Genomic DNA, 72,089 nt, shown 5'->3' with positions numbered 1-72,089 from the left:
TCAATTTATGAGTTTGTTGAAAGTTAATTAGCCCTTTCTTATTTTTTGTATTTTTATATTCAAATTCTCCACATGCCTCCTAACTTCTACCCACCTAACCTAACCACCCCCTAACCTAACCCATTCCACCTAATCCTGGGTTTAACTAACCCTATTCTCTTGCACATCCTAACCTCTTATGGGTTGAATATTCTCCCCTTGAGACACATGGCACTTTTGCCACATGTCTCCTCCCTTGAACACTTGCCCTCTTATGAGCAAGGTTCCTTGACACTTGTCACCACAAAGATGACAAGTGTCCCTCCCTCCAACCTCCTCCAATTTGACCCTTGATATCTTCAGACTCAATCTTGACCGTTGATTCCTGCCACCACACCCCTGGCCTTGGAAATCCTATAAATATCCCCCATTTTGGAGCACAATAGATCCCATCTCAAGCATTGTTATTATAGGCATATCATTTCTAGCATTCTAGTTTAGCATTGTTATCATTTATTGCATCTTAGATCTAGCTTAATTTGATCATCTTCTAGCATAATTGCTTAATCATATAGTATAATCAATCTTTCATCTAGCTTAATTGCATCTATCATTTAGCATAATCATGCATATCATTAGCATAATTAGCTTCTTGGATCAATCTAACTTAATCATGCATTCATCTAGCTTACACATCATATCATTTTAAATCCTCTGTCTTGGTGTAGTCAAGTCACTGGGGTTGCTCATCTAGATCTGAGAGCAAATCCACACTTGCATCTCTTAGGAGGCAATAGGTCTCTTTGTCATTGTTTATCTTTCATTTGATTTCACTTTGCTAACCATGCTTGTAATGATCTATTGAGTGTTTGTGTTGCAGTTGCACGTACCTTACTTCACACTCACGACAAATTTAAATGTTGATCTCTTTATATTTAAGATATCATATTTAACTTATTTGAAAAATTATTTTTTTTAGTGAAGAGTTTTTGTTTTTGTTTTTATTTACTTGATAATTTTATTTTATCTTTACTCTAGAATAATTTGAAGAGATGATTCTTTCATTTTGTTAACATTAATTTATTTATTTATTACTTGAATTTTTTTTAACTTTGAATTAATTTTAAAAAGATGATTATTTAAAAAAAATCAACAATTATTTTGATTTTTGCAATGGTGATTGACACTTGAACTTGATTATTTTAATATTTGTATTTAAAATGTTTATACTATATTGTCATTTTGATAATAAAAATTATTAAACACATATATAACATTAATGATAATTTCTCTTACATACTCACTAAGTCACCGAGGTTTATCTAATGTTTTATTATTGCACTTATCCTACTTTCTTTCTCCTCAATAATCTCTTTTCTTCACTTTTGTCCACTACTTCACCAAGATTCAATATTTCAATAGGACCATTAAAACAAAGTCTAATTCAAAGTTTACCAAGAGAATGTAAAATTGTAGACATGTTCATAAATTATGTGAGATCTAACTGTAGTAAGGTCTCTTTCCTTCGTTTGATTGACTGTGACGTAAAGCAAGAGCATAAACAGTTTGAGCAAGCAACTGGGTTATATATCGTGTGGAACAAAGACCGAACCAACGATTGCTTGAGGTTTGACAACAATTGGGAAAGCAACAGGCAGGGATTGGTAGTGTCGCCTATGGGGTCAATTATTTGCATTGACTCCATAGTGTATTTATAAGTGTTGAATTATAATTACATTATGGGGTTGGTGCAAATAATTGGCCTCATAGTCAAAACCGAGATTGGTTGACTATGCATCTTTATAATTCCCAAAGCAATTAACAATTTTTAGAAAATAAGTCAGTTGAAAATGTGACTATGATATTAAGGTATCGTTGATGTTTAATGTGGGATCACTCATAGAGTACTCTCTTAATCCAACTTTATTTCATGTTTTCCATCACTTACGTGTCTTAAATATTCTTTGTCGAAGATGGTATTGTATTTATGCTTTTAAAGGGTGGATGGGGGACCAATAAAGCTACATCTTTGAAATTTTGAACATATTGCATATAATAGGATGAGATGGGCATAAAAAAATTGATAATGGAAGACTCTACCACATCTCATGCCTGCACATTGAATAAACTTAGGAATTGTCCACACCTTTTCTTTAGCAATAATCTTTCTATTTTTTTCTTGTGAAAAAATCATAACTACCACTACCACTACCAATTATAGAGGGCATATACATAGCTAATTGTGCATATTGTGTTAAAATTGACAACCTTCTACAAATGTGTTCTATGAACCTCTACCTTATCATTCTCTTTTATAACCTTACAAACTTTGACCCCTTATCATATATAGCCCAATAGATGAAAAAAGACCACCCTTATGTAGCTCTCTTCAAAATTTGTTTTGAAAATATAACACAACCACACTCTAGTACCCCAAAAAAAAAAAATTATCTTTGTCTAGGACTATTACGAATTGAATAATACATTTTTGGGGATTCAAGGGGTCTTTTGCATAAATTTTTAAAATAAAGGGCAATCAAATGGATTTTGTGGTTGTCCCTCTCCATCCATAGCACTCTTACACCCTGATGAAGCCCGAAATGAGCTTGTAGCTCTCATGTATTTATTTTCATTTATTTTCTTCCATCTCATCATGCCCACTGTTCTTATGGTTATTCCTCATGTTGCTTTATGAAATAATATGCAAGTAGAGTTCAAAAACTTAAAAAGGAAAAGGAAAAAATATAAATTTATTCATTTAAACTTTGAAAAAATGATTCACTTACTTCTTTCACTTCTCTTACTACCCCACTTCTCGCTACTAACCAATGTTGGTTTTTCCAACTACACCTTCAAATCTTATTAGCTTGCTTTTTCAACTTGACTAAAAAAAATTATATGTAGAAATGATCAAAAATGAGATATGGGGGACTCCTTTTGTTATTTTAGAGTAAGAGGGGTGTAGGGGGCCATAAACAACAATAATATATCATTTTTTTAATTTGGGATCTTTTTTTAAATTGGCACCATAGTCATAGGGGATAGCCCACCATCCCAAGGAAATCCATTCATCCCTTATCTACTCCCTTCTCATCTTTGCATCCTCAAAGACAATTCAACAAAAATAATTTCAAATGGGGATGATTAAGAAATATCCACAAGTCATCCATGCATCGCTAAGATGTCTCTATTATGGATACACCTTGAAAACCCCAAGTGACACATCCCTAGGGAACATTATGTTTTTCTTATCACCATATGTTGTACCTTGATTTCCTTGCATGTGGAACATAGCCCTTAATATGGGTCCCATTGAGTGATAAGAACTATGTTTTCTCCTCAACATAGGAAGTCCCTAGTAATGTTGTACATTGTTCTCAGAAGCTAACTAAAAGATCAATTCAATTGAAATTAAAGTATAAATATTGATTTTTAAATATATTGTTGCTATGTGGAATCACTTACTATTGACCTTTAAGGTTGTGTTTAGTATAAGTGGAAAGTGATAATATCATCTAGTAAGTGGACTAGACTATTGTAAGAACATCGTGTTGCACCATAATGTAACTAAAATCAAAAGGTTAAGAATATGTTAATATTACTATTGAGCATATATCTTCATATGGTGACCTAATGGATATAAAATAGTCAATTGTCTAGATTATGACACAGTTTTTATTCACACTCAAAGTATGATTAGTGTTGTAAGCCTTTCAAAGTTTCAAGTAATTTTTATGTGTCCTTGTTAAGCATCTTGTGTTTCACTTAAAAATGATGTCATAATAGAATATGATTATGATACTTGATAACATTGAATCATATTATAGTAGGACATCATGTGGGGCTATATTGAGTTTGTATAATTGTTAAATTGTGAATATATTTTGAGTATTTTTTCCATGTGTTCTGATAAGACTACATTTATTTTATATTGATTATATTATTGTGAATAGTTTTTATGTATGGATTTACTTATAGGAGTGATATTAATGGTCAATACAAATACTTGGGTACAAGAATCTATATGAATATTCCTTGAGTGATTAAGGTGATGACAACTACATGTGACATTGATTCTAATTGGAAGTATGTAGATAGTCATTGGGTGAAGGATGCCCTTATGACCCAATTCAATAGGGGAGGCATTTCAGAAATAAATTCAAGGCTTGAAATTGTTCTTAAAATTGATCAACCCTCCCTCTTCATTATGCTGTAATTTGTGGTTGAAATTTGTATTAGATGGTTGTTAATTCACCTTTCAATTAATGTGTGCACACTATGTAATATAGGTCTAAGTTACTAAAAGGCAATCCATCATCATCAAGCTTATCTACTTTGAGGTTTGTAGTAGTCTTTCTAATATCTCATCTAATCTTAGATGAACTTTTAAAAGTATTATCATCATGGATTATCTCTAATGTGAATGTATGAGAATGCTTCTCAACTTACGTGAACTAAAATTGTCCAAGTATTGTGTATTGAACGCTTAGACATTGTGTCTTGGCTTAGTGAAAGTATTGTAAGGTATAGATTAGCCTCTAGACACTAGTGAGTTCTATTCTTCAAAAATAAGGATGTGATAAACTTGGCCCTGACATGGTTATGAATGAGTTAAGGAAACCTACTAACTTTGTAAATGATGATAATACTCATTTAGGTTATTGTGTTTTGATGGTATGAATAATTCTTGAACTTCATGGATAGTATGTCTATCTAATTATCTATCCATATCTATGTTGAGTTAATGATGTTGAGTTCTTCTGATTGTGTTTGCTAATCATGACAAATTAGCAATAAGTAACCAAATATATTATAGTGTTTTTTTCTTTATATGTTAGGTGGATAAATGTATGCTAAGCTTTATTATTGAAATATTCAAAAATGTTATATCCTTACAAGTGGAATATCATATAATATTACTACTTGATTTTTGTGTATTAAATATTGTGTTTCTAAATCATAGGGGAATAAAGTGCATGGCCTTTGAAGATAAGATTTGTACATGTTCATGTATGTGTTTGAATAGAAGCCAACTTGTATGTGTTCATTTGTTACTTGTGGGTTGATAATTTTGACTCCAATTCTTATAAACCCATGTGTATAAAACTAATGGATCCCTATTAAGTTGTATTGTATCAAAATCAACCAATCTAAGGTATGTAAATCCCTAGGACATCTTGATTATATTTACTTCATTCTAAGATGATTCTAAATCACAATCAAATATGAGATATAGTTATAGTTTAGCTGGCTATCACTAGTACTATGTAGATGACAATTGCCAAGAACTAATTGTCATATGCTAGCATTTGTAATATGTTAGGGACTACTGACTTTTGCAATAACACAAAGGTAATAAATGCTAGGAGTCAAACTGTGATATGATTCAAATACAATTTAGTCAATTGTCATCAATTGTGTGGTGAAATATGTTAGGAGATAACTATTGTATCTTAAGTTTTAGTTGATTGTTGTCAATTGTAGATAAGCAACAAATATCAAGAGCTACCTACAATATGATAATGCTTAACCATATTTCACCAATACTATGTAGATGATCGATGCCAGGGACTACCCCATACTAGGTTAAACCAACTTTTCACCAATGTCATGGAAGCAATAGATGTCAATATCCACTAACTTAAAAGTTTCAACAAGCTATAAAAACCTTTTTAATGCTCTAATGTATTGTATGTTGTTACACTTACACCTTCGTTGATGGCAAGTTGTGTGGAATGTTTGTCTCATCATCACAATTGACAATGAACCATGAAAAGAATGGAATACATGATGGAGTACAAGATGCACTAAATTTGTCTATCTAGATGTAATGAGAAAACATATGCAATGCAATTGCAACTACTTCCTATTGTGAGTTAGTCATCATGTATATGTGACATGTGAATTAGTAACTATTGACTCTAAATTTTGCTTTGGGGACAAATAGCCTTATGGGAAATTTAGTGTTGGGGGACCAACTTGCACAAAGAAACACTGAATGACTTTCGGGATTGAGAAGTTGGCTCTTCCTTGGGTTCTAAGGAAAGGGAGAGGAAACAAATACTTTTTAAGAAAATTAGATGCTAAACACTTAGGCGATACGCCATATCATTAAGAAGAAATGAACCAATAGAAATCAAGGAATATTTGTGACTTTTGTAAGTATTTGAGCCAAGGACATAATCGAAACCACAACCAAATTTGCTTGAAAACATAAAAGACACATTCATCACGCATTCACTAGATAACAAGTATAGAAAAACATAGTTTAATCAGTGAAGTCTTAAATAAAATATTCCCAAAGTTTGTCAGAATTTTCAACAACAATAACATAGAAAACACTATAAACAGTAAGCCAAGAGAGACATCATAAAGGCCACAAGCACAATCTGAATAATCTTCTTATAGCAAAACCCAAATAGTTTTTTAAGGCTGGAAACGAAAGAAAACTCCTACTTAGCAAATTAGACTGTTCTTCTGCTTCTTTTTTTCTTCTTTGGCGACAGAAAAATCTGCCCTTAAATAGGCCACTGCTCCTAAAAACAACTCTCCTAAAAATCCAAAACTAGCACAACCTCCTTGGAACAGAAAAACACAGCGTGTCACAATAGAGGTCGCACCCAGCAAAACAAACCTTGCAACTCAACCTTTTCCTCTAACGGCCTGGAGGTTACCCAGAACTGAAAAGATTTTGTCAGAAGAGAAAGGACTGCAGAAAAGGGTACCGCTGCGAAGAACCGCTTGCAAACTGCGCAAACGAGTGGGCCCGCCCAAAAGAATAGTCAGTAAGCATTGTCATTTGTCACTCTCGCGTTGCTTCAAAAACTGGACACCAAAGACAAACCGAGGGAGCAACGTCGGGCCACCAAGTGTCACGCACACTTAGCCCTGTTGGCTAAAAAAACAACAATCACAACCAGGCCCGCCAAGAAACTTACATCGAGAAAAATAAAGGTGAACATTTCCTGGTGACTATCAGGGTCGATTCTGCCTATGGAATAGAAGAACCCAAAATTACTGGTTCGAAGACCAAACCTCAACCCACAACAGGGTGAAAAAGATCAAAAATCTGCTTCAAGGGCAGCCACTCATCCTTTGAGAGCGTAACTTGCGCTTCCAACTCTTGGAAATATTGCTTCAGGCAAATTACTTCATCCAAGGGCAGAGGTACAAGTTCATCTTGGACCTGGTTCAAAAGAGCGGAGCGCTGGGCTAGAGGATGCAAAAGACCTTCCACTTCATTCACTGAAATAGGGCTTCCCAGCCATTGCAGAAAAACTCTATCCAGCTACAAAATCTTGATTTGCTGCAATACTTGTTCAATCTGTAGCACAGAACCATCCGCAGGGAAAGAAGAAGGTAAGCCTAGAGTAACAAATTTCTCGACACGCCGCTTAATGTCTGGTACTGAAAATTGCAAAGGTGCCAGAGTAGCTGACACTTGCATAATTATCATGTGGCAATTTATGAAGACATTAGTCCTTTTGATTAATTGTCAGCGATCTGCAATCCCTTTCTCCCTAAGCTCCTCCTCTAGAGAAGAATAAAGCAATTGAATAAGATTCTGGGCTATTGGGAATTTCGGACTGATGATAAGCATAGAATTATTTATAAGGTGCCCAGCCTCAGCACAAAGGGATTGCGCGTCACTGAGAAATCTTAACACCGGCTGCAAAGATGGGCAGAACTGCTTTACCTTTTCCCAATGAGAAACATACAGCTCCGTCAGCATGGTGGAGAAATCTAGAGAAATCAGTTGAGGGGGTGGAATTCTCATCAATCGAGATATCCCATTATCTTTCCCAATTGTTTCCTATTGGAGCTGCTGGATTTTTCTTTGCTCAATAGCCACCTGATTTTCCAAAGCTAAGATTTTTTCTTCTCCGGTCCTAGTGGTCTGTTGCAACTGGAATGTATGATTCTGCTCCTGCTGCAGAAGAGTCTCCAATCCTGAAACATGCTTATCGGATTGCTTGAGACTTGCTTCTTTTGCTTTCAGTTCGGCTTCGAAAGTCATCCTCTCATCCGTCTGTGACACCTGGGCTTCACTCAGTTGACGGGCATAACCTTCTTTGAGAAGGATTTCTTTGCACAATTGCATCTGAACCTGGGCGACATCCCTGGAAGCGGCCCTCAGTTGTTGTATCTCAGAGTCTTTATCTTGCACTTCCTTCAGGCTACATTTCTTGTCACTTCATGACCTTGTAACTGGGAACCGACACTATTAAAGGTCGACTGCAACTTTCTTTTTTCTGTGTTTGCTTGAGCTAGCAGACTTTGCAGACGATTGATCTCTGATACCCGAGCCTTATCTTCCTTTCTTTGTTGGGAAAGGGAATTGCAGAGGCTAGCATTTTCTGCTTGGAGCTTTTCTAAACAACGGTTCTTCTTAATAAAGTCTGTGGACACTGCTTTAGAAGTTTCTTCCATCATTCCAACCTTGTCGGATGTCATGGCGCTTTGGAGACTAACGCCCATTGCTTGTAACTCATAATCATCGGGCCTCATCTGGGATTCTGGCTTATCAACCTTGGGAACTAGATTTGCAAAGTAAAAGCAATTTCTTTGCTCGCTGAAATGGGTCTGCAGGCGAGGACGAGCGCGACAAACACCTTCCTTCTCCTTCCTCTTATTTTCCTTATTCAAACCAACGGTTCGATCATAAATAACCTATTGCTGGAAACTATTCGGGTGATCGATGGCTTGACCTGCAAAAACTGCACCAGGAGGGACAGCGAAAGGGAAATGTGAAAAAGGAGCAGCGAAGGAGGATTCGATCGGATGAGTCACCGCCAACGGGGAAAATAACGGGACAAAAGGGGAACCCACTAATGGGAAGAAACTAGCGGACGTGACAGCCATACTCTGGGGGGAAAACTCTCCAAAACCTAGCCTACGCGACACAAGGACCGCGTCTGATGTGGGCAACTGAAAAGTAGGTATGGGGGTTCCAGCCGGGAGAGGAGCGGAAGTTTGTGCGAGCACGTCTTGGGGATTCATCGTCATACCCATGGGGGCCAACGTAAGAGCAGTAGGGACTGAGGTTTGCATGATAGGCGTGAGAGCAGCTGCAAGAACATCTGGAGAATTGGAAGAAGGGAAAAAGGGACGTACCTGATCGACCGAAGGCTGCAGCGGCTGAAGATCTATTGATGTTGTCGTTGATGTATTAGGTGCAATCTCTTATGACCCACTGAGATATGGCTTCTTCTTCGGGAGGGCCTCAGAGGACTGCCTCTTACTAGACTGCGAAGTTGCACTATCTAGAGAAGGAGGGATTTCTGGCTTTGGCTCCTACCCTTCGATACTTATAATCCCAACTTCCTGCTGAGCAGCCATTTCGGGAGATGAGTCCCCGCGCGATGAACTGTCACCTGCCTCATCGTCAGATTTATTTACCTTACTTCATTCCTGCTCGAAACGCTCATCTGGGGGTGCGTTTCCAAGGCTAGCTCTAAGCTGATTCACTTCTTGATGATAGACCCAAAAAATTTCCCTTTTCTTTTTGGACCAGGATAAAGCTTTCATGCCTTCTAACAACGCCCGAGGAATTGGCTTCGCAGGGTTGAATCTTTGTACTGGGGAATAAAATTTTAACCACGAGGGGCGATCCAAAATAGGAAAATCATCAAGACCCACATATTTGATTGGGTCGTCAACCTGGGGGTTGGTACGTTCTGCCCATGAGTCTCAAGGCCCATGCCTCACAGCGTTTTTCCTTTTGCTCAAGCAGCCATCAGGGTCGTAACTCCAAAGGTCATCAATTACCACAAAACCCAGTTGCACCATCTTTGAAGTCAAGGTTTCCTCAGCTACCTTTCTTCTTACTAGGGTAATTGGGCCAATGGCCTTGTTATCCTCTGTGATGGAAGTATCATGCTTCCCAGCTCCAATCGCTTGCTTGACTCTTACCAGCTGCTTTGCCATTTCTAGAGCTAGGGTTCTGTCAGTCATGTGAGTAGGTAGCCGGAACGACTCTTCAGAGAAACCATGCACGTGGATGAAAGAGAAATCTGAGCCCATGAACCAATTGTAAGGAGGGTGTTCATTCTGCATCCAGTTCATTTGGACTTGTGAGAAACGGGCGAGAGGCTCATTGGGAATCACTCCAAAATCCTTGAGTATAGGAGCCAAGAACAAATCGGAAAACTAATAGGAGTCATAAGAGGCCAACAACAGAGGCGTCCAACAAGGCACCGGCAATACACTTCCCGCCTCATCGAAAGTGGACAAGTGCATGAACTATGCGAAAAAGGCTTCATTCTGATGCAGAAGCAGGTGCACCAATACTGAAGAGAACCTGAAACGTCGCAACTGCTGGAACTCAGATAACTGCTTGACCATGGCCTTAACGATAGTCGTGGAGAAGTCGAAGTGGAAAGGTTCCCTTTGCTTCCTGCATTTGAAAAGAAAGCCCATCATGGAAGCTATGATATTTCAGTCGCTATCATGACCACACAGCCAAGCCAGGGTAGATGAAATATCTCTGAGGTCCTCTTGTTTCAGATCGCTGTATGACAAAGGAAACTTTGGAGGCCCTGCTGACGAACTTCGATTGAGGGCGTATTGACAGAAAGTTAATGCATCTCTCCTAGTGCTCCAGAATTCCTCCATGGATCTCTCCAAGAAAACCTCAGTATTCTCCAAGATTGCGGAGCAGAGCATTTCCCGAATGGCCTCCAGAGATATGATCAGTTTCAAGTGCGAGCCGCTAACAGAAAATGAGGTAGGATCAAAAACCTCTGCACAGGTGGCTACGAGTTCAGGACAATAGGGAACTGCGGGGACCACAGATTGGGGAGCACCACTCTTCCAGAACCACACCGCGATGGAATGAGAATCATTTTTGTGATGCAACATCCTCGAACAAGCGGCCTCTCTAAGGTTTTTGGGTTGCTTTTGGATCTCAGGCTCATAGATGTTTTCTAAGGAATCCAGAACAACCGACGGGTTTCGGGTCGTCGTTTTCTTTTTGGCCTTTGTCTTTGGATAATCCTTCTTTGGTGGGATGGCATGAGAGGAGTAAGATAGTTCCTCGAAAATATCAACCTAGAAACCTCTGGGAGCGGCTTTTGCGAATGAAGCTTCTGAATCCATCAAGGTAGACAATCGGCATTTCCTGGACTGCTATCAGACCGGAGATAGAGAATGGAAACCTGCGCGTCATCCTCTGGCCTAACTCCTTGGCAACAAAATAAACAGATTGATGATCGGGAGAACCTTTGAGCTTTGAAATGCATGACATGCCTTGTTTTTCGCAAAAGCTAAGGCTCGGCTAACACGCACGCCAACTAAATGCTATTGCGATCAACCTCCATGAATGAGGGGAGCCATCATTCCCACTTTCCCAAAAAACTATTTGGTTGTGTTTGCGGTCCTCGGGAAAAGTACCTTGGGCCAAATCTTTCTTTAATCGAGAAGATCAACTAGGAATAATGGTCGCGCGAGCTGAAACGAGCTGGCGGAGCTGGCTCATTTAAGGGGGACGTACCTGAAAGTACATATGGCTCTTTATTTCCATCCATTCTTTTTTTGAAGTGACTGACTAGACGTCGATATCTTGGAAATAATCTCATTCGCATGACGCGAATTAATAGAGGTGTGACAGAGACATTAAAATGGGACAAGGGTGAGCTCAAGTTGTCAATTGCTTACCTGCCAATATTTTTGCTATAAATATGTCTTTTTAGACATTCTTTCATCACAATGCGAGCTATAATGGCGAAGTTTCTAAAGAAATGGATACTCCAGTTCGGCTCGTCAGCAGAAGGGCGCAAGTCGCTTTCCTAGGGAATATATCAGACCGAAGACTGCAAGGGATGACGAGAAGGAAAAATCCATTAATAATTGCTGCCATCAAATGGCTAATTGGGGAAGATTTCATTGGCAATCCAGACCGATACCAAGTGAATACAGATATTTGCTTGCACTTCGTGGCTTCTCTGCTAGACTGCAGCCAATCTGGGCTTCTGGCAACGCAGCTGACGCAAGCCCTCTTTCATTTCAACTATCTGGGAGGCCTTGAAGATGTAGTTGCGTGTCATGTACCTTTCGTCGGACTCCCTGTGGCATCTGACTTAGAGCGCTTCATCTTTCAGAATGAAGAAGTGAGGTAGCGTCCACTTATCAATGGCTTGAAAACCATGTCATTGTCCTCCCACAAGTACCGTGTCAAGCTAGTTGTCGAGTTTCTTCTGCGAGTGCATATGATGGTCCCTATTCTGGAAGGCACAGAATGGTATACTAGCTTCAGGGACTATATATTCCCAAGAGTCCTATTGTCTGATCAGCCTCCTAACCTGGTGGTTATATTCATGCATGGGGAGCCTGAGAGTTCTTTTGGTTCGGAATGGCTAGGAGAAGGGGACTCCGATATTGAAGAGGAAGATACTGAGACTAGCCTCTGAGAGGCCTTGGCAAAGCACGACTTGTGCTGGAACTGATAGATATAAACAAGAGAGAGGCTGAAGGCCCGCACATTTTGTAACAGTACGAGAAAGACTTAATATAATGATTTTGCTTTTTCTTTATCTAGTATCTCTTTCCTTTTGGTTGCTGAGCTGAAAATAATTAAAATAAATACACACCACACATATGCACATAATATACACTATTTATATGGAAAAGGGGAAAGGACCCTTAATAATAAGGCTTAAGATGAAAACTGTTAACCGGGATGGAGAGGGAGTCTCCATTCATGTCCTCTAACTCAAAGGTGTTGAAACCTTTACATCCTATGATGCGGAAAGGACCCTCCCATAGGCAATCGAATTTGGTGTGCTAACCTGGCTTTGTCGTTCTCTCATTGTACTTTAGAACAAGGTCTCTGAGGCTGAATATAACATCAGAGCTCTTTTTACTATCGAACCACCTTTTTACGACTTTTTGCCTATCCTTGAGAGCTATGAAGGTAGCCTCCCTCGCTTCCTCTAACTCCATGATCTTTGCTAGCCTTATAGCCATGGGGCCATTTTCGGCGATATCCATAAATTTTAGCAACTGTAATGCCGGAATTTCTAGTGACAGAGGAAAAAATGCGTCTTTCCCGTATACCAGCTTGTACAGGGAATTTTTGAGAATCTGCTTGGGTGTTATGCGGTCAGCCCATAATGCACTCTTCAGGTGATGGTGCCACTCCCTCTTATATTCTGCGCCTATCCTCTTGATAAGTCAGATCAAGTTCTTGTTAGTAGATTTCGCCAGACCGTTCCCTTGGGGGTAATAGTTAGATGAGGTTTTGAGATAAATACCTCTGCTAAGAGCGAATTGTGTGATCCGCGAGCCAGTGAATGCGTGAGCATTATCAGATATAACGGTTTTGGGGGGACCGTACCGGCAAGTCAGTGCTTCCAGGAAAGATAGCACCTCATTTTTCAAATGAATTCCACAGGGGGACGGCTTCAAACCATTTGGTGAAATAGTCTATGGCAGACAGGATCCATTTATGTCTGACTCAGCTTGGAGGATTGATCATCCCGACAAAATCGATTCCCCATTGAGCAAAAGGTTCTTCAACTAACACATGCCTGAGCAGCATGGCCACTTTCTTACCCCTCCCCGTGTAATATTGGCATTCTTTACATCCTCTTACTAGAGCGTGTACATCTTTGAACGTGGATGGCCAAAAGTATCCAGCTTTAGTAATTTTGATAGCAATTGTAGGTGCAAAGAAATAACCTCCCGAGGGGCCGTAGTGAAATTCTTGGAGAATTTTATCAGCTTGGCCTTGATCTACACATCGGAGTAGGACTCCGTCGAAATTTCTTTTGAAAAGAATTTTATTTATGAGGCGAAAATCGCTGTTTTGGAGTCGATAGAATCTCCTCTTGGCCAGGGGGATATTTTCAAGAAAGGTCCATGTCTTCATGAAATTTTTTCTTTTGTCAATCCAATCTCCGCTGGGAGTGTCGGGCATAAACATAACCGTCTCTTCTGAGATGGCTTCGAAAACATGGGATTCACCATCCTGCACTATATACTCACATAAACCTCTCCCGCGGACCAACTTTGTGGGCCTGATGTCAAAATCATATTCTAGGATCTTAGTGATCCAATTCGCTCTTTTTTCTGTGATGTCGCCCTCCATAATGTATTCTCTTACTACAGGGTGAGCTACATACACTGTGGTCTTATTGCAGGCAATGAAATGCCGAAATTTTTTCAGTCCTTTTACGGCAGCTAAGGCTTGCTTTTCAACAAAGTTATAGCGGAGCTCATAATCTTTGAGAGTTTTTGAATGGAAGGCGATAAGGTGCTCTCCTCCTTTTTGGGTGTCTTTTTGAGTTAGCACCATGGCAATACTATGCTGACCGGAATAGACATACATTATGAAATCTTTCGACATGTTCGGATTACATAATACTGGGGCTAAACAGATGGCATGCTTTATTTGATCGAAGATGTTTTTGGCTTCAGCAGTCCATTTGAAATGTACATCCTTCTTAAGCATGAGGGTGATAGGTCTTATTATCCCAATGAAGTCGGAAATGAAATGATTGACAAAATTAACTTTTCCCAAAAATGACTGCACTCCCTTTTTGTTGACCAGAAGGGGAAGCTCTTTAATACCCTTGACCCAGTCAGGGTCGATGGAGACGTCTTCTTTAGAAACTATATGTCCCAGCAACTTCCCTTGGGGAACCCCGAAAATACACTTTTTTGGGTTCAAGCAGATCCCAAATTCCAGACATTTTTGCAGGACTAACTCAAGATGATCGAAATGATCCTCCTGGTGTTTAGAAAACACGGTTAGGTCATCTAAATATATTGAGATAATCTTATTTATTAGCTCTTTGAAGGCCAAATCCATGGCCCTTTGGAAAGTGGCCCTGGCGTTTGACAAGCCGAAGGGCATCTTTTGATATGCAAATGTCCCCCACTTGGTGGTAAAAGTGGTCTTATGTTGATCCTTCGTTTTGACACTTACCTGATTGTATCCTGAGAAACCATTGAGCATAGAAAACATTTCCGATCCAGCTACAGTGCTTAATAATTGCTCCATTGACGGCAAGGGATAATGATCCTTGAGCGATGCTCGATTCAGGTCCCGAAAGTCCACACAGAGTCGAATGTCCCCATTCTTTTTCCTCACTGGGACTAGATTGGATACCCATGTACTATGTTTTATAGGATAAATAATCCTTGACTCGATCAGTTTCTTCAACTCCTAAGCCATGAGGGATTCGATCTTAGGATTAACAGGTCTCTGTTTTTGTTGGACTGGCTTAGCTTCATTTGTGAGTTTGATGGTGTGCTGAATGACGCGAGGATCGTAACCTTTTAAATCATCATAAGACCAAGCCATGACGCCTTTGCCCACTTTGAGGATTCTTCTGCATGCCACTGACATTTCAGCATAATCTCCTTTGTCCGCTATGAGCTTCCGCTTATCCTTCCAAACATCCTCATGATCAAACAAATTCTCCAAGGTGATCAGCCCATTAGGGAGCTTGTTGGATTTTAGCTGGATAATCTGGTCTCTGTAAGCCTCTTTAATCCTAGGTTGCAGGTGGTCAACAAATTCTCCTGAGCTTTGAATAAACAGAGCAATCTGCTCATCACTTTCAAATACCTGCCAATATATATTATTATCAGGAATAGCCGGACGGACCACCATATTGACTGCTGAATGGCCGGCCAAGAAGTCTATAGCTGGATCAAAATGAGCCCCTATGGTTGCCATGTGATCAGCTTCGGTATTTAGTGTCCGGGGAATGCTGGTGATATTGAAAGCATCAAAACTTTCTATTAAATCCCAGACTCTGGAGCGATAGGATCTCATACGGACGTGCTTGGCATTGGATATCCCTTGGACTTGGTTTACTACTAATTCGGAATCACCGAAAACTTTAAGCTTCTTGATGCCCATTTTTTCTGCCATGTTCAGGCCTTGAATTAGCCCTTCATACTCTGCTTCATTATTCGAACATGCGAACTATAGTCGGAAAGACCTTCGGATCAGATCGCCCACCGGAGGGGTGAGACAAACTCCGGCTCCGGAGCCCATTTTGCATTTGGCGCCGTCAAAGTGTAGGGTCCATAGTGTCAAAGACAGCTGATCTTTGGAGAAAGGATCTTTGGTGAGTTTTGGGATTAGCTGATCCTCTTCAAAAATGCAATAAGTTCCTAGGCCAGTGGCATGGTAATTAGAGAAGGGATCAGAGTCTATGAACTCATTTAGGAAGGCTTCTTGTTCAGGTGGGATTTCCCCGGTTACTTCTTCGTCTTCTAACAATTCTACCACCTTTCGCTCATCATGGGTTATAGAGGTGTGAGTAGGCTCGAAATTAATCAAGGCTTGGTCAGCTATATGCTCAGCATGAAGAGGTTCTGAAAGGATCTTCATCTTAGCGTCGTGTCGGGTACGGAGAATCAGGTGGGACCAATCCAGGGACATATATCCTCCTATTTTAGCAGTGAAGTCTCGAGACAAACAGAGCCCAAAGACGGGAGGGATGTCGATGACCACTACGTCTTGGGATACTGTTATACTTGGACATGCAAATAAAGTCAAAGGGAGGCTTTTGATGAGACCTATCGTCTGAACTTTATTCTCGTCGAGTTGCATTACCCCTTTACTTAAAGGGTCATACTTAATGTTTAATACTTCAGCAATCTGCATAGGCATGATCGTGGTGCTAGCACCGGAGTCTATCATGGAGTTATGCAAAAGTTTATTTCCAACTATCAAGGTAAGGTAAAAAGGATTTGGCTTAGGTTTACCTTCTCCTTATGCAGTGGAGGGTGAACCTTCATTTGTCAAAGCAGCAGGGGAGCATGCCTTGTCAACTGCTAAGTGGCGATCCATTCCATTCGTCTGAGAGGGTGGCGGAGCTACCGCACCTATATCCTTTTGATCATGGGACAATGCCTCCCTTAGCCAGCTTTTCTGCTCTAGTATATTTAGGAGGTCCCAGAGAGAGACATGGGTTGGAGCTTTCTTCAACTAATCTACTACATCCAGCGTCGGGGGCATGAAAACTTTAGGCTCTTTTGGTTTGTAAGGGATGAATTCCTTCCTGGGATAGGCAGAAATGATGATTGGCGGTTCCCGAGGTCTGTTTACGAGTATTGACCTTATATTGCTGGCATCCTCCCCAGTCAAACGTCTTTTAGAGTGAAGGTTGTAGTCTGAATGCACCATAGGGGTCCCATTTTTCGAATTTCCTCCATCAATAGTTAGTACTGTATCGTCATCCTCCATCCATGAAAAAAGTGTGTGATCAGGGGTGATTTCTGCTTCTTGTTGTAATGACATTCCTTGCATCTGAGCAACAAAAGCCGCATTATCCATGCCCGGGGATGTATATGCGGATTCATCTGGTATTATACCTGAGTTCCTTTGTTTCGCGACCTTTTGTTGCAGATTACCCCTTGGGCAATTCCTCGGGGTGTGAGCATTGTTGCATAGAAAACACCAAAAATTGGCATCGTCCGCCAAATTATTCTGACCCACAGTCATTTCTCTACCGCCATTTGGGTGGATGGCCTGTAATAGATTAGGGAGGGGGACTATTTGGCCATTCAGCGGGGTATTTTTCTCAACCCGATAATTAGGACGTTGATAGGGGGGTCGGTTTCCTTGGAAATTTTGCTGAAAAGGAGGTTTGGTAGGAGAGACCTGGGCCCTTTTTAGGTTGACAATTTCATTAGAGCAAGATCTTAAGAGATTTTTCATATTGTTGACCTCAGTAGCCAGAGAGGCGGAATGGATGGTAGTTTGAGGAGTGGGGAACGAATACATAGACTGTGGAGCAGAAGTGCTCGGGGCAGCTTCTTCCATTACTTGGGTAGACATTTGGGGGAATACTAGCATTGGAGGGCGAGGTGTGAGCTTTCCAGCGTTGATAAGGTTATTTTCAGCTTGAACTGCTAAAAGTCGAAAGCTTGCGGAAGAGTGTTACCCCCTAAGGCTTGGATCATTACTGATATATCGGAATTGAAAGCTTTTAGATAAAATACGAAGGCCAATCTGTCGAGGTCGGGCAGACAACGATATCCTTTGCCAAGTTCGCTGGAATCTCAGGTTGAAATCAGTTAACGCCTCTATGGGAGCTCTTTTGATCGTAATGAGTTGGTGCATGAGGGATGATCTATCAGCTTTGTCTGAGAATCTCTGAAAGAAGTTGTCTCCCAATTGATCCCAGTCCCCTATGGTACTAGGGCCTAGAGATCTAAACCAATCCAGAGCTTTTCCTTTGAAAGAAGCTACGAGCAACCGCAAAGCCACGTTCTACTCAGTGATGCCATGTATAGTACAAACAGTAGCTACGTCTTGCAGATATTCTCCATGGGTTTTGTGACATTCTCCCATGAATTTGGGAACAGCTTTCAGTGCGGCTACCGGAATGGCTCCCCAAACTACGAGTGGAACTGGAGGAATGAGAGGGCTACCATTGTCCTAGGTCACAAAATTTTGGGGAGGGATTTGGGCCATTGCAGGGTATATGATGGTGGGGAAACCCTGTGGAGGTGAAACAGAGGCGGAATGGACGACCACCAATGGAGGAAAAAGAAGATGAGGATTTAGGGTCGTTTGACTTCTGGTGACGGGCCTATGACTCATACATTAGCTGGGATGTGCTTCTTCTTTTTTGTTTCTAAGGTAATGGTCCCACCGGGCGTGCCAGAAAAAGAACTGTTGACTCTAAATTTTGCTTTGGGGATGAACAACCTTATGGGAAATTCAATGTTGGGGGACCAACTCGCGCAAAGAAACACTGAATGACCTTCGGGATTGAAAAGCCGACTCTTCCTTGGGTTCTAAGGAAAGGGAGAGGAAACAAATACTTTTTAAGAAAATGAGATGCTAAACACTTAGGCGATACGCCATATCATTAAGAGGAAATGAACCAACAGAAATCAAGGAATATTTGCGACTTCTGTAAGCATTTGATCCAAGGACATAATCTAAACCACAACCAAATTTGCTTGAAAACATAAAGGACACATTCATCACGCATTCACTAGATAACAAGTATAGAAAAACATAGTTTAATCAGTGAAGTCTTAGATAAAATATTCCCAAAGTTTGTCAGAATTTTCAACAACAATAGCACAGAAAACACTATAAACAATAAGCCAAGAGAGACATCATAAAGGCCACAAGCACAATCTGAATAATCTTCTTATAGCAAAACCCAAATAGTTTTTTAAAGGCTGGAAACGAAAGAAAACTCCTACTTAGCAAATTAGACTGTTCTTCTGCTTCTTTTTTTCTTCTTTGGCGACAGAGAAATCTGCCCTTAAATAGGCCACTGCTCCTAAAAACAGCTCTCCTAAAAATCCAAAACTGGCACAGCCTCCTTGGAATAGAAAAACACGGCGTGTCACAACAGAGACCGCACCCAGCAAAACAAACCCTGCAACTCAACCTTTTCCTCTAACGGCCTGGAGGTTACCCAGAACTGAAAAGATTCTGTCAGAAGAGAAAGGACTGTGGAAAAGGGTACTGCTGCGAGGAACTGCTTGCAAACTGCGCAAACGAGTGGGCCCGCTTAGAAGAACAGTCAGTAAGCATTGTCATTTGTCACTCTCGCGCTGCTTCAAAAACTCGACACCAAAGACGAATTGAGGGAGCAACGTCGAGCCACCAAGTGTCACGCACGCTCAGCCCTGCTGGCTAAAAAAACAACAATAACAACCGGGCCCACCAAGAAACTTACATCGGGGAAAATAAAGGTGAACAGTAACCATGTGTACCTATAATGTATGTATGAGCTAACAACCATGTATACTTGTAATGTATGTATGAGCTAATCACAATGTATATGTAATGTGTGTATGACCTGATCACATGAGTACTTGTGATGTGTATAATCTAGTCACATTATGAAATATGTAGCATATGTTACATAGTCACATTATATGTAATGTCACATGGCCTAATTAGTGTGTGTACCTATGATATGCGTATGATTTAATCCACTATATATACAAGATGCATGTGTGAGCTAATCGTATTGGGTATCTATAATGTATGCATGAGCTAGCCACTAGGCATGTACATTTGATACATGTATGATCTTGTCACTATGTTGTTTTGTGTGTTTGTATGATGATGTTTTTTTATTAAATAAGCAACAAAACAAGGGTGTTGACCCTTTACAAAGACAAATCAAAAAGGCTACAAACAACTAGTCAAGAACATACCTCTGACGGTAAAGGCCAAATGGCCCATTTACAGCACACTAGTGGAGTAGCTAGTAACCCACCTCAAGGGTGGGTAGAAGTTTCACCCACTTTCACCCAAAACTTGAGGAAGAGTTTGAGAAGAAAAGGAAGAGCGATCTTTCCTCCATCTACAGACGACAGTCAAGCAATGCTATCATTTGGAACACCAACACAATGGGGAGCAAGAGGAATCCCCTTAGGGGGACTGCCAGCACTAAGAGAAGGATGTTGACTAGGCAACAAATCCACCGTTGAAAGCTACAGCAGAACATGAACAATTGGCGGCGAAGGGTCCACAAATCCGGATGGGAACACACTGGTAACATGAGCGAAGGAGGATGCACAAGGCCTAAGGAGGCCATACCAATAATAGGAGGTACAACATCATCCTGTGAAGAGTCATCAAAGGAAGAACCAAAAGTCAGGACAATCAGGTGATCATCATGAGTGTCCTTCCACCAGGTGGCAACGCCTTTACAGTGTGAGAGAGAACAATCTGTGGCTAGGTGATCAATAGAGAATCAATGACAACAACAGAAGGGGAGGCCATCATAATCTAACAATTGAATCCATGGCCTATCCCAAACCATAAGAACCACATCCCCAAGAAGAGGTTTGGAGATGTCAGTATCAATCAAAATGTGTGCAACTGTAGAAAGACCCACGAAGGAAGTGGTATCATCAACCTTCAAGAAGCAGCCAATAGAGTTGCCAATATCCTCAAAACAAGAATTCTCCCAAAAATAAAGGGGAAGATTGGGAAGACGAATCCACACTGTCAGTAAGAGGCTTGAAGGAGGTTGTCAATGGTTTGGTCGAGAGAATGAACACCCCAGGCCCACAGCTTTCTCAACACTAAATCGTAGTCAACAAAAGAAGCAACAAAAAAACCTTTAGCACAAGGGAAAAGCTCAATATTACCCTCAACTAAAAGCTTCCAAGAATCAATCATCCAACAATGAAGGTCTAGAAGAGAAGGCCAAACCTAGCAAATTTACATACCAAACTGTAGCGTTGGTAGAAATCCACATTTTATGCCACATCTTGGCTACAAACCACAATGAGGGAATTCTTGACATAAGAGGACAAGATTTTCCCTTGGGAGGAAGTGTGGTGGCGGGGGCAAAGCTTCGTCCACTGGTAGTAGAAGGCCTTGGAGGAGGAACCCCAACACTAAAGGGCGAATCACCCTCACAAGTAATAGCATCACCCAACGCCCAACCAGTAGGAGTTGTTGAGGGACCAAGTAACACGAACCTCGTAGCAACACCGGAGGGCACAAACTCAACATGAGCTTAAGCATAGCAAGCCAGACGAAACCAAGGCAACAACCACCATTGTAGGAGTCGTTGAGGGTAACACCAACCCAACAGCAACACTGGAAGGCACAACCCCAGCACGAGAGGAGCACACAAGGGGCAAAGCAGTTGTTGCAATTACCATTGCCATATTCAAACCAAACCCAAGGGTGAGAGTTGGTTTCAAAACGGACATATTTTCTTCAGCATGAGCGAAAGCCATTTTGACATAACCTTTCCGAGACATTTTTGTACAATGATGTTACTAACCTTATCATTTGACTAGAATATATTTGCCATCATACTATGGTATATGTATGGAATGATAAGAATCAATTTAAATGAATTGTGATCCAAAAGAGAGGCTACATAATCTCATCCTAGATGTGAGGATGAAGTGTCCATTATTGGTGAGTGAATAACAAGGCCTTTGATTCACGAAGAGGGACATGTATGTAAAACCACTATAAATAAACTATTGAAGTATAGATCTAAGGATGGCCCTAATATAGTAGCGTACCATATTTAGAGCGAAATTGTAAGATTGTGACATAGAGTTGCTACCATAAGTATGATTGATAATGTTATAAACAAAATTATTTTAAATTTGATAGAAGTTTCTTGGTCTATTAAGATATCACTTGAGTTGTAACAAAATGATAGGACAAAAAAAAAAGTTACCAATGGTGGTTAGTACACTCCGTATAGATCTTAGTCTAGGTATGGCCCTAATATTGGAGCTTACCATATTTAGAGCAAATATTTAATATTGTAGCATAGAGTCACTACCATAACTATAGTTGGTAATGTTATAAAGCTAGCTATATTAAACTGGATATAGGTTCCTTGTCTATTAAGATATTTCTTGAGGTGTAATAAAATGATAGGCCAAAAAGAGTAATTACCAATGGTGTGTAGTACTCTCCTAATTACTTGCCAATATATCACTTTCCAATTTTCTCTATTATAATTACCCAATTATAAACTACCATTAAGGATTTAATGCCTAGAAAGTGAATCCAGTACCCTGTTGAAGTTCATGCCCCTAATCTCATCTGAATTCCTTTTAGTTTTTCATCCCAGCCACGAACTTTACCAGGTAGCTCATGTGACTTAAGAAACAGTATCATGATCAAGAGGAACATTCCCAAGCACTCTGACCTCTAAGACTTGGTTATGTATTATGTGTTTAAGTCTTTCAAGTACTTATTTGTTTTCTTTTCTATTAGAGTAAATTCATTGATCAATGTTTGTTCATGTATTTGGATTAGTTTTCTTATGAGATGAAGCACTGAAAAGTTTGACCTTCCAATGTTAGCTATCAAGCCAGTTACCCGAGATGTCCAATTATTTTCTTCCTTCAAAAGTGCTTCATCCACTCAATTGATCCTTGTAATTCAATAGAGATTTTGATATCTTTTGGTACTTTTTTCTTCACTGGTGTCTTTACAGTGAGAGCTAATCTTGGATTTCCATCCTTCTTGAGCATTTTGACTTTCTTTCTTTTTTTCGATCGATAAATGGTACTTTATATTGATATTTCAAAAACAAACAATTGCATACAACTTGCAGCAAAAAAAGAGACCACCAAAACACTAGCCACCAAAAAACTAAACACATGAAGTCTGATAATTACATACGAAGGTTGGCTAAAGATCAAAACAAAAACCAACAAAACATAAACTATTGTGGCACAGTAACCACCACAATCCCCTTGCCTTTCTTGCATCCTTCCATAGCACACTCACATTGATCCTCCTCGTCGACATGGTCATCATGGGCTTTCGGGGGGAAGCCAATCCACAATGACCTACCACCTATGTTCTTGGAGCCTCGAGGCCTTCCGCGTTTTTTCTTCGGAGAGGAACCCAATCTTGAGTACCCCTTTCAAGTGTACATCACATCTGGCCATCTCTCGAGCTTCACCACACTGCCCGATAAAACTACCCGCAACGCAGAGTAATGACGAACACCACAGACTGTCAACCTGTACCGCCGCCAATATGCACTTAAAAATCAACATTAAATGCTCGTCACCTCAATGGTAACTGACAGTATCTATCAAAAATCAGCCCCAAGATACCGCATCTACTTGGGCACTGATATCCTCATCACACCAACCTCCAAATCCAAAGCCTCGTTTGCACATCTATCGACCTATATTGCCACCTCGGAGAGAGTGGGATATCTTGAAGTCTTCAAAAAAATTCAAGCTTGACGTGATCATGTCAATATCACGACTAATTTTCCAACTTAGCGAGCTACCACAAATGATTGCATTGACGATCACAGGGGAGTCCCCTTCCAGATGTAGCTTGATCACCCCTAATCTACGAGCTAGAAATACAACAAGAACGGCCGCTTTGGCCTCAGCTTCGTTGTTGGGACCATTTGACAACCTTTGCCATCCTTCAATTTTGACCCCTAGAAAGTTCTTTGCAACACACCCAGCACTCGACAGTCCCGGGTTACCCTTGGACGCACCATCAAAATTGATCTTTGTCCATCCATCTTCCGAGGGTATCCACTCAACCACTCTCTCCCCAACGCCTACCAGATTAACCCAATCCGGCCGATTAATGGGCGAGCATTTTGACTTTTTGCCCACGTGAACAAGGTCCCTATTAATCAACTTAGGCTCCAACTTCTTAAAAGAGTTCTTCAATAGGGTCCTTTAGTGAGTGCTAATCCAAGACTGGATATCTTTGTTCGGTACTCTAATTTCTTCCTCGCTTCCCTTTGGATCGTGTCTAGAGTGGGGTATTGAACTTATTAGAAATTCATAAGAGATTGTTCGGTACTCTAATTTCTTCCTCGCTTCCCTTTGGATCGTGTCTAGAGTGGGGTATTGAACTTATTAGAAATTCATAAGAGATTGGCGTCTGTCTAAGAATAGTAATCAGACTTTAGAAAAAAAAATCCAATTTTGTTTGGATGATCTTTTAACATCATATACAAGTTTTTATTTTAAATAAATGATACTTTTATTAGAGGATAATTTGATAAGTGAAATAAAAACAATACTAACATTATGTCAAAATAGAATTACCCCAGGTAATGTCCACTGTAAATTTGAATCGCTTTTACAACATTTATGACTTTTAAACGAAATGCCCTTGCATCTCTGTAGACATATATTGCAGTTTGCATAATGTGGATGCTAACATAATGTAAACTAACTCAGTTTTACGTCTTTGTAGAGTTCAAAGAACTCACACAATTCGATATAAAGACTAGCAATTGTATTAAGATAGCCTGCATCAGAAGGATAATATTTCATGAAGACCCAAGTAAAGCAGTAATATTTTGAATGCGTCAGAAAACATTGAAAATTGAAGAACAAAACAATTGAAAAACAAAAATATTTATGTTGTCGCTGGAAATAGAATAAAACCCATCTGGATCTACCTTAAATGGATCTCCCTCAGCCATTATCAGGTTCAGTATATTAGCAAGTTTTGACATGTTTTCTTCGGACATAACAATACATAGGATTTTAGAGTTCCACCAAACCTGTAGCCCCCTGTAAACAATAAAGATCTTCCTTCTGATAGAATTTATCTTCTTCAGTCCTGCCATTAAGGATCAAATCTACACTCTTATGATACATCTGGCTTAGGATACGGATACCATGTTTGTCATGCACTTCCATTTATTGTAAAGCTTAAACATGTTTTCTGTATATTATAAGATCAGGAGATTTCATATATCAATCCTTGTGTAGCAGCCAGTTATAGCAGTTATCAGTTCAACTATGTATCGATTGCATACATAAATACCGAAGAAGATACTCATTGGATGAACAAGTATCTGCTAGGTCTTGGTGTAACCTAGTCAATGCCTTTTGTAATGACCTTAAAGCTGGAAGAAAATCTTTGCAATTTTCTTGAATTGATTGACCATGGGTTTTACAAAGCTCCTACAAGACAAACCAACAAGATGAGAATTATGCACACTTATCTTAGTTTGACTTGCCTATGTTCACTTAATGTACCAGCCATATCTGTGGCAGAAGGCTAATGGCATCAAAAGACAAACCTGAGACCACTGAAGAAGAAATTCAAGATGGGGAGAGCCTTCCAAATACTCAGCAAATGTTTCAATTAACCTGCGCAAATACTTTGATGGAACTGCAGCAGCAATAGTGGCAACATCCTTTGGTTGCACACAGACGATACACTTCCTGATCAAGCTAGCATCATTCAGACGAAGAGCAAGAACTAGTGCCCTCAGATGTTGACCTTGGCTGAGTGCACCATCTACTGCCTGAAACATAAGTAAAAAATGACCATTTGGTTAGATTCATTTCCATTTGTGAATTCTTTAGGGGCTGTTCATTTTCTCAGAAGTAGCAAATTCCAAGCAACAATAAACAACTTTATAGGATAAACATTCTAGCTGCCAGGTTCTCAATTAAAACAGGATGACATGAAAAAAATGAAATTAATGTCCTGTCTAGCATAAATCAGAAATTATTACTGTAATACAATGTTGATTTATAATAGAGCATCTGACATTCACTCTCAGCCTGTGGTTACACACATACTGCAGTCAAGATATGCCACTGCTCATCCAGTTTCTATTTGTGACTTCCTCCACCCGGTTGTCTTCAAGATTATATGGGAAGGTAGGAGGATGAAAGCAAGAACACTAAGTACGAGGATACAGCATTTGTTCAACAAAAATAGTGTCAGACCATTTATTAAAGTAACATCTATAAATGAGCTTGAATACTCATTTCAGTGTCTTAAGTTCTACGTCAATGCACAAGTAGTAATGAATGTTTATCTCACGTCATTCAGGTTTTCATACCAGATACCAAGCATATCATGACTTGAAAAAGAATGTGCAAATAATTGACATCTAGTCAATACCTCTGGTGTGACATCCATATCAAGATCAGTTGGATCAAAGACAAAAGAGTCATCTATTGAATACATCAACACTCCTTCTGTGGTTGCTGCTGCCCATGATCTCCCAGTTGATGACATTCTCAAGCATTTTGTATAAACAACAGGTCGACCATGATTAGATGCAGTTCCTGGTAAACCCTCTCCTAGTAGTCCCCTTTCTTGTCGATCCAGCCCTCCTTCAATGTCACTATCTTCATCATCAATCAGAGCCATTGGACCAGCATCAGTCATGTCTTTTGAGTTCAAAAAATCTAGAACGCCATCAAGAGAAAGGTTACTGGATATTTGAAATCGCCGAAGTAATACCTGTAACAATCAAGAGAGATAAACAGTAATGTGATAAGTTCAACACTTAATCCATTCAACCAGAGCAATTGTATTGCTTTATGCCATCAATGACAAAGCAAATATTCATTATGCAATAAGGAGAACTCAAAACTTGATTTTTAAGGATTTAAATTTGTCCATCAGAAATATCATATTTAATATCATCATGGAAATTAAAAAAGCATATTTAATATCATCATGGAAATTAAAAAAGCATATTTAATATCATAATGAAGAAGTCATATAACCACCAACAAAAATAGAATGTATAACTGATAACACAACCCTGCATTTTCAGAAAGTGTAGTACTGGTCCATAATACAATGCTTCTATCAAGACAGTTTATTTACAATTCATTACAACATTTATTCTACTGTTGAAATAACATCAAATGAATAGTAAATTGCAAGTTGTTGACAAAAGATTGAAACTACGGATCAAGTCATTCTTAGCACCCAACAAATAGATGAACAGAGACAAATTGATCTGGCATAGCAGCAAGGCACTGGAAATATCTATAGTTTATATTCAAACAATAAGGGAATACACTCAGCTCAAAATTGAGACAAGTATTTATCTTGGAAACCCTAAACCAGCCTGAAATATGGACTTTGTACATTCCTTAAGATCAATTATGCAAGTACAAAGAAATGATGGCACCACCTCTAGGGCAAAAGAATAAGATACTCCACCATGGAATTATCTTCAAATCCTTTCTACTCTGCTCTTCTATCCCTCACTTCTAAACACAATGGAATTCTCTTCAAACTTCTACTCTTGTCTTCTATCCCTCAATTCTGACTCTCAAGGGTAGGAGGAAATCTAGTAGTGACATTTCATCTTCCACTCTCAACCCAGATTTATGTACATTGAAGTATCTATATACATGCTAATTATATTATTTCATTAAATTAATATTGGATATACTCTTGGGACATACAGGCTAAGATCATACCTCCCAGGTAAAGATGTTTTTGTCTCCAAAAGTTAAAACTACTCTTGGAGATTTGGAAACAATTCGGTCAATTTGACTTGTTTGGTGTGTTCTTTGGGACATACAGGCTAGTACTCCTATTCTCCTTGCCTTAGCAGTCAGTGCTGGTGTTAGAATGGTAACCTATTCAACAGGTCCAAAACTATCCGATGCCAAAGCATCAACTATTAGATAGCTTTTACTCTTCAATCCCTTTCAGTAATGAAGATTCAAAAGATTTCAAATTCGCCAATATTTAAAACTGAATGTATCTTCATGTATGCAGACAAATCAAGCTCAAAAGTATTGCCAAAACTGATTTTCAACTTTTGATGGGCTGTCAGCTGTAGCAGAAGAATTTCAGTTTTTTAACTTCACTTTTCCACCTTTTCTTGTAAAAAATGAAACCACGTCATACATTTCTTTGATCCATAATTTCCTGATCCTAAGCTTGTAAAATCACAAAACAAGCAATTGTGCTGTGCTACTTGATTAGAAATTAAATGACAGTCAAGAGGGGAAGAGAAGAATTAAGAACAACATATTTATCCTAGAAGCCCACCAAAGAAAGAAAAAACGGACTCTGGCAGTGGCAATTGCCTACTACCTATAGTATGTAGTTAGTTGACATGTGCAATAAGTGTGTGAATGATATGGAAACAATCCACCCCTTGTTCCATTCAATAGGACCTCGGCAATGGTGTTATTTACTCCATTCGCTGCATATCTCCATTGTTTGCCTATCATTCTATGCTCCTTATCTTATGTCTCTCATCTCTTGGAAGTACAACACATGTTTATTCTCCTTAACTGTGGAAGAAGACAATACAACATACAATTGTCACCTCATCCATCAATCTGATAAGGCAAAACATACAATTTTCCTCCTGTGCCTTTTATAAACCAACACAAGCCTCTATTTATAACTTTCTTATGACAACAAAGAACTGAACCCAAGAACAATTTCGATTGTCACTAGAAATTGTACAGAATGTTAGGAATATCAAATCATTCTTGTGTCTTTAGAATACTTACAATAATCATTTTTTGGATTTGTTAGGTTTGTTAGTATGTTGGTTATGGTTTGTCCTGTGTGAGAAAAAATATGTATCATCTAGAATAATATAATATTGCATTTGGTTGTACGAGTGTTCGTAGGGGTTTGAGTTGTTAGAGTAACTTGTCTATGTAAAGGAGTTGTTGTAGGAGCTCTTCTACAATATGTTACCATCCAAATGCATGTGATAGCCAAGCTCTTGAGGAACTTAGTAATGAGGAGACTAACCTAGTGTGCTTCATTATAAAAGCATGTCATAATGTCGATATTCAATTGGAAGACAAGTTATTCTATTATAAATATCAAATGATGATTGCGGCAAGCAACTATAACAAATTTCAAAAGGGTATCTTTGAATACTTGAGTGGACTGCCCTAGATAAGGAATATTGTATGCAGCTAGGATTTTCATCCCATGTCTTAAGAATGTTCTTAATGTAGCCCCACAATAGTTAAACCAACAGCCTATTCAGTAGCTTAAGTTCACAGATGGAAGGTGGTCAATCTATGGAAGCTTTTATCCATCTTGTCCCACAAGTCACCCAGAACTCACTAAGAAGGTTGAAATGATTGACAAAAACAAAGAAAGACATTACATCATCTTGAAATTGGTAGTCATCCAATGAAGCCTGTGGAGGAGAATTCCCATGGCTTTACAGGAACTACTAAAAGAATATAGTAACGACCCATAGAAGCATTTATCTTTAAATAATAAATTATAATAAGTTCTATCAATAAATCTTTTATCACTGTCTCTGCAATAAGTTTCAAAAAATTGAATTCTCTGCTGATAAGATGTCATAAATCATGCTTTTTTAGTGAGTAATAGTAATTATTTGCCCTTAAATCAAAAGTTTTTGGTCACAAAAATCTAGGGTTGCACCAATTTCTTCTGATTTTTAGCCAATCCTAGAACAATAATTTCCTGATTAATCCCAATAAACTGAAAATATCTCTCTTGGTTTACCATAAAATTCCCTAGAAAGATATTTACTTATATTCAATATAACACCCCAACTCGCAATTTTTCTATTTCACTTGTGCTATAGAAACCTTTGATGAACCTAGAAACAGCATTTTGCATACTTAGCTGACCTGCATTTTCGCAAGTTAACCACTGCTTTCCCTAACCCCAAATGGCCTGAACTGTTCAAGCATGTGGTTCTCTGAGCAAAATTATTCAGCTTGTACCTCTTGGAATACAAAGCATGACCAACTTGTAAATGTGGAAATCAGCCCCACCTTATTGTGCAATAGCATAAGCAATCTTGCAAAGCTTGAGATTCTCACCAAAATCTTGAACATCTTCATACCCTTCTTCATAACCCTCATGAGCAAATGGTTTCAATTGCATCATGGTACTTAAGTTTAGGCAAATGGTGGCCTAGGCCCTAGACAATATGTCCAGCCCTTTATTTGTAATCTCTCTTGTATTTTATTACCAAATGAAATCATTCTAAGAAGCCCATTCATTTGAAACACCTTGCTTTGGGTTTATTGATTTACAACAGTTAGTGGTCAGTGTGGATGTTTCTTTTTCCAACAAGTAATGTTTCTACTTCCAAACCGCTTTCACATGTGAGTACAACACTCTTAACATAGATGGGATAATATCTCAGATACTGGAATCGTCCCGTAGCCTCTGGGTGCGGAGCCAGGTCCTGATCCAAGCCTGGTTCGGCCCTGGGTTCATACCTGGTTTGAGACACTCCAAAAATCGTTAGAGATGCCATGAATCACTTGCTGGGAATGGTCGGGAATCGCCGGAGTTGTTCTGGGAGTGTTTAATTGAGATTTCTTTTTTTGCCTCCATAGCTTTTATCGCTATAAAGTTTTTTAAAATTTATTTTTCCATATTTAATAATGTTTTGTAGAATATGTTTTTTATTTATTTATTAATTTTAAAGTTTTTTATAAATTCGTTTATATATTACAATATCTATTATAATATATATAAAATATTACATTATAATATATATTATTAGTATATTATATTATATTATATTATATTAAATTTACGAAAAAATGGAGGAAGCCCGCGACAAGCAAAGCGATTTACAGGAGGACGCCTTCGACAAGCAGAGCAATCTTGCGAAGACTGCTAGCCCAAGGAAATCTATCAAATGGCATACCCTGGAGGTCGACTGGGACGACTTTGGTATTAAACAGACAAGGTCGGAGGAAAGCAATGGTAACATCGACCGGGATACGAACCGTCGCACAGAAACAGGTTTGGACTCTGCAAATGGCATTTTTGAAATTGATCTATCCGAATGCATCGAGAGTGAGAAAGAGATTTTCGATCAACATGCCATCATTGCAAAAATTTTAGGGTCAAAACTATCAAGAAAAGACATTCAGGCATGGGTATTGGAACATTGGGGGAGTCACATAATGGTTAAATTTCTTCCAAAGGGTTTCTTTGTGGCAGTTTTTCCTTGCGAAGAGGATAGAGACCACATCATTACACTCCAAAATTAATTTCGAAAAGATCATCCCCTGTACATTCAGCCATGGTCCCCGAATTTTGACCCTACTTCGATGGCGGCTTATGACAAACCAATGTGGATTCCTTATATAACTTGCCAATTGAATATTGGAGCGAGGCCTACCTGGAAATGATTGGAAGATCCCTTGGCACGCTGCTAGAAATTGATGAAAAAATTGTGGAAGGAGACCTTTGCACATATGCTAGACTAAAAATTGCAGCCATAAAAACAGTTCCTTCTTCAGTTATGCTCCACACCACAGACAAGAAATGGAAGCAGCATATTGAAATTGAGAAGGAAATTGAGGTTTGTTCTCGGTGTGGAAGCAAGTATGGAGGACTAAAGAAAAAACATATGAGGAGAAGCAGGATGCCTGTTCGAGTTCTCCCATCGAAAATACTTCATTGAACGATAAACAAATCCCGAACAGTGCCGCTATGGTGTTTCCAACTGATGAACCCGTGGTGGAAGAAGATTTGCAGATATCTGAATCGGACACTGCTGAGCAAGGGAGTGACAATGATGACTTGAACATCGTGGACCCAAGAAACATCAACCAATCTGCAAACGTCATACTCGGTAGAGCAAAAGCCACAAGAGGAAGGAAGAGTCACAAAACAGTTAGGGAGCAGAGGGCAAACGAAAAGGGCATTGTTAGTATGATGAAATTTTTGAACTCGGACAAGGGAGGCGAGGCCTCCCTTGGGGGAAGATGAGGATGACTTCATGGAATGTCAGGGGCCTCTTGGCTCCTGACAAAAGACGCCTGGTCAAGAGAACCATGGCCAAGTTAGACTCAGACGTGTATATGCTCTGGGAAACTAAATTGAATAAGGAAAAGGCGGGTGAATTCATCAAATTCTGCTATAAGTGGGAAGGTATATTTCAGGATGCCAAGGGTTCGGCTAGAGGCTTGGGAATCATGTGGAATGCTGCCAAAGTGGAGGTACATCCCATTGCTTCCCGTGATCACTGGATGGCGTGCATTATTACCTACAAACAATCCAACATTTCATATCCACTATTCAATGTCTACGGCCCCTGTAAAACGGAGGAAAAGTTAAGAGTCTGGAATGAGGTGTATAATCAAACATGCTAATTGGATGGTGGTAAGGTCATTGCTGTTGGGGACTTCAATGCCATCTTAGACATTGATAAGAAGATGGGTGGCCTCCAGAAGCCCACCAAAGTGATGGAAGATTTTTGGGACTTTATAGCGAATTGCAAATTGGTGGATATCTATCCAAAGAATGGTAGATTCACTTGGACTAACACAAGACTGAATTTTGCAAATATATCAGAAAGGCTGGATCGTTTCTTGGTTGGGGAATGGTGGATTAATGGAGATTACTCTCTAGAAACTGAGATAGTGCCTCAATTTGGATCGGACCATCTACCTTTGTCTTTATCCATTGCACATGAGGTGAGAAATCAGAAAAACTACTTTAAGTTCCAAAGCATGTGGTGGAGGGATGAAACACTCCTTGACAACCTAAAGATTTGGTGGCTGGAAGGCAACATATACTATGGCTCTCCTAGTTTTAAATTTATCAAGAGAATGCAATTCTTAAAAAGCCGGATAAAGGACTGGAATAAGAACACATTTAAAAACATCTTCGCTGAGAAAGGTAGAATTGAGGAAAAATTGGAAGAAATTGGCAATAAGGTAATGCAGTCTGGCATGACAAATAAGGAATATAAAATGGAAAAGGCCTTGAAAATGCAATATTTGGAAATTCTCAAGAGGGAAGAGCTTTATTGGAAGGACAAATCTAGGGAGCTCTGGATTTATGAGGGGGATCTTAATACAAAATTTTTCCATGCATCGTCAAGAGCTAGAAGGATCAACAATAGAATTTGCTCAATCAAGGATAAGAATGGGATACTAAAAACCTCGGATAAGGACATGGAACGAATTGCTCTTGAATACTTTGAAGATATTCTAGGAAGCCCTGAGGAAAGAAACACGAGCACACAAGCAGTCATTGAGGAAGTCATTGAACCCTTGATATCCAGATCTGACAGCGACATGCTTGTGGCTCCTTACTCTTTGGAGGAAATCAGATTGGCTACCTTTGCACTTCACCCACACAGAGCACCTGGACCGGATGGCTGCACGGCAGAACTCTTTCAAAAAGGATGGGAGTTCATGGGAAAGGATATATGGGCTGTGGTGGAAGAATTTCGGAAAAAACACAAGTTTGTTAAGGAAATGAATCACACTATTATCTGCCTCATTCCCAAAAAAGTGGATTGCGACTCCATGGCTAATTATAGAACAATATCTCTGTGCAATACTATCTACAAGATAATCTCCAAGGCTATGGCTGAAAGATTGAAGAAATTGCTCCCCAAGCTAGTCTCTGAAAATCAGAATGGGTTTACTCCGGATAGGGAAATTGCGGACAGCATCATATTGGTTTTAGAAGTCATTCATTCACTACACAAAGAAAAACTAAAAGGTATGATCGTTAAACTTGATGGAGCTAAAGCTTATGATAAAGTAGTTTGGAGCTTCTTGTACCTAGTCCTTGTCAAATTTGGGTTTCTTGAAAAATGGATTAAATGCATAAAATTCTGCATTAGTACTGTTAAATTTTCAATACTCATCAATGGAAGTTTAAGTGGTTTCTTTGAAGCCACGAATGGCCTACGGCAAGGAGACCCGTTGTCTCCTTCACTATTTGTGCTTATGGCAGAAGTATTGGGGAGATTAATTAAAATAAGGTATCACGAAGGCATTTGGAAAGGAATCAAAGTCCACAATCAGTTTGAGGCAATCACACACTCCCAATTTGCTGATGACACTATCATATTCGGTGAGGCTACCATCCGGGAAGCTTTGGATACCAAGAACACGCTAGAAGAGTATACTTTGGCTTCGGGTCAAGTTATGAACAAAGGGAAATCCCAACTGTTCTTCTTCAACACCAACAAACAAACACAGGGCAGAATTGCACAACTCTTGCATAAGCATTGCGGAGCTTCCAATCAAGTACTTGGGGGTGCAGATTAACAAGGGCCGCAGGCAATCACACATATTTGGGAAGATGTTACCAAGTCTTGTCAAACTAAATCTGAGAATTGGAAAAACAGATGGCTGACTCAAGCTGGCAGAATTACCATGATTAAGCCAGTCCTATCAGCAATACCTATATATAACATGTCATGTTTCAAAATGCCGTTTGCGGCTGGAAAAAGTCTGAATAACCTACTAAAGAAATTTGTGTGGGCTGGAGCCAAAGACATCAAGAAAATTCCACTGATCAATTGGGGCACTTTATGCCTTGTTAAGGAAGATGGCGGTGCTGGTCTTAGAAAAATGTAAGTACAGAATTCTGCTCTTGGTGCGAATCTAGCTTGGAAAATGTGTAAGGAACCTCAGAAATTGTGGTACAGATTGTTCCAAAAGATGTATCTGGATTCAGACGACACGAACAAAATTCTCACAATGGCTAACTCGGAGAGGGGGTCGGCAACTTGGAACTTCTTATGGGATAGTAGACACATTATCACAAACCATATTTCATGGCAAATTGGTAATGGCAGCACCACGCTGTTTTGGAGAGACTCCTAGGATGGGTTCCCTGCATTAGAGGATTCATTTGAAGATAAGGGATGGGTGGACATGGTGGAAAATTGTATAGGACAGCATGTGTGCAATTACATGGAAGGACAGGTAGATCAAAATGGCCTAAGAAAATGGAGGAAAATTGACACTGGGGATCCTTCATTGTGCGAAAAAACTATGGAAAGCAATCAAAGATAGGAAAATACCAATGTCTATGGAAGGAGATACCATAATCTGGTGTGCTGCGAAATCCGGAAGGTACAGCGCCAAACTTGGATATGAAGTTTAGAGGCAAAGAGGATCCATCAACAGTTAGCCACATAAACTGTGTTGGAACTGCAAAGTGCTCCCAAAAGCTAAGGCTTTCCTGTGGATCGCACTGCATAATAGAATCCTAACTGGGGATAGACTCAAAAATATAGGTATCTCAAGCCCTAACCGCTGTGTTATGTGTTGTGCAGAGGAAGAATCAGCAAGTCATCTACTCTTTTGGTGTCCAGTTGCGGAATATTGTTGGAATTGGTTCCTTGAAAGTATTAATTGGGTGATTGTTAAAAACGAAAGACTCTTCGACTTCATTCTTGCATGGCCAAACAATCAGAAGACAAAATGGTGTGATATATGGTTAATTGGACCTTCCTTACTAGTATGGCATATCTGGAAAGAAAGGAACAGGGGGATTTTCAAGGAGACATCATTATCACAGAGCATGTTGGTGGAAAAGATCAAAACTGCAATAGAAGAAGTAATGAATGGAAAGAAAATAATAGGCAGGACTAAGATATACACTAGATGGGATGCACAAATGGAGAAGAGATGGGTCCTTAAAGAGCCACAAATATATGTGCCCACATCAAAATGCCTTGATAGAAATTCCATCAGATGGAAAACCCCTCCATGGAGTTGGACAAAATTGAACTTCGACGGTGCTAGTAAGGGGAATCCGGGGGCATCAGGTATTGGAGCCATAATCCGGGATGATCAGGGCAATATCCTCCATGGGTTGCTTGGTGGCATTGGAGTTGCCACAAACAACGAAGCAGAGATTCGTGCACTGGAGGCAGGACTACGTCTCTGTGTTAGGCAAGGAATTTCTAGAATCATAATTGAGGGTGACTCTCAGATTATAATAGACAGGATCACTCGGGCAAGTTTTCATAACTGGCAACTCAACAAATGGGTTCCATTGATAAAAGAGCATCTAAAGAAAATTGAGAGCTACGAGATTGGGCATGTCTACAGAGAGGGGAATCAAGTGGGTGATTACCTTGCGAACCTTGGTGTGGGAGAATATGATGACCCTATTTACTTTTGCCAGACATCTACAACAGATGACATCAAAGGACACTGCCTAAAGGATTGCCAAAGATATCCTCGACAGGGGATCGGGTAGCATGTCTACAACCTTTTTGACCCTATCGACTACCGGGGCATTGTGGTGGCACCTGGATAAAAACGGGCGAAGTACGAGTCCAAGACTGTGAACTGGAAAATGTCCCTTTGGTGGCAAGATCACATGGCCCCCGAACAATCCATCATGATGCCTAGAAGTTGCTACTACATCGATAATGGCACTTTGCAGAATGGACGATCCTAACAAGATATGGGCAGGGTTCATTTGATTGAAATTACAAAACACAACCATATATGGTGAAGTCGCTTGGCAAAAGCAAAATAGGAAAGTTCGAGTACCGTTTCGGGAGCTTTGCAGAGACAAATTTGGGCAATGGCATACTTTGGAAGGGTCAGTTGTGTGAATTGTGATAACACACTGAATATGCAGTTGAGAAACCTATTTCGCACTGAAGATTATGTGTATGACTCTGTTCGGGGGCTCGTGGGCATCACTCTAAATTTTGATAGACATCGGTGCGATGCTATGGTGTTGGAAGCCGTTCTCCTGCATCTGGTGGATATCATCGACTCGGGGGAGCGTGTGGTTGAGCTGCTTGCAGGGTTCATAAAACCATTTATTGCGGATAGTGTTGCAAACGCCATTCTGAGTATGGAGGAAGAAGTCAAGGTGAGCATACTGAAAATATATTTCCAATTTGAAAACTACCTACCCTCTGAGCCGGGGGATGATGGCGATGAAGAAGGCAATGTGGATGGGGAAGATCGTGAGGATTCTGCAGAGGATGATGGATCTATAGATAGTGACACCATTCGTGAGATGGCCCGCAGGAAAGTTTGGAAGGATGAGCACGAGAGATTGAAGACATTTGGAGAGCATGTGTGGGAGATATTTAGGTGTGCTGTATTCAATGGAAATATGGAACCTTTTCGAAGGGTAACTGAGTCTGATGATTGGTGGCTTCCAAAGAACTCCACCCGCAATGCAATCAGCATTGGTGAATTCGTTGTTGTAATCTATCAAGCCATTGGGGGACAGGTGTAATTTCAGGATAGGGTTGGATTAGAATTTTGGGTTTATTTGGATAGTGTGGGATGATAGTTTTGGATCTATATGTAATTTTGGGTCTCTGTGTATAGAAAATGCTGGTAATACATAGTCGAGTGGGTCTCTCTTGCATAAAACTATATGTAATTTTCATACTATCATGCAATATAGGGAGCTACCCCCATTAATGGTAGTACTTATCTTAAAATATATATATATATATATATATATATATATATATATATATATTGTACCCGTTCCCGTACCCGTAGCCGAATCGGTAACTTAGGATAATATTGAATAGTTTTGTTTTTTTTAACTTGGAATGGTAAAGTACCAGTTTCCTTTGTTGCATCAACATGGCTACCATAGGCTTGAAGCATTCGTCTCTATCTCAAAAGGCTTCCTGAAATTTCACGAGGTTAAAATGGGTATTGGCTGAGTTTGTCTTGGCATGTCTTAAAAGCATTTTGTTGAACTTTCCCCAAATGAATGGCTCACTACTTGAAGTCAATAAGCACAAAGGAGCAGTTAAAGATGAGAAAGAAGCTATTAATTTCTGCATTATGTGGACTACACCCAAAAAGTTTCCCACTTCATGCAAATTAGTCAAGATTGGCCAAGAAATGATAAGAAGAATTTTTTCTAAGATCTACATTCAATTCGCCACCACCTATTACATACCCCTACTAAACCACAGATTCTTGTGCAAATTCACATTTTATCAAATTCAACCTCAATTAATTACCTTAAAAGGTTTTAAGGATTTGCCTTTGTTGCACATCTTCCTCTCGTGCAGAACTACACAACAAAATACACAATCACAAAAGTATCAAGGTATGGGCAGATGAATGTCATACATTAACACATAAGTGTTGCTAGTGCCATGCATATGTTATAACCCTAGGGTTTATAGTTTATTAAATATTTGTCAGTTACCTATTTTCATCCAATAAATGATTAGCTCATAACAGTCACTCTTCAAAGCATTTCAGAACTTGAAGACAGCTCAGCAAAGAATTCAACACGTAGAAATTCCATGGCAGTATAATAGGTACTGATTTTAATTGATATTATTCAGGAATCTGAAAACAGTTAGAAGTCTTACAAAATTCGCTGCTATACAGTCTCCTTAAGACATGCTTGAAATTACTACGGAGAGAGGCAATTGAGATTGATAGACATCAATACAACATCAATAAAGATTAATCAAAAAACTAAGTGTTTCACTTGATTAAAGGTTATTAATTAATAATTTAATTGTTATAATTATTATTTAATGCTATATTTACATTTATTTAATATTGTCATCTAGCATTAATTAATAATTAGTATTGATGATAAAACACGGAAAAATGCTTAAGGGAAAAATGACAATAAAAGACAGTTTTTTAGGTTTTAATAATATTTTTTCATATTGTTGCACTGACCAAGTTTCTATGCAACTTGCCAGGTCTGAATGAGTCACAATGAAAAACTTGCTGATTAACTCACGAGTTAGTTGCAAGCTTTTCAGCAGGCTCAGCTGGCAAGTCATGGCAAGTTACTCGTCCTATTAAAAACTTAAAGAGTATTCACGAAATTTTAGAACCATGGTATTGACTTCTTTCTCTATATTTAGTTTAAACTTTAACCCGGTTATTTATATATTATATATATATAAAAGCATCCCTTGTTCCTAAGCTTATCAGTCATCATGATTATGGTCCACAATGTTGTGGTTTGAAACATCAACTCATTACAAATCATTTCACTAGTTTTATCCAGAGGTATCTCATTACTAAAATGGAAACTATTTGATTGATAATTATATAAGTTAAAATTTGTGCCTTATAACCTGATCGGCTGATCCATAAAGTCACATGGCTCGCATCACACATTGCACCCTCCATAGTTCACATTTGGGAGCATAACCAAGATATAAAACATCAGAACCCAACACAATGCATTAACTCCTACAATGGGCATATAAAGTTCAACCATGAACTTAAGGGATTAACCAGAAAACCTCCATCCCTGCCACTAAAATCAGGAATATGCCCTATGGCATTTTGAAGAGTTACTTTATCTAAAAGACTAAAACATTAGATGAGACCAACTCTCATCGAGAGAAAATCAACACTGAGCATATTAATCCTGCACTTATACTGATTACCTACATGTTTTGCAAGTGTCCTTCCTAAAATTAAGTGTGAAACATGCTACCAATATTTATACTATATACAAGTCATATGGCACAGTTCAAAGCCTCTCAAGCTTCATACATCTATTATTCAAATGGAATCTCTGTACTGACTAATTCGGTAGCCTTGTGCTGAAAATCACAAAAAAATTTAATCGACAAGATGGCTAAAGCCTAATATGTAAGGAGACAGCTTCATACAGAAATAGGTCTTAAAAATGATGAATATTATAAGAAACAATTAAAAATGATGAATATTATAAGAAACAATCTTTAGAACAGATATGGGAGCTGAATAGAAAAGCATGGCTCACAAGCATGCACGAGGCACTAAGAATACTAGGAATGATGTTTAAAGATTTTTAATCTCTTGTAAACAACCAATAAAATTACAATATAAAAGGTAAAATCTAGGGTAAATAACAATGTCAATATAGAGGAATAAATCTATAACTTAATAGAAATGCAACAAATATTCATAGCCAACCTGTTCTTCGACATCATACATGCAGATGTATTTACTCTTGCCTGCTGCTATAATGTAGCTACCATCAGCAGAGTAGCATAAACTTGTAAAGCACTTCCCTGAGCTTGAATTAGCTGCTGTCCTGCGATCACCCATTAGCCTTCCTCCTGCAATGTCTCTCCGACCCTCAATAGTACACATAAGCTGACCCTCAATTGGGTCCCAAAAATGAATCTGACCATCTAGTGTACTACATGCAAGCTGCTTTCCATCAGGGCGATATGCAACTGTTAGAACATCATGAGTGTGGGCAAATTTCTCTACTGCACCTTTACTCTCAAAAACATCCCACAACCTAACAGTTTTGTCCCACGAGGACGACGCTAGAATTGTCTGCAATGTCAGGAAAAAAGTACATTGTCAAGCTGTATCAAGGCAAAGTTCAGCTCTAGATTAAAATATTGCCCCAACTATGTAAGCCCAACAATAAATTCAAATTGAAGGAAAAGGAAATAAGAGTCCCATGACTGGTGAGAACTAACATTTTTTAAATAAAAGCAAACTAACTCCAATTGTACACAAAAAATAACGATTGTTTTTAAGTTGTATTGTTAGCAGAGTGTCATTGCAGGTAAGATTTCTAGAGAAATCTACATAATGGATAAACATGCATAAAATTCGTCAGACAACTTGCTTACAATAAATAATCATATTATAGCCTTCGATGCTTTATAGCTCTTTGTGAAATCTTTTTTCAAAGATGATAATAAAAAATCATTGTCTCTATCAGCAAGTGTACAGAGGATACCATCCAATATCTTTTCCACGTAGCATTATAGGAAATTTAATTCATTTTCATAGATTTGGAGGTCTCACAAGCATGAATTCTTGAAAAAAGTAATTAATGTCCCACAAACATTAGACATCTTAAAATAAATATGTTATCAAAAGCAGGTGCCAAACAAATTACAAAAAAGAGGGCAATGTAGGTCCTGAACAGAATTGGCATTTTATTGCTCATGGCAAATGCAAAGCAATTGAGCTAATCTTGCGATTTTCAAGCCTTGACCTTGTGACACCATGAATATTCCCAGGCATCACACGGTGACCAAAAACATCCATATAATTTGTGTACCCATTTATTGTAAGAGTTGTTGATCAACCCCACAATAATCCTAGGATCACATACAACCAAAATAAATCTTCACACAAGAGAGACGCAATGCTATGAAGCCTGATAATTCATTAGATGCAAAAATAAAAAGGTACAATATACAATGAAGAAATCCTTGTTATAAAAACAAGGATGAAACCCTAGGTAGAATAAGATCATGGCATATGTCTTAATTCTAAGGAAATGAGACACGAAAAGTAAATGACCCAACTAAGCTTATGCATCTAGTCTGAACAAAGGACCTAATTAGGTAATATACCATGTTCACACTAACAAATATATCTTCAAATTCCAAACTTAAATTACTTCCCATAGGATGATACTTTTCTAACTTTTGCAACACACTTATGCACAGTAATTGCTAGCTAGAGTATGACAGCTCTCAGATCATTTCAGATAAGTTTGAAGTGATGCTGTAATCCAAATATCTCATTTAAACAAATCTCAATGTTTCATTAGTTTCTGCTTGTAGATAAATAATCTTAGTCTTAATCAATGGTCATTGAATTGTGCACAGCCTCCTCAATTCCTTTTTGATTTAGAACATATATATGTCAATTTAATGTATGTTTTTGATATTGATAAAAGATGGATTTTGAAAAGGCTCGTAATCCTTTATTTTACAGCAGCCATTAGCCAAATGGAAAGAGTTGCATGAGGTATGTGACTTGTCAAAATCACCAAAACAGAAGAAACAACCAAAAAAAGGACCAGCAACAGAACAGCAGTAAAACAGAACAAAAAAACACAAAAATTGTTTGTTATCAGCCAGCTTCTGAAGTCCACTGGCAGCCTGTCACTCCTTGGTCAAGAAATTGATCTGATATGCGAAGGTAACTTCTAGGCAATCATCATCGAGAGCAATGGTTTCACCTGTTTGGCCTACGGTGTTGGCCCTAGTTCTTCTGAACAGGCCTTCCTGTTTCTTATCCCTCTACCATTTTTGAAGCTCCTTCTGCAGAACATAAAGATGGGAAGCAGAATTTTTTATTGTTTTCTTGCTAAATGCCACCACCTGGGACAAGTTCTCCAACTCCTAATTCCTCTGCATCATGAGAAATTACTTCTCTAGGGTCTCCCAATTCTAGAATGTGGTAGAAAACTTCTCCACCCTGCCACATGTCTTTATCACTCTATGTTCTTTGCTGGTCCTTTTACATGTTTAAACAGTTTCCACAACAATATTCAATTTTAGCAATCAAGCTGTATTCTTCTTTGACATGGGCTGATGACACTGCTCTCCATTTTTGTTGGTTCTCTACTGCAAAATGTATTTTGCACAATATTCACTGAATTAACCCCCTTTTTCAGCTATCTGTCATATGTAGAGGCCCAAATGATTACCATTTACAAAACAACCTTTAGACATCTTTAGATCTAACAAGAGCTATCAAGAGGTATTGACCAGTTCCATAAAAGAACTTGGAAGACTACAATCTTTGTCCACCTGTCATTTGAGAATCTTGATCCTGGAAATTGGCAACTATTGTAATTTATGTTTTAGAATATTATTTTATGTTGCCAAACCACAAACCTGTTGACACTAAACAATGCTTTATTACAGATAAGGCCCTTTTATTTCTTAATGTCAACTGGGTCAGAAAACCTAGATGCCATAAAGGTATATAAACTGCTTTCATGCGATCAGGAATACCATATGCTAAACTGACTTTGAATCAGACAATAAAGAAGTGGTACTTATGAAAAATAAAAATCCTATTGATATTGAGTGGCATGAACAAACTGAAATGTCTAGTAATTTGCCTTTCGAAAAAAAAATGTCTGTTGTAGAGTTTGCAAGAGCATTAAGCAAGCTTGAAAAGGATCAATAGTGAATTATCAACATAAATTAAAGTTCAAGTAAAAAGCTGTCTCGTACATTGGTCGGTGAAAATGCCAATCCATGCACAGGCCCTTCATGACCACTCATTACATCCAATAGTCGCCCCGTCTTCATTGACCAAACAAAAATCTGCAGTTTTACATGGCACAAGTTATTCATCAAATAAATGTTTAAAATTAAACATTCTAAAACAAATATGAAACTGTATGTGGGAAAAATCGATTAATAAAATTAAAAATGTAAAAAAAATATGTAAATACCAATCCACACACACACAGGACTTCGTCTACAGAAACGATTCTGAATAGCATGTGACATGTGCTTTAATCTGCAATGTTAAAAACCTACTATTAAAACAATCTTCTGAAACCAGTCCCAATAATAAATTACCTCATAAGAATCCAGTGTACCAGCACATATTACTTCACCACTTGGGTCTGCTGCTAACGAAACAAACTGTTTGGGAGTAGGAGTTGTAAAAGTCCGAAAATTTCTGTAGCGAAATAAATCCCAAGCACGCACTGTCCCATCAATTGATGCACTGAGGAGTGCATGATTGCCTGGCAGAAAATGAACAGCAGTAACTGCATTTGTATGCTCTGCAAAAGTTACAAAGCAGAAGCCAGAAGAAGCAGTCCAAACCTGTCAAATGCACCACAAGTAAAAATAACAAAGCTTATCATTAGATTTTCTTAAGTATCAATTAGCACAAACAAGTATAAACATAAAACTCCAAAGTTTTGAATAAAAAATGCAGCAAAACACGCTGATATGTCTGTGCATGCGTGTGCACATGCTAGGAATACTGAAACTATTCGAATTTAACAATACCATCCTCAGCCAGATAACTAATGAAAATTAAACAAACTAGCAGACAAACTTCGAACATATAAAAATAAGCAAAAAATGTGTCAACTTTGTTGCCCTCGGGCAATCAAGAATTGAGCGTAGAGTCTAGCATCTTTTTACATATTCAGATCAATGACAATGCATGAACAAGAATCTGGCTATTACAACTAACCTTGACTTTGTTGTCATCTGCTCCTGTTGCTAAAAGTTGTGAATCGGGTGAGAAGGCCAAACAATTAACATCAAAATAATGACCCTGCTGTTTCAATATATAAGTTTCTGATCGCCATTCCCACACAAGCAGCTGACCCAGTTTTGCACACCCAAAAGCCAACCAATTACCCAGCCCATTGAAAACAGCCGTAGTAATCTTCTCCCTTGTTATTGAAAGCAAATGAATACAAGTGAAATCTGGCATCTGATAGATTCCAAAAATTCCCGATGAGAACCCAACAACTACCAACTCGAGATCTGAATGATAATCACAAGCAGTCAAACGCGCCCCCGGCTGCATGAAAAATTCCTTCTTCAGTAACTCCCATCGCCCTTGGTGCAGACGTAACATCAAGTCTTCCCGTGTAGCCTTTGACTCTGGAACAGGATCAGCATTTTTAATGATTTCTTGACAACTGCCATCTGTCTCAGTTTTGTGGCCATTTTCCAGTCCACTATGAATTTCAGCTTTTAGGGAATCTGCAGCTAGGATATTCGTATTTTCTGGAACAAGGATTTTACTAGAGTTCAGGGTTTTAGTGGCTTCTGTAGAAAGCATTTTACGAGGATTTAGGGGTTTTGGGTTTTCAAAATTGTCGTTAGGATTTATCAGCACAGTAAAATCTTCTGCATCGTCCTCGTCCTCCCACTTCCTCTTACTGTCTGAATTTCTCACATTTAAACTAATGGCGGCATGTCCATTGTTAGAAATTACCTTATTTTGGAGAGAGTCTTCCAAATAAAATTTCCAGCTGAAAATCGCGCCGTCTTTTGAAACAGAATAAGCGCCGTCTATGACGCCCTTCGACACCCGAAAAAATGCGCCTACGATAACATCTCGGTGGCCCAGTAGCTTGACCGGCCGGTAGTTTTCCACAATTTTCAGGCAAAATATCCTGACACACAAGTCTTTTGAACCTGCAATTATCCAGTATCCGTCTGGGCTCCAGTCCAGGCAGGTTACGGCATCATTGCAGCCAGTTAAAGTCCGCACTAGTTCAAACGGCATAAATTCTTTTCTGAACCCCGGCGTTCTCCATGCCTGCACGGATTTCCCCACGCCGACAGCGAAGTGGGATCCGTCGGGACTAAATTTGATGGCGGCGACAGCACCTTTGAAGGAAATCCTGTGCAAAATAACACGGCGGTGCACATTTATGAGTAAGCATCTGCCTGCTTCGTCGACGGAAAGAAGTAGAGTTCCGTCGGGAGAGACAGCGATTCGCGAGATGTTTTTTGAGTTCTCGCAGGGGAGGGTCACAGTTTCAGATTTAACGAGGTCAATGACTGTCACGCGGTTGCCCACGGGCGTCAGCAATTGCGTGTTGTTTGACAGGATCGCGTTGCCGCCTCTGTAAGGAGCGCCCAGCAGATTCTTGAACCTGTAATTCATTCTTTCAACAGTCAGAAACCCTGATCCCTAAAGAAGGTTCAACCTCGGACTGTTAAGCAAAATCTTCAACATTGTAATTCATCACGTTGATAATCAGAGTTCTTAAGATTCTCGAGCAGTTTTTTAGTTCATATGGAGTGTCTCCTGAAGACTGGAAGAAGTTTTTGGATATATAGTTAGCCCTCAATGCACTTGAGACTACAGTTTTCTTATGCTCTGCAAAGCTGTAGCTCTAAAAAGGTTTAGGGTTTAAGGATATTCATTTTCTTCTTTCTGATTCTGCTTTGTTACGCCCCTTAGCTGAAGTGGACGACCTCTTTTAAAAAATCAACGGTTGAAAATCGCAGATAGGTAAGGATGCAAGACGAATGAAGTAATTTAAACCCTTAAATTTTTTGTTTGCTTCAAGTAATTTAAAACCTTAGATTTCCTATTTGAGTTTTCAGCGGTTTTCTATTTTAACATTTACTTTGTGAATATTATAAATAAATTTTTGTCCTCGATTATATTTTAAACATATAGTATTAAAAATTTAATTTATTTAAAATAATTTAGATAGTTAAGCAGAGAGGCATCCCTACAGTATGGATGTCAGCTATTCATGTACACAAAATCATCTCCTCAAATTTAGGTGACATCTTTGAATCCTGTCTTTTAAAATTCAATTCCCTAAAAATTAAAACCTTCAAAACACGAATGTAAAATAAATAAAAATCAAATGCATTTTAAAATTATAAATGCTGAAAATTTGGAGAATGTGAAAAACTGAATGCAAAATAAATTCAAATGCATTAATAACATTACAATGCTTTAAAAATGGTGAACGTGAATGCAAACTAAAATAAAATCAAATGCAAACTAAAATCAAATGCAATTTAAAATTATAAATGTTGAAATCTCGGAGAACGTGAGGTAGCCGTTTTGGCAAAAGAAGTATTCGATGCAGTTCTGTAGTTCAAAAAGTTTTAATCGCCACCATTGGATGGGAATATTATCCTATCACGCCGCCACTACTGATGCCATTTCTATACGACTCTATCATGCCGCCACCATTGAATGGAAATTTAGTGTTCCTTTGCAAGCGGAAAAGATAGCACGACAGACAGTTTTCATAACGATTCTTGGTTCAAAATTGCATGCATTATATTGCTTACAAATCTCTCTACAGTTTGTATTCGAAAACATACTATAAGTTTCCACAGTAACAAGCGTTCCACTAAATAGGTATGCAATTTGTCACAAGAATAATAATTTATTGTGCTATGTTTATGATTCTGAATGTCACTCATTATTTTGTTGTTCTACGTCAGTTTAGGTTTCCTTCAGTTTACATTTAACATTTTTATTTGATTGAATTTGTTCTTCATTTTCCAGGATATTTCGCAGCTTTGCAATTTGTTGCTAAGCTTACTTCAGATTCTACTTCGTAAGGTTTTTTTTTACATCTTTTTGAGAGAGATTTTAATTATACTGTACATGTTGTCAAGGAAATACTATTCAATAATTAAACCCACGAGTAGTGTAATAGATAATGGAGGGTTTACATTATATGAATTGTGTAAAACTGGAATCCAAAAGTTGAAAACTATATTATTTATTTTATTTAATTGTTTTTTTTTAACTATTATATATATCATTTTTAAAAATTTGAATGTGTATTAATAGTTTGATCTTATCCCCTAATATTCATGAGGATAGTTGCCTACACCTCCAAACTTGCTTCCAACCAATCCAATAAGATACTGGACTACTCGTATCTGGCGTCTCTCATCTAATCTGGGCTGCTTGTGTATAGGTGCCGAGAAAACAAGAGTGCCTTCGCCTGCCATCGCTCTTTTTTCAGTTTTCACTTGATTTTTGGCCATGTAAATTCTTAACCATTGCTGATACACAGTTGGATTTATTCTTTAATTATTCTCTCTCTGATAAAGTTTTGTCCATATTGAACCTAAAAATTTCACAAAAGAAATTTGAATATTGAACTAATAAACAAATTTGTTAATAATATATTAATAAAATGTTGATTGAATATTGAACTAATAAACAAAATTGTTTGGTTTAATAAACTACTGAAATTTGTTAATAATATAAAATGACTAATTAAATAAATGTTAAAATAAATATTAATAACTCACTACTAATCAAACTAATATTCATTAACATTATAAGTTTTACTATTAAGAAGTTTCTGAAAAATTTTGAAATTAATATAGCTAATTCTTAACAATACTCCCATTAAACCCTTTGCCCTTAACCAACCCTACCCCAGAAACTAATTGATCAAGAAACCAAATTAAACTCTATCCATTTACAACATTATACGTTAATATATTAAGATTGAACTAAAATGGTTAGTGTTGTCAACTTTTCTTTCTACTTTTTCAGTGTATTAAGATTCAATCTACAATATTAGTATTTTTTCAAATAAAATACATTTATTAAGTGTTTTGAAATCTAAAATTTGTTGTAGTGATGCCACGACAAAGAATGAATTTTGAATCAGAGGAACAACGGAGGCAATATCGGAGGGATTGTCAAAGAGAATATCATAGAAGACAATGTGAACACATGATAGATGTTGACAGGGAGGAACAAAGACAAAGACGCAATGCGATTGAAAGGCATAGATATCGTAGACATAGAGAAGAAGTAGCAGTACAAGAATTGGAAGCTCCGAATAGAGAAGGCTTTAATAGAGAGGATACGCAACAAGTTCCTCAACAATCATACGAAATACAACAATCTCAATCACATACAAACAATCAAATGAATTATCATAACGAAGAATCTGCATCCGTTGACTATATACCTCAAAATACTCAACAAATTCCTCTACCTCAAAGAAATGTAGGAACGGTAAATAATGTCCAAAATACAGGCAATCCTGATGGAATTATACAAAACAATTTGAAAGATATTCAACTTGCATTTCGACAGCAAATAGACAACTTTGTTTCTCCAACAATGTGTTATATATGTCAAGAATGTTATGTTGGCATAAAAGTGTATCGCACTTCGCAAAGCCCTGTATGTGGTAGGTGTCATCAAGAATGAGGGAATAATAGATTCTCTATTTCAAACAATATGGATCCAGGACCACAACCACACGAACTTGCTAACCTTACACGAGTAGAAGAAATGTTGATTGCACGTGTAAGTCCAATTCTACAAGTCACACATGCAACAGGTGGACAATATAGGTATAAAGGACATACAATAAGTTTTCCACAAAATATTGAACGAATTTCCAATATTCTTCCACATCCAATCAAAGACTTGCCAATAATCATTGTTCGAAGAAAAGATTAGTGTGGCACAAATTACAACTTTACAGTAAATAGAGAGTGTGTCTACAAAGCATTAAAATACAAAATTGAGCATGACAAGTTCTATTTAGGTGTTACAATTGATCATAATGCTCTGCATGATTTGGACAAAGATTGTAATGCAAATATATTTGACAAAATAAGGACTGTACATATGGAATTTGATTCCGACTCAAACCAAATTGTATTTGTGGGTCCAACTGTAGAAACATATGATTGTAATATCATAGATCACACAACATTGATGGCCTCAAAACCACCTAATGTGCAAAGAGAAATGGAACTAATCCAGGCATGGGTGAATAATCCAAATGCAAATCCTCCCACGTTGATTGATTGGCCTGCAATTGGTGTATCTCCAATCAATGAATACACAACAATAGGTTTACTTGACATGGCATTTCCAACTCTATTTGCTGATGGTAGGTGTGATTGGTTGGAACCAAGAATAAGATGAGTACACCTACATGAGTATGCGAAGCATTTGCTTCGCTATAGATAGGGACCACCGCTTTGGCAAACACCCAAGGTTTCGATATCACATGATGAACATGATAATGAGGCACAGAGCACAAAATTCAATTGTTGTTTTTTGCAAAAAGGAACCTTCGAGAGTTGCCTATCACAATAAACGAATTGCGTGAACATATGCAAAACTTGCCAAACTCACGGCTACCTGATAAATTGATGCGATTTGGAACAACATTGCGAGGAACCAGATCATATTGGACAAAATGCAGAGCAGAACTATCTGACATGCTACGTCAAATTGGAACACCAACAATATTTTTTACACTTAGTGCTGCGGACTTGTATTGGCCAGATTTACATGCACTGATGCCAAGAATAGCTCCAACAAATCCACGCGAAGCTCAAATCTGGAGGAAACAAAATGTGATCGACTACCCTCATATAGTTGCCCACTATATGCACTTAAGACATTCTATATTTAGAAAAGAAATACTAGAACAAAGGCTTAATGTTAAAGAGTATTGGTCCAACTATGAATGGTAACATAGAGGATCACCACATGTGCACAGTTTTCTATGGATACATGGAACACCAAATATGGACAATATAGATTGGTCTAATGAACAAGAAATAAAGATTGCTGAAAGATATTTCCATGGCATTGTTCATGCATGGAATCCAAGAATAGATGTTCATCAACGAAACATACAGGTATCATTACAATGAGTTTCAATCGTAACTTATATAATCCAATCTAAATGTTAGTTTTTTTAACATAGCAAACTAATGCGTTCATATTTACTATTGCAGGCATTCCAAAACTTTGCACAACACCCATGTCTAAAAAACACAAGACAACTTGCCGAGACAAAAATTGATAAAGATTATGAAGAAATTCTAAACACATTACAAAGACATACAATGTGTAGAGAGGGTGCATATTTAAGAAAGAAACAAGGAAGAATGGTTTGCAGGTAACTACTCTATAATAAATAATTTTCTATATACATGTAATGTAAACGTTTGAAAAAAAAATACTAAAAAATATTTACAAATAAAATTGCAGATACAATGCACCCTAGGCCTTAAATATACATGGATCAAAATTATATCAAGACCTACAAAGTAGTGAAAAGAAATTTGAGCCAGCAAGAAATGATGATAGAGTAAATTCACACAACCGCTACATACTACAACTGTGGAGAGCTAATATAGATTGGCAACCAGTTCTATCAAAACATGCAGTGATAAAGTGCATTGCAAAGTATGCAGCGAAATCAAAGAAGAGCTTAGAAACCTACCATCAAATGTTGTTACGTCTTTCAAATATAGAAAACCCATATGACCTAGCAACAAAGGCATATAGGAAGCTCTTGACTGAAACTATAATAGAAAGAGATGTTGGAGCTCAAGAAATATGCCACATGCTCTTAGAACTTCCCTTGGTTGAAAGTAGTAGAAGATTTGTTAATCTCAACGTTTCATGAGAAGTATTCAAACCCGTTACTATAAGTGATGAAGAAAATAATGAAGAACAAACGAAATCATTCATTGATGGATATAGTCTTAGGGTTTCAAGCAGATCCGAAGCAAATATGAACTAACAATTATATGCAGACTTAAATACAAAAGATAAAGAAATAAAACAAGACACAAATAACACAAAGATTTAACATGGTTCACCCAGAATGGGTTACGTCCACCATACACAGTCGTCCAATCTTTCTTATTATCCAGTAAAAATAGTACATCAACCTTACAATGCCTTAAGCATCCCAGCCGCTTATAACATGCATTTTTAGGGCAAAAAACAAAGTCGGTCTTTTTAGGGTTTTATTACAATGTCGGTTTTCATCAACGAAAAACGGCAAAAAAAAATTTCTCGAGGGCTGCTGCCCCCGAACCCCTGCCCGGGGCCCAGCCCGGCCCCGGACCCCGACGAGGATACATGCTGAGTGTACAGTACTTTTGCTGATCAGTCGCCACATTTCAACATATAGGACACGACCGTACTCAATGGAAGCTATCACACTTATTGATGCAGCAAGATCATGGATGTATAATCCTCGATGGAGAAGAGATAACAAATGGGAGCCTAGGGAAAGAGCAACTATTGTCAGAGTGTTTCCAAGGTTTGTATCCATTCCTTCACGTGGATCAGAAAAATTTCTTGAATTTTGTTTCTCAGAATTGTTACTATACAAGCCATTTCGTGACATAGAAAGAGATATAGGTGACAACAATGACGCCATAATATCAAACTGGGAGTCTCTCAATTATACCCCTTGGCATTTGGAGCGAACAATAACTATAGAAAACAATGAAAATATTACTGATTCAGAAATTGAAGATGATGGCATCGTTCAAGAAAACACAACAAAACATGAATGGGAAATCATATCTAGGCTACATCATTGTGATGTAATGCAACTCTCCGAAATAGATATGTTGGGAAGAAGGGATATTAACAGAAAAACAAATTGGTCTAACGAATATCAAAGTGATGAATACATAGCTCAGGCAATCAATTTCATAGAAACAATGAGAGAGAATAGATGCATTATACATGATGATATACCACAATATATCAATTATGCAAGCTTGAGTGAGAAACAAGAGAAAGCATTGAACATAATTATGTCACATTACCATATGAATGAAAATAGGATGTCATTGTATATGATAATTCAAGGAACAACAGGAACAGGAAATTCTTACCTAATTGGTGCGATTAGTGAAAGTCTTAAAAGTGCGGCAATGCCTAATCAATCTCCCATTCTACTGCTTGCACCAATTGGAGTAGCGACATTCAACATAGGAGCATCGACTATTCATTCCAAGTTGAGAATTCCAATAAAAGATTTTTCTCAATTAGAAGGAACAAGGCTAACAACTTTCCAAGAATAACTATCACATGTGAAGCATATATTGATTGATGAAATGAGCTTCATTGGAGAGAAGTTACTTGAGAACATCGATTCCCATCTTCGTCAAGCATTTCCACAAAATTCTGATCTAATATTTGCAGGTATGTTCGTAATTGCCCTGAATTATAAAAAGCATTTCAGAATGTAAAAAATGTAATATCCACGTATTAAATTTCCATGTTTTCATTATATAACATTTACAATTATGTTTCTATATTATTTTCAAGTGTTTCAATCATTTTAGTTGGAGACCTAGGCCAACTGCCTCCCGTCAAAGACAAACCGACATATGAGAGCAGCAGACGAGCAAAGATTCTATGGCAAGACTTAAAAATTGTGGTTACCTTAGACAAAGTTTTTAGACAAGATGGAGAAGACGTTGAATAGATTCAATTTCGTCAACTGTTGACAAACTTGAGAGAAGCACAACGTTCGATTGATGACTGGAAGTTTCTCATGTCAAGAAAAAGTAGTAATACGAGTTCAACAATCAATGAAGCCTTTGACAATGATGTTCATTTGTTCTCCACAAATGAAAATGTTCAGAATCATAACAAGAAAAAATTATATTCTCTCAAACAACCTATTGCACGTAGCATTGCCAAAAAACTTGGAACTATTAATGCAATCGAAGGAAGTTCTCATGACGAGCTCGATATGGAGTTATTGATTAGCAAAAATGCAAGAGTTATGCTAACTTCTAATCTATGGATTGAAGCGGGTCTTGTAAATGGAGCATTAGGTTATATTCAAAAGATTGTATACAAACCTGGAAGTATGCCACCAGAACCACCAACATATGTAATGGTTAAGTTTGATAACTACTATGGATTTCCATTCGATGATCACAATCCACAAACAGTTCCCATCAGTATAAGACAAAGAGGTTCTATAGTTCAAATATCATTGAGATTGGCTTGGGCATTAACAATACACAAGTCACAAGGTTTGACACTTGCAAAAGCCACAATTGATATAGGACCAATTGAAAGAACATGAATGACATTTGTAACTATATCTTGTGTAAAGTCTTTGCAAGGATTGAGAATAATTCCACCGTTCACATATGAGCGCTATGAAAAAATGAAAAAGGGAAAACAACTTGCAAAGAGAAAAGATGAAGAAAGTAGATTGAAAGATTTAGAAATAAATTCATGTAATACTTTTTCATAAATAGTCATTGTTTCATGTGATCAACATTTAATTTGCATACTGTATTCGATTAAGTAGTTATATGGATTCCTTTTCTATCATTCTATTTCTTTATGCAATAACTACCATGCAATACTATATTGTTTTTAATTTAATTACAACACAAAGTTTCAACTTGATTGACAATGAAATATAAATAATATAAACTGTCCATTATACATCTTTACATATAATTTAATTATTCACACAAATAATAGTCGCTTTCCTTATTGAACACTATATAAAATTGAATGATCTAACCATAGATCAAATTCAACCTAAATCCTTAACAAGTTGAACCCTCACACTACAACAAATTAAACTATTACCCTTAATTCAATAATAAACTAAATTTATTATTAATCATAATCGTAAGCCAAAACACACGTTCTTAACCTTGACACCACCGAATAGAACCAAACCAAATTGAACACCAACCCTAAATCAAATCAAATCATTATTGTAATAGTAAATCAAATCTAACCCTACACCAAAAAAAATTTAAAGGTAACTCTAAACGTACTTGAACACTATACCAAATTGAACCCTAACCTAAATTAAAGAATTTTCAAAACCTACAGACTATACATTATTGAATCCTAAGCCTGACACTAGAAAGAAAATTAAAAAAACTTAAAACTAACCAAGTTCTAACCCTAAACCAAATTGAACCTTATACCTAGCCCTTCAACCAAATTTACTCTTATTCCTAATAGATATGTAAACTGAGCCATATTGACCACATAAATTGAAATGATAAACCTCAACGAAATGAAAGCATAATCATAAAACTAAATAACATATAACAACTCTTACTAATTTTACAACTATTTCAATAATTCATTTAATATAACAAATATTTTATAACTCAATTTATTTCCAATTGCCCCTCCGGATGCTACTAGCATATATATATAGAAATATATATAAAGAAAGCCGAGAGATATCGAGGCTTTCATTTCCTTTTTCAACTTTAAATATAACTTTATGAAATGAAAGCCTCGATATCTCTCGGCTTTCTTTATATATATTTCTATATATATATGCTAGTTATCAATTAATGGCAAGTGGAAGCAAAGAAGATTGATGAAGAGTAGGTAATATGGAGAGAAAAAATTTAATTTATTTAAAATAATTTAGATAATTATCGATTAATGGCAAGTGGAAGCAAAGAAGATTGATGAAGAGTAGGTAATTTGGAGGGAAAAATTTGGGCAGATGTTGATGATGACAAGTGACCAAGCAAGGAATTTGTTCTAGGATAGAGATCAGAGGATTAGGGACATATCTTGTAGTGGGTTAATGAAGGTGGACGATAGGTGGACAAATGCCCACTAGAACAGGGATTTGTTGATCCGTAAAGAGAAGGAATCTAAGATATCCCCCTTAGTTTTTTCCATTTTTGGACACAACACTAGCACCCATTAGCATTAGCAATAAGCAAAGAAAACCATCTCGACCACTTGTGCAGTGAGAGGATAAGATATAACAATGAAAGAGCACTACATATGGCAGTATGACCAGCCACTTCCACTTATTCAGTGGGGATTACAAAGATTAACTGAAGGCTTATTGAAAGCAAGATTTGGCGATGTAACCAACCACTTCCACTTCTCAACGACAAAACAAAACTAAACTCAACCACTTATTCAACGGGAGTGCTAATAATAAATGCTAGAAAGTAATGAAAAAAGAAATTGGTGTAAACCAACCACTTCCACTTGTTCAGTGGGTAGCAAGATTAGCTTCAAAATCTGAAAATTAAAGAACGTTGTTTGGTATTACTAAATCAGCGAATTACAATAAGGCTAACATTGAAGCATCATGAGAAAACGTTGCTACTATGATTCAATAAGTTAGAGAAACAAATCCAAACTCAATGTTAATAAATTATGGTGATAAACAGGAGTTTAGAACAGCGATACCCAATCTGATATGCAATAGCTACAATTTGATTTTTTCAACCAGCAATCCAAGAAACCTTCAAATGATCATATCTCCCTCGATTCTTCTTTGAAATAGCTTAAATTGAAAGCAAAGACACCATAAAGGCTAGGCGTCCAACCTCCATCCAATCCCAAGTTCCAACCAGCAACTATGGAGATGACATGAATCCCAATGCAGCCTAGGCAAGATGGTACGACCAGCTAGAAGGTTTGACTAGCAGAAAAAATCAATGTCCTCATCAAAAATCATGAAACCTTGGGCATAAGAGCACCTAGATCTTTGGAAAAGAATGAGCCAATACCCACAAAAATTGGACCAAACCTCTAGATAGTATGAATACAAACTTGAATCAACAACTAGGTTTTTCACAACTGAAAAAACCAAGAACTTCTCTATTGAATCCAATGGCAACCTCTGAATGAAGATGCTCCAATCAGTTAGAAGTTTTCTTTCAAACTCGAAACTGCAACAAGCTAGGAAGGCATGCAACCTCGAAGCTAAGACTCTGAAAACATTTCAACAACACTTTCTTATCTCAATATTTAGCATACCCAAATGATCCTCTCAAACTTGCTTTTATAGCTTTTCTCAATAAATCAATCCTATTCTCCAGGCCATGTGGGATTAAAAGTTTTAACTTTATTTCATTTCCCTTTTCATGTGCACCAACAACTTAATAAAAATTATTAATAATTCCCAACTTGGAGGACCACATGAGAACATCTTTTAAAATCAACTTAAAGTCATTGAGCCTAGACGAGGGGGTCAAAAAGCAACTTGGAATTATAAAATCATTTTAGATATTACCTTCCCAAAATGGAATCCAAGAGAACCAAATGAGCCACCCCTCAAACCAGACTGCCAGAAATAGAAACCAAGTGTTGTATTATACTGCTAAAAATAGTAAGTGACTCCAAGCACCTTTTAAGCACAATCCAGGTAGTTGTCAAAATTTACTAAAACTACTAAGTTCATAAATCTACTATGATGGAAATGCATGTCATACCACTCTGAATCTCTCGAGAAACCTAGAAAAACCCATAAGGCAAACTTCCAAACTCCTGCAAACATCCCTCTAAAATCCACCTAGAAAGAAATCTCCTCTTATGGAAATGTATGTCATACCACTTTGAAACTCTCAAGAAACCTAGAAAAACCCTGGAGGCAAACTTCCAGACTCTTGCAAATACCCCTCTGAAATCCACTTGGAAGATTGGAAACTCTAAGTTAGTCTCTGGTTAGCCTGCGGGTTTCCAGGATAGGCTAAAGATCCATCAACAATCTAGAGTTGAAAAGGGGACATTACAGAATCCAAGGTCAACTTCAAAATCATTACTAGCGTAGATGGGATCTATAGAAAGGGTAACCCCGACAACAACATTATGAGTGGAAACCTTAGAAAAGAGATTGAAGTAGGAAAAACCAAATCGTAAGTATTTTAATCAAGAGCGGCTTCAAGAAAGGACGATATGGGGCAGTTTTGGCATATATGCGTTCCTAGGGCAGACACATCCAACAATCAGTAGAGAAAGCCTCGGCCTTATAGGGAGCCAAAGAATGGGGAATGCACAAGCAAGACATGGAAAGGAGTAGGAAAATCGACAGTAGTAGAGGGGCAATCTTGCAAATATATGAATTTGAGAAATATGCAGGAGAATAGTCAATCTAGACAGGGCTTGAGGGTCGAGGAGAAGCATCTGAATCCAATCAGATGGGGAATGCCTTCTTCATAACCCATGTGTTAGGAACAATCCCTCTAAATGGGAGAAGATAAGGGAGAGATGTGAATCCTTAAAGGTCGATTAAGGAGCAATCCTCCCAATATCAGAAGCAAAAATGGAACGGGCGACTTAGGTATAAGGACAACATGTCGAAGGGAGAAGAGCAAGAATTCAAACCAAAGAAAGGGATGATGACAATGGTTTTCAAAAAAATTAATTTAATTGGGATCACAAATAAATACAAGGAATTTTTTTTTTTTGCAAAATGGAGCAGGGGGATAGATCGAGTGAAGGAAATTGTCAATTGGTGGTTCAATCATTTTGATAATCAAGTGAGTGTTTGGTCCCTTCCCAGTGATTTTTTTCTTTTTATAATGCATAGATAAGGAATTAAAAAAAGAGATCATGGAGGGAGAAACTCTCTTTCTTGAAAAACAAGCATTCCTTAAAATAGACTGGATCCCTAACTATAATCTGTGAAAATGCAAATTCAAAACAAAAACCGGTTTGGATCCCACTAGAAAGCCTACCTATCAAATATTGGTCTATGAAGACCTCAGTTGAAAGAGGGGATGCCCTAGGCAATTTCTTAGGGGTGAGGAAAATTTCTTAAATGGTATAGGGCATTTAAAACCTCGCATACTTGTGGAAGTCACAAAGAATGGAGGAGTATTTGATGATTTGGAACTATTTTTAGGAAATGAAAAATGGCTTCGGAGGGTGGAATTGGATAAGAAACAAGGTGGGGGTAGATGCGTGCTACGCAAAAACATGGCTCCAAGTTGCCCGAAGATTAATGACGTGGAAAATAAAATCTCTAATCTTAAACCCTTGAGCCACATCAAATGTCAAAATCTAGATTCGAAGTAGGAAAAAGGAAAGGGAAAAGAGAAAACCTCTAAGCATCTGTTAGATAAGATGGACCCTTTATCACCCCAAATCATAAGAATACGAAAGCACTTTGATGAACCGACCTTACCCAATCAAGAGATTGGTTGTGGGGTGAGAGAAGATCATAAAGGATAATGAGGTCTCACAAGACAAGGAGGATAGTTTGAAAATGGAATATGAACTAATGCAAAAATTACAAATATAGATCAACACACAACACACAAAACATAAAGAATTGCTTATGTTGTCAAGGGACACTTTAATATTCCAAACGAATTAAAATAATTGAATTAGAGAGCTACCTTCTAAATGCAAATCATTGGTGACAAAGGAGGAGAAAATTCTTGATAAATCTGTAGGAATAGAAGGATCAATGTATGAGGATTGGACCCAAGCAGAGGAAGAAGAAATTAGAGAAGATGACCTTATTCAAGATGGGGGGGTGTTGGAAAGGAACAGGAAGCTCAAATGAAGCGAGGATAGACCAAACAAGGAATGATATGGACATGACAAAAGTATAATCAATTTGTGATTTCCTGGAGATTATTAGGGAGCAATAAAAAATGGCCAATTCCCAACAACAAGGGATGGAAAAGTAGCAATTACTCTTAAACTTAGTGGAGGAAGAAGATATTCAAGATTATGAACGAGAAATATTCAAGACAAAAGACTTTGTAAAAGGGGAAGCCAATTCTCAATAAGCTTCCACTAAGCTAGGAATCAATCAAACTCCCTCTACTAAACCTAAGCGAGATTGCAAGAAAATGGTTAACAAGAGAGTGGGTAGGAAATCATTACACGAGATGATAGCCAAAGTTGGAGAGGTAGAGGATCAAAAGAAAATTATTGAGTTATTGGGAATGGGGAAGGGAACCACCCTTCCCTAGGCGCCATGATGATCCTTTCATGGAATGTTAGGGGCTTAAATTCCCAGGCTAACAAGAGGTGCTTGGTCAAGTGCAAGATTGGTTTGACCAAGGCAAAAGTGATCATACTTCAAGAAACAAATTTATCAAATTATGAAATGGAAAACTTCATCAGGAAATTTAAGCAATGAAAAGTTGTGGGGGGACAAGTCATAGGTGCTATTGGGGGTTTGGCAGTGATATAGGATTCCTTGACAATTCATTTTGAGAAGGTGGGATTCTACAGTAATTAGATTGGGGGGATAGTTGGTAGTCTACATTCCAACATAAATTTTCAGTTGATAAATGTGTATAGGTTGGTTCATTGAGGAAAGAAAAGAGATTTGTGGGTGAACTGGACACTTTCTTTGATAATCACTTTTTGAACTAGAATATTATTGGAGGATATTTTAATGCCATCCCAAGGCAGGAGGACAAAAGAGGGGGCATCTCAAGACCTAATCAACCGCAATAGGACTTTTTTTATTGGATAGCCAGAAATGGGATAATGGTTATTGAGACGAGTGAAGGAGCATATAACTAGACCAATAGGCAACTGGGGTTTAACAACATAGGTGAGAAGTTGGATAGATTATTTTTTAATGGAGATCTAGCCTCCTCCACTCACATCTTGGAAGGATCCATTCTTCCCTGCTCTAATTTTAACCACTATCCAATTCAACTCTTAAATAAGGAGCATGAAAAATCATACAAATCACCATTTAAGTTTGAACAAATGTGGCAAAAGGATGAAAATATTCTCAACCTAATTGAGATACGATGGAAGGAGGAAGAATTTGAAGGGTCTAAACTTTTTTGTTTCACCTCAAGGTTGAAGCATGTGAAACAAAGACTGATATCATGGAATAAGGATCATTTCAAAGATATTTTTGTCACAAAGGGATCTAGATAGAGGAGGATTTGAAGAAGTTGAACGAAAATGTGTTTATCAATGGCATGGATCAAATATGTTTTCTCAAGGAAAAGGAGTTGATGAGGGATTATGAAGATATACTATTAAAGGAGGAAACATTCTAGAGGCAAAAATCAAGAGAGATTTGGCTAGCCAAGGGAGACACTAACACAATATATTCACACAATGTGACTAAGCAAAGGAGGGATTTCAATAGAATTACTCATGGTTCCTTTACTCAAGAGCGTAATAAGATAGCTTTTGAAACAATGGATTTTTTCAGTTGATTACTCAATAACTTTAAGGGATCCAATTATACAGAGAAAAACAAAATATTGGAACTGTAGACAACTATTTATGTCCACTTGATTAAATGAATTTTATATTTGTTTATCATTTATCCAACTATTAATTAAATTCACATTTAATTAATCCTTTCCCCTTTTTCAACCATTAATTAAACTAATACTTAATTAATTCACTGCAACCCTCTTCTCCTATTAATTAAATAAATTATTGAATTTATTTGATTTAATTCACTTAACCAAACTTAGACCATTAATTAAATAAATAAATCATATTTGTTTAATTAAATCCTCCTTCACATTTAAACAAATTAATATTTATTTGAATCCCCAAAATCCCCTCTCACATTTAAATAAATCCCCTTTATCATTCACCCACTTGCATTTTCCTACAAAAGCAAGTTGCACCACTATTTTGAATAAATTAATTATTTATTTAAAAACCTATTTATCCTCACCCACTTGAAACCTTTAATGGCTCCCCTTAAAGTCTTCAAGCCTTTAATAACTTCATTGTAGAGTCTTCTTGAAACCTTTAATGGTTTCCCTTAAAGTCTTCAAACCATTAATTTTTTATCCTCCTTTTTCTCATTTAAATAAATTAAGATTTATTTAAATAAAATCCAAAATTCACATTCACATTTAAATAAATCAATATTTATTTAAATCTATCAAATGCAAGTTGCAACCAATAATTGAAATAAATCAATTTTATTTTAATTAAATCTTAAAAATCCCCCCACTTGCATTCTCCTACAAAATCCACTTGCATGCCTAAGCCCCTTCTAGATTCTTCTAATCACTTCCAATTTAGCCTAATCCCCCTCGTAATCATTTGCACATTCCTTAAAAAAAAGGTCACTTCTCAAAAAACCCCAAAGTCTTCAATAAACATTAAAGGCTTTATGTCTTCAAATGGTTCACCTCTAAAGTCTTCCAAACCATTAAAGGCTCTTGCATAACCATTTATGGTTAGCTCACTTTTGACCTTTGGTTAGAGACTTTCCTCTAACTTAACCATCCTTTTAACTCATGGGTCTCTTCAAAGCATTTATTGCTTTCACTAAGGTAACCATTTAACCCTTGCACGTGCAATTATCCCTTGGATAAAAGGAATATCCATTAACCTAACCCTAACCCAACCCCCTAGGGTAACCATCATGTCCCCTGAAGCATTTAATGCTTCTTCCCTCTCCTCTCAAACAATCTCATGTTGACACTTGTCAACATGGGATTGGGTTGAAAATCTCACATGGATTGAAAATCATTCAATCCTAGCCCTTCTTAAGCCAATTCAATCTTAACCATCCAATTGACCATTTCTTCTATAAATAGCCCTCCTTTCTTCATTATCAACATCCAAGTTTTATGCATCCAGGTTATCAAGAATTTTCATTTGCCTCTCTCATAAGATTAAGTAATTTAGATAGCAATAGCATTATCATAGCATGTTAGTTTCTTTATCATTAATTAGTATTATCATAGCATCATCATGTTAGGATAGTATATCATGTTAGTTTAATCTTCATTTCAATCTCATCATCTTGCACCACATCATAGCTAGTTTCATATCAATATCATGTTAAGATATTAGTTGCATATTGCATTTAGATCTTTGAACATCTATCCCTCATTCTTTGAGTAGTCATCCTAGAGATCAAGTGCTCAAATAATCCGAGAGCTATCTTGGTTTGAAGGATCCTTGGAGATAGAGAACAATGGAACAAATGGAACAATCTTAGGAGACTAATGTTTTTCTTGTTTTATCAATTAGATCTATATTTTGCTATGTTTCATTGGTATGCTTGATTGTGTTTTATCTTAAATGACTAACCACTCTTTCAGGTGTACATTTTTTGCACCCATAGTGGGGCTTGTCCCCAAATTATTACCATTTTGCATGCGGGTTGAAGGAAATTTTCAAAAGGAATATCAGAACAATGAATAGGTGGAAAAGTCTTGTGCATATAATAGATATTCCAACACATCTATACTTGTTTCCAATGCATAGATGATCTTTCCAATCTAATCTATCTTACTCTCTCTTAGCGCATAGAATCATTAGTATAGTGCATACCGGCCCCAAAGTTGCACTTTTGTAATAGGCAGAGAGATAATTTTTGTAACACAAGGAAATTCTAAGCTTGTCAGCTCATAATATTGACTAAATCTTTCAAAGGAGTTTTGCAGATGCTAACGTTTTATTGCAGGTCCAATGGAGGTAGATTAGTTTTTTTTACTTTACTTTTTCAAAGTTGATAAAAAGAATTCACATTTCCTTTCTTGCAAAAAGATAAAAAGAATTCACATTTCCTTTCTTGCAAAAAGATAAAAAGAACCTCACTTATCAATTGGTACTTAAAAAGAATTTCACTTGTTCTTTGGTGTCTTAAAAAGAATCACACTTTCTTTCTTGCAAAAAGCTAAAAAGAACCTCACTTATCAATTGGTGCTTAAAAATAATTTCACTTGTTCTTTGGTGTCTTAAAAATAATTCACTTTCCTTTTTTTGCAAAAAGCTAAAAAGAACTTCATTTTCATCTGGTGCAATTAAAAGGAACCTCATTCTCATTTGGGTTTTAAAAAGAATCAAACCTTTCTTTCTTGCAAAAATAAAAAGAACAACAAATGTCGCTTTTTAATTTTTTTGCAAGTTAGGATCTCATTTTCATTTGAGCTCTAAAAAGAATAAACAAATTTCAATTCTTGCAAAGATAAAAAAGAACAATCAACTCTATTTTTGCAATTTAAAAAGAACAAGCCAACATTTGCTTTAGCAAGCGATTTATTTTTGTTGATCACACGATTTCTTTTGTTGACTAGAATTTGATTTTAAGTTCAACACAAATTTCTATGTGGGATTAAAATTGAACACCATGCTTTTTGGAGAAACATCTCCAAATAGAGGTTAGAAAACTATTGCTATGAAGGATTAAAATGAACCATTGATTGTATTGTCTCGAAAGTGATAGGTATATGCTCTCCCCTTAATTGGGTGACCAAATGACCAAACTCACTATTTCAATCTTTCTTTCAATTCATGCAAGTAAGATACAACCTTTAGAAGGCCTGCCCTCTCGAGAAGCCCATAAGGTTGGTGAGAGGGGAACGACCTAAGTGGGGAACAACTTTTAGCCAAGTTTACCAACCCACTATAATCCCCTCCAACGACAGTGTGCATTGATAGCCTTCCCCTTGTATTCTTGAGATACAAAAAGCCTTTGTTTTAAAGGTTGGGAAGCCTCTTAAGAGAGTTTATCTTTCGCCATGTTGAACGGAACCTTTACTAAAGAGCCTTAAAAATAGAGACTTTTCGCCGAGTCAGTATCCAAACATTGATAATATCATAGTGCAAGGGTGAGGAAGAATCCACCCCCAGGACACTCACCATACATCTTCCAGGATAATGATTCAATTGAGGATCAATCCTCTTTGAGTTAATTTACGGACAAAGGCAAAAAAATGGGAGCCCTCTAGGGGTGACATGGTTGTTTGAGCTGAAGGAGTATCCAAATGTGGGCTATGGTATTATTGATGACCCTTGATTAAAGAGTCTACTTGGTGTATTTTTCTTGTATCCAACCAGTGAAAACATCGGGGATTTGAACACATCCTCAATAGAACATACACTTCATGTTAGATTAAGACCAAAACTATTATTCCTTTCATGTGTGTATGATGTGTTCTTGTTAGATATACATCTTTCAAAAATATCAGCGAAGTCAAAGAATCACTTTACAAATTGAATAAATTAGGTTTCTTCCAACAAAATCAGAGGAACATCAACTATTGGTCCAAGTGACACAATTTCAACCAATATCAACATCAAATACTTAGTCTAGGTATCCAAGTTAGTCAAATCAATCTAGTTTCTAAGATCGGGGAACTTTATCATATCATTTGACTCACTTAGTCACAAAAATAGGGGACATATCAAACCCTCTATTCAACTTAGTGAGCTTGAGTATCCAAACAAGGTATTTGTTATCAAATCAACCTATCAACGAACACCAACTTTGATCACTTGTATGACCACTCCTCAACACTTAAAGAGGAAGAATCTTCATCAGAAAACTGATTTGAAGAGAAAGCAACCTAGCCAAGAGAAAATATTAAAGAGAAGGAAGTTTCTCTACATAAACTGTAAACTCTTCCTAAAACATCACACTTTCTTACATCGCTTTCATATCTATTTATGCGGTAAAGGAACCGAATTTGATGAGGAAACTTTGCAAGCACATGCCTTTGAACAAAATTTGACATTCTCTCAATGCCTCAACAAAGGAGGAAAGATCAACTTAGCTTATCTACCCAAGGATCCAATCACTTATTGAATCAAATCAAGTCATGCCAGTTTTTACATGACCCCATAAAAACAACGAGTGGGAAGCATAACCTGAATTAAGCATGGGACATAGAGAAATTAACACTTGGAAAAAGTACCTAAATATGGATGAGGAAGATATAATAGATGACTTTATTGAGGAGGCACAACAAGACCCTGGCCTACAAAAAATCCTAGAGAAACTCATCAAAACAAACAAACAAAAGTACTTCCTTCTGTTATCTAGCAAAGGTGTTAAGATCCCTGAAGATTTTGACATAGATCAAGGAAAGCAAATTGAATGCATGTAAAGGACAAAATTAATAACATATACCTGTAGTGTCATAAAATTGCGACCCTACAATTTTAACCACATTTGGGGTCCTCACCTTGGCGACGACATCTCCTTCCCTAACCAGGACCTATTTCTGCATTCTCGCCCCTTCACCCTTCCTCCTTCATGACCTGTGTCTGCTCTAGACCCTGTCCAGGCCCCAATATAGGGAAAGACAGGGGTGTAGCGCCCTTGTCCCCCTAGGAAAGGGGTGTGGTGCCCCTGTCCCCACCCTTAGGGTGGCCCTATGATAGGTCTGTCTGATCTCCCATGCATGATTTGTCTTCGGGGTTGCAATTCCTCTTTGTTGTCCTTTGGTGGTTGAAAATTAATCCTTGAGGCATTTATAAAATGGGATTCAATTCCTTCATTTGGACATAAGGGAGAGGCATAAGGAGAAGATATGAGATTTCAAGGTCATCATCAAGCATTCAAGTCTTATTCATTCATCCATGGGAGAAACATTACAACATTCATTTACAAGCATGTGTGTGTTAGGGTTTTGTCATGTTGCATGCCATTTCATACAACATTTGTGGTTACGTTCAAGAAGCAAAGCAATCATCATCAACAAGTTGCAGATCTACAAGGTATACATTTCCATTGTTTACATTCAGGCAATTGCAATTACTTTCTTTCAAGGTTGATTCCTAAACCAAGGTTTGATTGAGGCAAATCCCTATCCACAACCATTCTCCTTCTCTTTTATGTGTGTAGGTTGCAAGTGCGCAGCTGTAATTGCAGGTTTGGGCTTTATTTGCAGATACGGAAGAACCCTTTTTGTTTCGCAGATTTCGTGGAGGACCATGTACATTCCCGCCATGGTCCCGACGAATTTTCTCCAAATTTGCAAGGCAAATCTGCATCAGTTTAATTAGCTCAGATCTGAAATTACAACGTGATCCCGAAATGGTAGCTCCTCATTTCACTCATTTTCCCTCTCTTTTCTGCATAGTCAACAAGTCAACTTTCTCATTGTAAAGCGGAAAATCGCGAGCGAACCCTAAGTGTTCCCCCCACCACTCCAAGGAGAGGGAAAGGAGGTCACTAGGGTTGACGGTTTTCACTTAGGGGAGACTTTACATTCAAAAGAGGGGTTGAAACCCACAAGATCCAATCCCACACAATGCAAGATTGGATTCTAAATGAGTTTCAAGGGTTAAGACAACAAGGCTACCCTCTTTTGTAAAGAATGTAGATAGAAGGATTAAGCTAGGAATGCATGAAAAGTGAGAAAGATTCACTTATAAACAGAGATAGAAACATAGGATGAAGCTGCAGACCTGGAATTAGCAGTAAAATGTCGAGACGGCGCTGTCCTACAAATTTGAGTGAAAGTTGACGGGACGATGGCACCCGGCGTGCACACGGTCCTCCGAAAAATCCGCGAAACGAAGGGGGATCTGTTCATCTCTGCACAAGGATTCCAGATCTTCAATTACAGCCACGTACCTGCAACCTACACACAGAAAAGCGAAGATGATTGGGGGGTTAGGGATTAGGGGTTTGCCCTTAGGTCAAACCCCGGTTTTGGAATTAACCAAGAAATGAGAAATTGCTGTAAATGTAAATGATTGTAATGTAAAACAAGTACTAGTACCTTGTTGTAAGAATGTTTGTATTCTTACATGCGAAGGTGTAAATGTTGTTGTATGTTGTATGTGATCTCCTCTTCAATGGTTGAATCCTTGTCTTGAATGCAACACTTAGCCTTGAATGGAGACTTAGAATGATCAATTGCTCGAAGGAATGCTTGAATGCAACACTTAGCCTTGAATGGAGACTTAGAATGATCAATTGCTCGAAGGAATGCTTGAATGCTTGAATGCTTGAATGTTTGAATATCGCTTCCGCCTTTTTTTTTCATCATACCAAAATGGGAGAGGAAATGTAGTTTATATACTTGTCAATCAGGGTTAAAAGACTGATTTTTCCGACCTTGGGCCGACCTGGGAAGATTATTTTCCAATTTGCAAACATAAAGACCCGAGACCCAAAAGAGATTGGGCCCAAAAATAGGGCCAGGGACCGGGGCACTGGGCACCCTCGTCCTGAAGGACCAGGGCGCTGGGCACCATGGTCCCACCTCCAGGGATAGCAGGGTGCAAGGAGGATCAGGCCAGGGTGTTGAAAAATGCAGTTTTTGATGTCATGAACAAGTTTCGGGGTCTCCATTCAGGTTCAGTGTTGCGTCGCCATCGTGAATACCCAAATGCGGTCGAAATTGCAAGTGTCACAATTTTAGGACGCTACACTCATTTACAAAAGAGGGTAAATCACACTTCAACCCTTGCAATCCACTTGGAATTCACATCCTTGTTTCCGTTGGATTTGGATCTAGTGGATTCAAGCCCCTCTTTTTAATTTAAAGTTCCTCCCAAGTGAAAATCATCCTAGTGGCTTCCTTTCTCTCTCCTAGGGAGTCACTAGGATCCAATTTTCCACTTTACAATACCTACAACACCAATCACGACAATACCAACAATCAAGACAAAACCAATGATAAAAGTAACACCAACAATCGGGATACCAACAATGAGGGCAATCCCCTTACTACACTTATGCAACAACCATAAGCGCTTCAACAACAAATGCAAGACATGCAACAAGGGGCCACAACACGATATTCCTTAGAGGATATATGTCCTTATCCCTTTGATAGAAATTAAAACATGGTACCATTCCCACCAAAATCGAAAATACCAAAGTATGACAAATACATTGGTAAGAGTGATCCCTGCGATCATATAAGGGAATTTTGCACAATGGGCTTGGAGTTTACCCATAATGACACTTACATAATGAGGTTATTTCCAAGAAGTAGGACACATGATGGAATGACTTTCAAAACTCACACCTCCCATTATATCATTTGAAGAGTTAGTGAACAAGTTTGTTTCACAATACTCTTATAACATTCAACATGAGGTCACTATGCTTGACCTTTGCAACACAAAACAAAAGAACAATGAATCATTCATGATGTTTTTGCAAAGATGGAGACGATTAATCTCTAGATATCCTCATACCATACTTGAAAAGGAGAAAATGGAAATATTTGTAGACAATCTAAATGACGAGATGAGTTATCAACTTAAACTACAATGTTTACCTAGTTTTCAAAAGTTGATTGACAATGGCATCCAGATAGAAGAGGCCATAATCAAAAAGGGAACTTTGAAATTTTCTAAGGTGCTAGTTCATCAAACAACAACTATTATAACAACAACTCAGATAAATCCAAATTTTGGACAAGGAACAAGAATGTCGTCAATGATGGTGTAGTTGATGCTAACTAGGTTAAATCCAAACAACCAGTGCTTAACTTATCAGACATTGCTCCAACAAAAAACTATCAAGGAAGCACCCATCAAGGAAATACCCATCAAGGAACTAACAATCAAGGAACTAACAATCAAGGAAACAATTGTCAAGGGAACAACAATAGCACAAAACCCACTCCATATCAAAGGAAATTCACACCTTTGGGACAATCTCTTGAATCAACATTTCAAGAATTGTTGGCAAACAAACTCATTACTTTGCCAGACACGAGGGATTTTGAACCACAAGTCAAACCTTCATAGTGGAATGAAACGCACTACTGCGAGTATCATAGAAACAAGGGACATCACACAAATTATTGCCTAAGGTTGAAAAGGTCCAAGATTTACTAGACAAGGGTGACATAACAATAGACAGTCACAAAATCAACAATGATCATGGAGCATTCAAGAATTCGCTCCCTAGTTATAACAAGGGAGGAGCATCAAAAAATAAAGGGGGGCCTGCATAAAATGTTCATCTTTATGACAATACCATCAATCACATATCAGTATGTGATAATCAAGTGAATTTCATTACAATCAAAGACAAAGAAGAACATGTCCAAGTAAATGTGGCTACACGGGCTCGATCCAAGTATGTCTTGAAAGGAAACACTTCCAATGCATCCACTCCTCTAAGAGAACAATATAAACTAGTAGATCAATTGAAGAAGACACTGGCCCACATATCCATATTAGAGCTTCTCAAAATCTTACCAGCACACAAGGATATTCTGGAAAAATCTCTTATTGACACTACGGTTCCAAACAACCTGGATATTGATCTATTCCAAGCCATGGTGGGACATTTAACCGTGCCTCATAATCTACCATTTTCTGAACATGATGATTTTTCTTTAAATCATCCGCATAATACTCCACTCCATATTGAAGTCCTAGTCTATAAACATCGAGTGATATGTGTACTAATAAATGGAGGAGCCAGTCTAAATATTTGTACTCTAAAACTCATTCATGCATTGGGTTTCTCAGAAACAACCATTGATCCTAAGAAAAAGATAACAATCAAAGCATATGATGATGAAGAAAAATCATCAACTTGTGGTATTAACTATTCAAGTAGGACTAGTTCAAAGAGATACTCTATGTCAAGTCTTGGACATAAACTTATCTTATAATATAATTTTTGGTCATCCTTGGATCTATGAAATGAAAGCAATGCCATCTACATACCACCAATACCTGAAGTTCCCATATGATGGACAAGAAATTTCTATCCATGCAAACACAAATCCTTTTCAGTATTGCAACAATCTCAAAGCAACTCAAAATATCCTAGTACCACATAACAGGGAAGCTCTCGCTTCCACATCATCAAATAGTAAGGATCATCTCAAAAATTTATCTCTAAATTTTGAGAAAAGTATGAAGTTGAAAGACAAAGGCATGGGAGAATACTCTTTTGAATCCCTATGTCTATCACAATTACCCATATCGCTAAGATCTCATGGGCAACCATCAACATCCAAGCAAAAATCTTCACAATCTATCAAAATGTTTGATGGTATGTTCATTCAAGCAGGAACACTAGCAAATGAAACAAAAGACAAAGATGTCTTGAATTGGTTGTACAACGATGATGAGGACACTCAAGCAACAATATCAAGTGTCACCCTCCCAATAGAGCAATATGGCAACAAATTCAAAATCATGCAAAGGATGGGATAATCAGGAAAAGGTCCTCTCGACAAATGACAAGAAGGTATTGTAGAACCAATTCAACCATACTCACAACTTGTCAAGGACAAATCCGAACTAGGATATTGACAACATCAACATCAACCTGATAATTAGAATTGACAACAAGAATCTGCATATCAATAGAATCGACAAAATGAACCCACATGGTGACAACAAAAGAAACAAGAATTAACACAACAACAAGTAACTGAGGAGACAGTTCAACAATACAAGGAAGAAGAGTATGGAAAACAAGAAGAAGACCTTGCTATCAAAAGGGAGGAGGCCACTCAAAATTTATATGAACAAAGCCATAAGCCATAGGCTAATTCTAAGACCGACTCACATGAATGGGAATGGGATTCCTTAGATAAAATATCTTTTGATGAAAAAGAGATCCTTATCATCCAAAGTTACATGCCAATACCCTATGAGGGACAAGGTTTAGGAGCTAGACCATTTGAATTTGGATCACAACATATCAATGACTCTAGTGAGGACGATCAAGTTCAGAGCGAAATAGATTCTAAAGAGGGTACCATCATAGACCTTGACCTCACTAATGCCAACTTTGATAATGTAACCATCATGACCCTCACTGCTATATACCTTAACCCACCAGGCGATCCCTTACCATTAATATATTCTGAATTTATAGATTGGGAACAACCTGAACAACTCAATATACTTATCTTCCCAGATGATGACACTATTGTCCAATACCTTTGTTTAGTAAATCCAAAAACATGTTCCACTAGTGAATCTCATAATGAAGTTCTCAATCATGAGAGTGCCAAGTCTCTTAGTCGCAAAATGAATAAAATAAAAAATAGATCTAATGGTGAAAACCATTTAATGGTAGTATTAGATCATAAAAAAGTTTTAAAAAAGGACGTATCTAACGGTGAAAACCTCTTTGAGGTGTCAAGGGATGAGAGACTTGAAACTCTTCCTAAACATTATTAAGAGAGATCACCAATTTTGATTGAACCAAATCAATCAATCAACACCGGCATTGAAGCAACAACAAAAACCATACACTTGACAAAGTCATTAACAAAACAAGAATGACCTAACTTCACTAAATTCTTCACAAAAAAGAAAATAAATTTTGCTTGGTCTTATGCAGATATGCTAGGGGTATATCCATATTTGATCATGCATCACTTATCTATAGCTCCAGGAGCTAAGCTAGTTAAGTAGAAGCTGAGAAAAATGAACCCTCATGTCACCATATTGGTTAAAGCAGGACCGAAGAAGTTACTTGATGTAGGAGTCATCCAACCCATAGATTATGTGGAATGGATCTCTAAGATTGTACCTATATCCAAACCAGATAAGAGCATCAAAATTTGTACAAATTTCAGGGATCTAAACAAGGCTTTTCTGAAGGATGACTTTCCTTTATCCAACATCGACACAATTGTAGATCTAATAGCAGGACATGTTATTTTATCACTTATGGATGGTTTCTCGGGCTATAAACAAATCAAAATAGCACCAAAAGACCAAGATAAAACAACATTTACATGTCCATGGGGTACTTACTGCTGGAATGTCATGCCTTTTGGCTTGAAGAATGCGGGAGCGACCTATCAACGAGCAATGACCACAATATTTCACGACATGATGCACACATTCATGGAAGACTATGTAGATGACCTATTGGCCAAATAATTTACAAGAGAAGGACATATAGAAATGGTAGACAAAATATTTCAACGGCTAGAACAATTCAATGTCAAATTAAATCCTAAAAAGTGTATCTTTGGTGTAACCTCCGACAAACTCTTAGGATATATAGTATCAGAAAAGGGAATCGAGGTGGACCCCGCAAAGGTACAAGCCATCATGGAGATGCCACCTCTTAGAAATATCAGTTAGTTAAGATCTCTACGGGGATTACTACAATCCATAAGAAGATTCATTTCTCAACTAGCTGACAAGTGCCTTCCTTTCACTCATCTACTCCACAAGAATGTCCCTTTTAGATGGGAAGATCGATGTGCAACTCATCATTCCACCAACTCAAGCAATATCTGATGAATCCACCTATATTGGTGCCACCAATAGCAAGAAAACCTCTCATTATTTACATATCAGCTATAGAGGTATCACTTGGAGCATTGTTAGCACAAGAGGATTCAATAGGCAAGGAAAGAGCAATATACTACATTAGTAGAACATTGAATGGTTACGAGCTCAACTACACATTCATTGAAAAAGCTTGTTTGGATGTGGTGTTTGCTTCTCAAAAGTTTCAACACTATATGCTAGCTCATACAATCAAGCTGGTATCAAAGATTGATCCATTAAAATATCTACTCAGTAAAGACGCTCTCATGGGAAGGTTAGCTAAATGGGTGATGATTCTAAGTGAGTTTGACATCCACTACACAAACATAAGAGATATCAAAGGTCAAGTTATAGCAGATCAATTAGCAGAAGCACCATTACAAGATACTCATCCAATCCATGTGGAATTTCCAAACGTAGATATTCCCATG

The 72,089-nt window shown here is 37.8% G+C and overlaps 1 protein-coding gene across 1 annotated transcript; it reads right to left on the bottom strand.

Annotated features, from left to right (window-relative positions):
• Positions 1-24,751: 24,751 nt before the first annotated feature.
• Positions 24,752-45,628, bottom strand: LOC131030213 (periodic tryptophan protein 2). The gene is made up of 7 exons (XM_057960933.2): positions 43,867-45,628; positions 43,236-43,487; positions 42,882-42,974; positions 39,850-40,221; positions 26,324-26,668; positions 25,488-25,715; positions 24,752-25,368 (listed from the first exon to the last, which is right to left on the bottom strand). The coding sequence occupies exons 1-7, from the start codon at positions 45,298-45,300 to the stop codon at positions 25,198-25,200; spliced, it is 2,895 nt and encodes a 964-aa protein (XP_057816916.1). The 5' UTR covers positions 45,301-45,628; the 3' UTR covers positions 24,752-25,197.
• Between the last annotated feature and the right edge of the window lie 26,461 nt (positions 45,629-72,089).

The sequence above is a fragment of the Cryptomeria japonica genome, chromosome 9, assembly GCF_030272615.1.
Source record: "Cryptomeria japonica chromosome 9, Sugi_1.0, whole genome shotgun sequence".
Lineage (NCBI taxonomy): Eukaryota > Viridiplantae > Streptophyta > Pinopsida > Cupressales > Cupressaceae > Cryptomeria > Cryptomeria japonica.
The sequence above is the reverse complement of the archived record's forward strand: the minus strand, read 5'-3'. Positions and strand labels throughout refer to the sequence as shown.

What these genes read in the sequence shown, in the direction of transcription:
- LOC131030213 (XM_057960933.2), bottom strand. Translation starts at nt 45,300, where the DNA reads ATGAATTACAGGTTCAAGAATCTGCTGGGCGCTCCTTACAGAGGCGGC. An exon ending in TGTATGATGTCGAAGAACAG is followed by an intron (nt 26,669 to 39,849) that starts GTTGGCTATGAA and finishes TGATTGTTACAG; the next exon opens with GTATTACTTCGGCGATTTCA. An exon ending in ATATGGATGTCACACCAGAG is followed by an intron (nt 25,716 to 26,323) that starts GTATTGACTAGA and finishes CTTATGTTTCAG; the next exon opens with GCAGTAGATGGTGCACTCAG.